The sequence below is a fragment of the Dama dama genome, chromosome 1 (genome assembly GCF_033118175.1).
Source record: "Dama dama isolate Ldn47 chromosome 1, ASM3311817v1, whole genome shotgun sequence".
NCBI classification, from domain to species: domain Eukaryota; kingdom Metazoa; phylum Chordata; class Mammalia; order Artiodactyla; family Cervidae; genus Dama; species Dama dama.
The window spans coordinates 12,551,405-12,623,493 of NC_083681.1; the positions used below are offsets into that span (position 1 = coordinate 12,551,405).

At 35.5% G+C, this 72,089-nt stretch overlaps 1 pseudogene; it reads right to left on the reverse strand.

Moving 5' to 3' along the window:
* Positions 1-2,311: 2,311 nt before the first annotated feature.
* Positions 2,312-40,512, reverse strand: LOC133064645 (NADH dehydrogenase [ubiquinone] flavoprotein 2, mitochondrial-like; annotated as a pseudogene).
* Positions 40,513-72,089: the final 31,577 nt, after the last annotated feature.

Genomic DNA, 72,089 nt, shown 5'->3' on the forward strand with positions numbered 1-72,089 from the left:
TTACAACATCATCACCATCCACCCTTGTAAATCTGAAATCCACACATACTTTCTGTAACTATATATAAATTCCAAAGAAGGAAAATAGAAAACCATGTTTTCATCTTACTGGAAGCAAGCATCACCTTGTACAGGTAAAAGCACACTAGACTTTCCCCAAAGTGAGAAAGAAGGACCTAAATATCATTTTATCCATCTTTGAGTGATATATTTCCTCTCTTCAATCAATCACATCTTTCTTTGATATCTTGAAACTTATAAACTGAGATTTTGTTTCTCATTATTAATACAATCTACGTCATATAGGAATGGGAATGGAAAACATATATAAACCTTTGTGTTAAATGGGGCAAAACCTCAAATGATTTGGAAGATATCCAAAATATTGGATGTTATTGGAGAATTATATTGAATTACATTGGAGAGAATTATATTGGAATTATATTGGAAATACTGTCATCTTGGACACTGAGTACAAAGTGAAGAGCTTATTTCAGCCCTAAAAACTGTTGGCAGGAAGCAAACTGAGAAAACTCGTCAAATGTCAACATGTGATTGTTATCTGCCATGAAAAGTAAAGGATGATACAGACAGCAGAAATAAAAGAACAAAGGATGAAATGTTTCCACAAAAGAAACTTCTGATCTACTCTTTTGTACTTATTCAGTTCAGTTCAGTTCAGTCACTCAGTCGTGGCTGACTCTTTGCAGCCCCATGAATCGCAGCACGCCAGGCCTCCCTGTCCATCACCAACTCCCGGAGTTTGCTCAAACTCATGTCCATCGAGTTGGTGATGCCATCCAGCCATCTCATCCTCTGTCGTCCCCTTCTCCTCCTGCCCCCAATCCCTCCCAGCATCAGGGTCTTTTCCAATGAGTCAACACTTCCCATGAGGTGGCCGAAGTACTGGAGTTTCAGCTTCAGCATCAGTCCTTCCAATGAACACCCAGGACTGATCTCCTTTAGAATGGACTGGTTGGATCTGCTTGCAGTCCAAGGGATTCTCAAGATTTTTCTCCAACACCACAGTTCAAAAGCATCAATTCTTTGGTGCTCAGCTTTCTTCACTGTCCAACTCTCACATCCATACATGACCAGTGGAAAAACCATAGCCTTGACTAGACGGACCTTTGTTGGCAAAGTAATGTCTCTGCTTTTTAATATGCTGTCTAGATTGGTCATAAATTTCCTTCCAAGGAGTAAGCATCTTTTAATTTCATGGCTGCAGTCACCATCTGCAGTGATTTTGGAGCCCAAAAAAATAAAGTCTGACACTGTTTCCACTGTCTCCCCATCTATTTCCCATGAAGTGATGGGACCAGATGCCATGATCTTAGTTTTCTGAATGTTGAGCTTTAAGTCAACTTTTTCACTCTCCTCTTTCACTTTCATCAAGAGGCTTTTTAGTTCCTCTTCACTTTCTGCCATAAGGGTGTCATCTGTATATCTGAGGTTATTGATATTTCTCCCAGCAATCTTGATTCCAGCTTGTGCTTCTTCCAGTCCAGCATTTTTACTTATTAGTAATGCTCATATAGGAGCCACATGATAAATGCTTCACTCTTTCCCCTTATTTTCCAGTATAGTGAGTTTATACACAATATGAAAGAATTTCTGAATGTTCTTCCTTAGGATCACTATACACTTCTGATGCAACAAGCAATCTAGAGATTTCTTGTAGGATATTTCAAATATTTTTTTCAACAAGGTCATTATGTGAAGGGTAAATATCTGTGTTCAAAGTGTTACTGAACCTCAATCTACTGTTTAAACATTTTAAATCAAGGCACAAGTCAGAATCTTCAAATCTGATTCTGGTTGTATTTTCTCTCTTGTACTTCATTTCTGGCCTTACTTCCTGGTGTCTCCCACTTTGCTGCAAAGAAAAGGCTCTCCCTGTTTCCAGTTTTGCTAAATTATATGACTTTGCTAATAATTGTAAAGTTATAAGTTTAAGAATCTTAGGTCCGATTCTTCATATTAAAATGTGGATTTGGGAAATTTGGAAATTCTTTTGAATAAAGCTTAGATTTTGAGAAAATGACTTATGACTTAAAAAAATCCAATTTAAAATACATAGAAAATAATTTTCTATGCAAATTCAGTGGTTGGGGTGATATAGATCAAATGACAGATTGAATATGAAAATATTTTTAAATATTATGTTCTTTATGCCCACTGAACTAAGAACCTCACTACATGTACCTCAATTTTCTGCAAATTATATATTCTGCCAAGTGTTTTTTACCTTTTTTTTAGGAGATTCATACTTTATTTCTCCAGTTGAAATAATTATACAGTCAAATATAAATTAAAGGCCTGGTTGTATAAGAAACCCAGGTCCTTTAGATGGTTCAGTTAAACAGGTAAGACCTCTCGCTGATTCACATGAGATGCATTCACTCCTTGGCCCAGATTTTGGGATTCTGCCAGCCTTGAGTTCATTAATAGTTTCTTTAAAATCCTTAAGTGTCAGATTCTCCTAGTAGTTGTCATTTATTTGAACCATTGGTGGATTTACACAGGTCCCTAAACATTCTACTTCTATAAGAGTGAAAAGTTTGTCAGGTATAGTCTCTCCAATCTTTATTTCAAGTTTTTTTTTTTTTTTTTTTTTTTCTTAATGGCCTCCAGTATGCTGTCAGACTTTCAGTGCATGCAAGGCATAGCAGTGCATACTTGAATATACTTTCCAACTGGCTTTGCAATCTATATTGTATAAAATGTTGGTACATCATATACACTCATCGGAGGTACTTGTAAAACATTTTCAGCCTTGTTCATAAGCAGAGTTGGGCAGCCATCCATTCTTTCTTTGGGCTAAATCCAGGATCAGATGCACAGCTTCTGCTTTATGCCCCTTTAGGTGTTGTTGTTGTCCAGTCCTTCATTTGTTTCTGAATCTTTGTGATCCCATGAACTGCAGCACACCAGGATTCTCTGATCTTCAATATCTGCCTGCGTTTGCTCAAACTCATGTCCTTTGAATCTATGACACCATCCAACTATCTCATCCTCTTTTACCCCCTTCTCCTCAATCTTTCTCAGCATCAGGGTCTTTTTCAATGAGTTGGTTCTTCGCATCAGAAGACCAAAATATTGAAACTTCAGCTTCAGCACCAGTCCTTCCAATCAATATTCAGAGTTGATTTCGTTTAGGTTTGACTGGTTTGATCTTGCTGTCCAAGGGAGTCTCAAGAGTCTTCTCCAACACTACAATTCAACACTACAGTTGTTCAGCATTCAGCCTTATTTATGGTCCAGCTCTTACATCTGTATGTGACTACTGGAAAAACCATAGCTTTGATTTTACAGACCTTTGATTACAGAGTGATGTCTCTGATTTGTAATATGTGTCTAGGTTTGTCATAACTTTTTTTCCAAGGAGCAAGCATCTTTTTATTTCATGACTGCAGTCACTGTCCACAGTGATTTTGGAGCCCCCCAAAAGAAAGCCTATCACTGTTTCCATTGTTTCCCCATCTATTTGCCATGAAGTGATGGGACCAGAGACCATGATCTTTGTTTTTTGAACACTGGGTGTTTTCACTCTCCTCTTTCACTTTCATCATGAGGCTCTTCGTTTCTGTTCACATTCAGCCATAAGGGTGATGTCATCTGCATATGTGAAGTTATTGATATTTCTCCCGTTGATCTTCATTCTAACTTGTGCTTCATCGAGCCCAGCATTTCATGTGATGTACTCTGTATAAGTTAAATAAGCAGAGTGATGATATACAGCCCTGACATATTTCTTTTCCATTTTGGAACCAGTCTGTTGTTCCACGTCCAGTTCTAACTGTTGCTTCTTGACCTGCATAAAGATTTCTCAGGAGGCAGGTAAGGTGGACCTTATATTCGCATCTCTTTAAGAATTTTCCACAGTTTGTTGTGTTCCACACAGTCAAAGGCTTTGGCATAGTCAATAAAGCAGAAGTCATTTTTTTTTTTTAACAATTGTCTCTGTCCTCTTAAGAGTTTTCCACTGTGAAATCAAATGGAATATCTAGATTATTGTCACATAATTTACTTTTACTTATTTATCAGCACACCTAAAATACTCCTGATCAAACAAGAACTACAAATAATTTGTATGTGTCTGTGATTGAAATGTTTTTGACATCTTCCTTCCACAACTTTAAAACAATTATAGAATATTTTTTAAACATACCTTGTTATGTATTCCTTCTAAGTATCCTATTTTTTTTTTTTTCTGAGTGCTTTTTTTTTTTTTTTCATTTATTTTTATTAGTTGGAGGCTAATTACTTCACAACATTGCAGTGGGTTTTGTCATACATTGACATGAATCAGCCATGGAGTTACATAAATATCCTATTTTGTTAAACTTTCCTCATATTATGCGGATTTAGTTATTATATATGAGCTTTTTTTAACCTAATTATCTTTAAATGTCCTATTTTATTTATTTAAAAAAAATTTTTTTAATGTCCAATTTTATTGCAAATTAAATACACGGATGGTATTTGGAAGTTTTTTTTCTTAAATGTTTTCCTTATGTGTATGGATATTAGGGAAAACTTGGTATTTTGGTATTAATTTTAATAATTCTGATATTGAAGTCCATAAAATTCTGGAAGCTCATCTTCCTTTGGCAATGTTTTCAGTTACAGATTTTTTTTTTTTTTTTTGTGGGATCTAGAGCATCTGTTGGAGAAGGAAATGGCCACCCAGTCCAGTATTCTTGCCTGGAGAATTCCATGGCTGGAGGAGCCTGGTGGGCTGCTGTCCATGGGGTCGCACAGAGTCGGACACAACTGAAGTGACTTAGCTTTCACGCATGCATTGGAGAAGAAAATGGCAACCCACTCCAGTATTCTTGCCAGGAGAATCCCAGGGACAGAGGAGCCTGGTGGGCTGCCATCTATGGGGTCACACAGAGTTGGACACAACTGAAGCGACTTAGCAGCAGCAGGGCATCTGTGATTATCTTACTAGTAGAGAAACTCAGAGACAAACAGAACGGACATTATAGGAAGAAAGAAAGGATTGTGAAGGAATTCTTGGGAATCCATGAATCCTTAATGTCTCATGACAGACATGCCAACATTCAGAGTGTGATGAAAGGAAACTGTCAGCACACCACTGTGATAGTGGAGAAGAGTGGACATTGTTTAGCTCAATTAGCTGGTCTTCACCTAAAAGCCTTCCAGATGAGGCCAAAATGAACTGCTGTGAGGTGATGAATCATGCGTTTTAACCTTAAAATATTCCTTTAATTATAAATACATCATTTTTTAAGCCTATACATTTCAGGTCTGGAAATAGAGCATTCTACATCTGCAATTAAAATAAACAAATGTATGTCCTTTCCAGGATATGCAGAGAACACTAGTTACTCACAAAGAGGAACATACCATGCAATTTGACTCAGAATAACACAGATGAGAAGTTAATCTGCTTTCTACACTCACCAACTCTCATTTAGAAGAGAAAACTCCTGAGGCATCATTTGATGAATAGCTAAAAAATTCATTCATAACATATATAACAGATATATTTAATATTCATAAGATGCATTCCCAATATAAGACCAATATTTTCAATATAAACATTAAATAGATATATCAGATGACAATTAGTTTTTCTGAGGATTATGAGCATAGATTCTTGTGATATAAAAAGTTATTGCCTATTATTTTGTGCATTTAACATATTTAATTAAATGTGCATCCTTTTTTTTTTTTTTTTTTTGAGATAAATGAAATGGTCTTTTGTAGTTTCTTTTTTTTTTATTATTATTATTATTATTATTTTTTTCCAGTGGGTTTTGTCATACATTGATATGAATCAGCCATGGATTTACATGTATTCCCAATCCCGATCCCCCCTCCCACCTCCCTCTCCACCCGATTCCTCTGGGTCTTCCCAGTGCACCAGGCCGGAGCACTTGTCTCGTGCATCCCTCCTGGGCTGGTGATCTGTTTCACCATAGATAGTATACATGCTGTTCTTTTGAAATATCCCACCCTCACATTCTCCCACAGAGTTCAAAAGTCTGTTCTGTATTTCTCTGTCTCTTTTTCTGTTCTGCATATAGGGTTATCGTTATCACCTTTCTAAATTCCATATACATGTGTCAGTATGCTGTAATGTTCTTTATCTTTCTGGCTTACTTCACTCTGTATAATGGGCTCCAGCTTCATCCATCTCATTAGGACTGGTTCAAATGAATTCTTTTTAATGGCTGAGTAATATTCCATGGTGTATATGTACCACAGCTTCCTTATCCATTCATCTGCTGATGGGCATCTAGGTTGCTTCCATGTCCTGGCTATTATAAACAGTGCTGCGATGAACATTGGGGTGCACGTGTCTCTTTCAGATCTGGTTTCCTCAGTGTGTATGCCCAGAAGTGGGATTGCTGGGTCATATGGCAGTTCTATGTCCAGTTTTTTAAGAAATCTCCACACTGTTTTCCATAGCGGCTGTACTAGTTTGCATTCCCACCAACAGTGTAAGAGGGTTCCCTTTTCTCCACACCCTCTCCAGCATTTATTGCTTGTAGACTTTTGGATAGCAGCCATCCTGACTGGCGTGTAATGGTACCTCATTGTGGTTTTGATTTGCATTTCTCTAATAATGAGTGATGTTGAGCATCTTTTCATGTGTTTGTTAGCCATCTGTATGTCTTCTTTGGAGAAGTGTCTGTTTAGTTCTTTGGCCCATTTTTTGATTGGGTCATTTATTTTTCTGGAATTGAGCTGCAGGAGTTGCTTGTATATTTTTGAGATTAATCCTTTGTCTGTTTCTTCATTTGCTATTATTTTCTCCCAATCTGAGGGCTGTCTTTTCACCTTACTTATAGTTTCCTTTGTAGTGCAAAAGCTTTTAAGTTTCATTAGGTCCCATTTGTTTAGTTTTGCTTTTATTTCCAATATTCTGGGAGGTGGGTCATAGAGGATCTTGCTTTGATTTATGTCGGAGAGTGTTTTGCCTATGTTCTCCTCTAGGAGTTCCTTTTAAGTGTTAATATACATAATATTTTCCTTCAGCTGCAGGTGATAAACAATGATTTTGTTTTCTACTCTATACAAATAATAAGCAGGATAGTGTCATTTGGGAAAAAATGTGAAGCTATATCTTTGGAAGAAAAGCTATGACCAACCTAGAAAAACATGCTAAAAAGCAAAGACATCACATTGCCAAGAAAGGCCCATCCAAAGCTATCGTTTTTCCAGTAGTCATGTATGGATGTGAGAGTTGGACTGTAAAGAAAGCTGAGGACCAAAGAACTGATGCTTTTGAACTGTGGTGTTGGAGAAGACTCTTGGGAGTCCCTTGGGCTGCAAGGAGATCAAACCAGTCCATCCTAAAGGAAATCAGTACTGAATATTCATTGGAAGGACTGATGCTGATTGGCCATCTGATGTGAAGAACTGACTTATTGGGAAAGACCCCGATGCTGGGAAATATCGAAGGCAGGAGGAGAAAGGGATGATAGAGGATGAGATGGTTGGATGGCATCACAGACTCAATGGAAATGACTTTGAGTAAACTCCGGGAGTTGGTGATGGACAGGAAAGCCTGGCGTGCTGCAGTCCATGGGTTTGCAAGGAATTAGACACAAGTGAGTGACTGAACTGAACTAAACTGATATCTGTGAGTGCAGGGAGCCGGCCTGAACGTACAGGCCCCTTACGGCCCTAAGAGAGAACAAAAGATCTCTCTTTGTCCTGCCACCCCTTCTTGTTAAAGTATAGACTGGCATTTGTCTCCTTCAGGGAAAAAACACCCCTGTGACCTTTCGCCTGTTTTCCTGGTGCTGATAAACTCGTCATGCTTGAAGCCTGTTTTCTATCTAGTTAATGTTCTATTGATCTTAATCATGTTGGGCACTAGGGTAATGCTTTCCTGATCTTAAGTGTAGGAATTTAAAACATCTGTAGCTCTGCACGTATGCAAACCCTCGATCTATTCTTAGTAACTCCTGTCAGCGTATATATAGGCGTGGTATTCCTCAGTAAAGTTGTCGGAGTCAGACGCAAGCTGACTCCGTCCCTCTCAACCCCATCTTTCTGAGTCTTATTTCCTAGGTACTCTGGTAATTGCGTTCTCCACCAGTTCGTTTGCTGGCAGGCTCCGGCATGTGAGGAAGCTTCAAATTATAGTATCAGATTATGTATGACTTTCACAGATTAAGTTATTGCCCATGTGAAGCAACACATTATCAGAGAGAAATTATTTAGTATGTACATTATTAGGCCACAACAACCTCAAGTAATCTTGCCTTTGAAAGAGCCTCTTTTGTCATTGTTTTTTGAACAAGAGACTATTTTGCTAACTCTAGCTCTAAATTGTACATTAGCCCTAATACTTCCTTGCATGTGACAGTTCAATTTAGATGAGGATGGTCATAAAACATCAAGTTCTTCTCCTTGCAGTTCTCCTTTCCAGTGTCATCTGTGTTGGATAGAGGAGCTTCCTGATGACCTGTTGAGTTGGTGGGAAAAATGAATGAATGAATGAACAAATGAATAACCAAATAAAGCCTAAAGCTGAAAATATTCCATGAGTGGCAGGGAGGGAGGGAGAAAAAGGAATATTTTTAACTTTTCATTCACTGAAGTTTGATGAGGTGATGTTTAGGTTCCTCGGGATTCACTTGTGAATTAAGATGGAAGAGTCAAATGTAATTTTTTCTAAGAGTCTCTGAGCCATAGAAATAGGATATTTGGGCCTTAGATATGATCACTTCTCAAATCTACTGTAAGCAGTATTTAAGTAGGACACAAGAACAGGAAGGAAGAATAATGTAATATAGAGAACCTCACATATGCATAAGGGATCTTTCATGTATTTACTCAACTTCCTTTTGAAGTTAGTGGTAAGCCTTAAGAAATATTTTTTTGTGATGCCTTTTTTTTTTTTTTTTTAGTAATGAATTGGATTATTGGAAAACTTCTAGGTTTTATTGTTTAACAAAGAAATTCAGTTGCCATAGGTGATTATTATTGTAAGAGGTAAATATTCCCTATAGAATTTCTCATTAACGTTGGACAAACTATAATGAAAAACAGGAATGACATTTCTTAGAATAGGTCCATTCTCAAGGGATTCATTAAGAAAAGATAATGACATACATTGCATACCACCTAAAATGTGGACATGTGCCTTCATTCTGTAGTTATCTTTGAAGTGAAGTCGCTCAGTCGTGTCCAATTCTTTGCAACCCCATTGACTGTAGCCTATCAGGCTTCTCAGTCCATGGAATTTTCCAGGCAAGAGTACTGGAGTGGATTGCCATTTCCTTCTCCAGGGGATCTTCCCGACCCAGGGATCCATCCTGGGTCTCCCGCATTGCAGGCAGACGCTTTACCAAGTAGGGTTAAATTAATTAAGATTAAAAAATAACTATTAGAGAGAGATTTGGAAATCCATGCATGAACTGCTAGCTTGAATATGACATTTTTTGAATGTCCTGTGTGCTTTTGAAAACCATTATTAGCATAGAATATCTGTGCCTAATATATTGTAATAGCTCTTACTTAACCCTTCTATACAAGATTAGTGCAAACAATCAATCATTAGTAGCAGATTTTAGAAAGAAAATTCTGATGTGTTGATATGAATATATTCCCATTAGCTCATTTTTCACTTGCAAAGACCAAGAATGTTTAGTTAAAAACCAACCTTGTCTAGGAATAGCTGCATTTCTGTCAGTGAGAAAGCTGATAGAAAGATTTGGCAGCTATAGAAATAAGATATACTCTAGGAGTTGTGTTTATTTTTTCCACATAAATTCCTTCAAGAAATATGTATGCCTCATTTTTTATTAGTGTAAAGGAGAAAAAAAAATCCCTTTCTCTTAGAAAATCCACTGTCACATATATTGGTATTTTTAGTACCTTAATAAAACCCAGGGATTTGTTCTAAAGAACATCACATTATGGATGTTTCCTTGAGAAAATGCAACAGTGAGCTTTAGTTAAATAAAGAATTATGCCTCTTTGTTTCAAGTGAGTTTAGTTTAAATATAGTCATTTGAAATATAAGTTTAAGCAGAATTTTAATTAGCTTATAAGCCCTGAGATATACTTCTCAGTAATGCTGAGTGTTTTGAGTCTCTACTTTCAGACTCACTCCATATTAATTTTAGCGTGATAAGCAACCTTGTCTTTCATGCATTTTAAAGTCAAACAAATAAGATTGTTATTGACTCTAGTCACTTTACATTAACTCTCTGGTACCTGGTTATTATCATCTGACCCAGAAGCTCAAAAGGATCCAGCATTGCCTCTGAAAAAGTTCCAAGTTAGAAGGGAACTGAGACATTGATTTGCTAAGAGATAGTTGGTTTCTTGGACAACACATCCTTGTGTTCAGAGATAGAGGTAAAATATTAAGCATAGCCTCTGTTTAAACTCCTTACATTACAAAGACAGTGTTAGTAAATGATAATAATCTTAGCTGCTCTATTAATTGCATAATGTACTAATAAATACTAATAGTTATTGAATATTCATTACAAATTTTGCTGTGCTAAGTCTTTACATTTAATTTCTTCTTCATCACTCACAACAATCTATGGTTTGTAAATTTTCCAGTGAGGTAAGGAAAATGACAATTATTAAATATTTTACTTCAACATCACTCATCTTGGACATGACACAGAAGAGAGTCTGACTGAGGTCTATTTATGTCTAGAGTTCAAATATTTAACCTCTTTGCTATATTGTGAAAAGGCATTTGTTCTGTTAATTTGACGTACTACTTCTACTACTACTAACAAGCATTTATTAAACATTTGCTGATATCCTTCTAAATGATTCCCAATAATTAATTCTTACATAGATTCTACTATCCCACCAACTACAATCAATAGTACTCAAGATAGTTGTCTTATCAAATATACAATCCTGGTAATATGCCTAATAGCATTATTGTGAAAGTCACTCAATCGTGTCCAACTTTTTGTGACCCCATGCACTATACAGTCCATGGAATTATCCAGGCCAGAATACTGGAGTGGGAAGCCTTTCCCTTCTCCAGGGGATCTTCCTGACCCAGGGATTGAACCTGAGTATTCTCCACATGGCAGGTGGATTCTTTACCAGCTGAGGCTCAAGGGAAGCCCCAAAGCATTATAAATATGTGTATACACACACACACATGTGTGTGTGTAAATATATATATGTATTACACACACATAAATATGAACTATAGTGTTTATAGTACCCCTATTTACAGATGCCACCAAACTGGAAATTGTCCAAATATCCACTAGTGTTTGAATGGATAAACAAATTATAATATATTTAAAGAATAGAACACTATAGAGCAACATTATGTTGAAATTCATAATTAAATGTTGAATGAAGGAAGTGTGCATTTTTTAAAGAAGTATGTACTAACCCAATTTTTATCCAATATAAAAATAAGCAAAACTAATCTATGTTGTTATAAGTCAAAGTAATGATAACTCTCTGAAATGAGTAAAGTGACTAGAAGAGATATAAAAAGAAGACTCTGAGAAGCTAATATAATTTTTTTGAGTGGTGATTATTTATCTATCTATATCTATCTTTAACTATATATATATACCTGACAAAATGTGGTCCACTGGAGAAGGGAATGGCAAACCACTTCAGTATTCTTGCCTTGAGAACTCCATGAACAGTATGAAAAGGCAAAAAGATAGGTTAGTGAAAGATGAACTCTCCAGGTCAGTAGGTGCCCAATATACTACTGGAGATCAGTGGAGAATAACTCCAGAAACAATGAAGAGATGGAACCAAACAACAACAACACCCAGTTATAGGTGTGGCTGGTGATGGAAACAAGGTCCTATGCTGTAAAGAGTAATATTAAATAGGAACCTGAAATGTTAGGTCCATGATTCAAGGCAAAATGAAAGTGGTAAAATGAGATGGCAAGGGTGAACATCGACATTTTAGGAATCAGTGAACTAAAATGGAATGGAGTGGGTGAATTTAACTCAGATGATCATTATATCTACTACTGTGGTCAGGAATGCCTTAGTAGACATGTAGTAGCCATCATAGTCAACAAAAGAGTCTAAAATGCAGTACTTGGATAAAATCTCAAAAACGACAGAATGATCTCTGTTCATTTCCAAGGCAAACCATTCAATATCATGGTAATCCAAGTCTATGCCCCAAACAGTAATGCTGAAGAAGCTGAAGTTGAACAATTCTATGAAGACCTATAAGACCTTCTAGAACTAACACCCAAATAAGATGCTCTTTTCATCATAAGGAGTTGAAATACAAAAGTAGGAAGTCAAGAAACACCTGGAGGAACAGGCAAATTTAGCCTTAGAATACAGAATTAATCAGGGCAAAGGCTAATAGAGTTGTTCCAAGAGAATGCACTGGTCATAGCAAACACCCTCTTCCAACAACACAAGAGAAGACTCTACACATGGACCTCACCAGATGGTCCATACTGAAATCAGATTGATCATATTATTTGCAGCCAAAGAAGGAGAAGCTCTATACAGTCAGCAAAAACAAGATTGGTAGCTGACAGTGGCTCAGATCATAAACTCACTATTACCAAATTCAGACTTACGGAAAACCACTAGACCATTCAGGTATGACCTAAATTGAATCCCTTATGATCGTACAGTGTAAGTTAGAAATAAATTTAAGGGACTATACCTGATAGACCGAGAGCCTGATGAACTATGGGCAGAGGTTTGTGGCATTGCACAGGAGACAGGGAGTAAGACCAACGCCAAGAAAAAGAAATGCAAAAAAGGAAAATGGCCATCTGAGGAGGCCTTACAGATAGCTGTGAAATGAAGAGTAGCAAAAAGCAAAGGAGAAAAAGAAAGATATATCTATGTGAATGTAGAGTTCCAAAGAAGAGCAAGGAGAAATAAGAAAGCCTTCCTCAATGATCAGTGCAAAGAAATAGAGGAAACCAATAGAATGGGAAAGAAAAGAGTTCTCTTCATAAGAATTTAAAAACACCAAGGAAACATTTTATGCAAAGAAGGGCTCAATAAAGGACAGAAATGGTATGGACCTAATAGAATCAGAAGATATTAAGAAGAGGTGGCAAGAATACACAGAAAAAACTAGACAAAATAGATTTTCACGACCCAGATAATCATGATGGTGTGATCACTCACCTAGAGCCAGACATCCTAGAATGTGAAGTCAAGTGGGCTGTAGGAAGCATCGCTACAAACAAAGCTAGTGGAGGTGATGGAATTCCAGTTGGGCTATTTCAAATCCTAAAAGATTATGCTGTGAAAGTGCTGCACTCAATATGCCAGCAAATTTGGAAAACTCAGCAGTGGCCACAGGACTGGAAAAGTTCAGTTTTCATTCCAATCCCAAAGAAAGGCAATGTCAAAGAATGCTCAAACTACCACACAATGACACCCATCTTACACACTAGTAAAGTAATACTCAAAATTTTCCAAGCCAGGCTTCAACAGTATTTGAACCGTGAACTTCCAAATGTTCCAGCTGGTTTTAGAAAGGCCAAAGGGACCAGATATCAAATAGCCAACATCCATTGGATCATCAAAAAAGCAAGAGAGTTCCAGGAAGACATCTACTTCTGCTTTATTGACTATGCCAAAGCCTTTGATTGTGTGTATCCCAACAAATTGTGGAAAATTCTGAAAGAGACAGGAATGCCAGACCACCTGACCTACCTCTTGAAAAATCTGTATGTGGGTCAGGAAGCAACAGTTAGAACTGGGCATAGAATAACAGACTGCTTCCAAATAGGAAAAGGAGTATGTCAAAAGTGTATATTGTCACTCCGAAACTTTAACTTATATGTGGAGTACATCATGAGAAATGCTGGGCTGGATGAAGCACAAGCTGGAATCAAGAATGCAGGGAGAAATATCAATAATCTCAGATATGCACATAACACCACCCTTATGGCAGAAAGTGAAGAGAAACTAAAGAGACTCTTGATGAAAGTGAAAGAGGAGAGTGAAAAAGTTGGCTTAAAGCTCAACATTCAGAAAACTAAGATCATGGTATCTGGTCGCATCACTTCATGGCAAATAGATGCGGAAACAGTGGAAACAGTGGCAGACTTTATTTATTTGGGCTCTAAAAGCACTGCAGATGGTGATTGCAACCATAAATTCAAAGATGCTTACTCCTTGGGAGAAAAGTTATGACCAACCTAGACAACATATAAAAATGCAGAGACATTACTTTGTCAACAAATGTCCATCTAGTCAAGGCTATGGTTTTTCCAGTAGTCATGTATGGATGTGAGAGTTGGACTATAAAGAAAGCGGAGCACAAACGAATTGATGCCTTTGAAATGTGGTGTTGGAGAAGATCTTGAGAGTCCCTTGTACTGCAAGGAGATCCAACCAGTCCATCCTATAGGAAATCAATCCTGAATATTCATATTCATTGGAAAGGCTAATGTTGAAGCTAAAACTCCAATACTTTGGCCACATGATGCGGATAACTGTCTCATTTGAAAAGACTGATTCTTGGAAGGATTCAGGGTAGGAGGAGAAGGGGGCAACAGAGGATGAAATGGTTGGATGGCATCACTGACTCAATGGACATGAGTTTGAGTAAACTCCGGGAGTTTGTGATAGACACGGAAGCCTGGTGTGCTGCCGTCCATGGAGTCACAAAGAGTTGGACATGACTGAGCAACTTAACTGAACTATACGCACACACACACGAACACATTTGATATACATATGTGTGAAATTAGGGACATTAATGTAATGTTAAAATTAATTTATTCTGTGACTTCCTCTGTAAGTTTTGCATTAACTAAACTTCTTCTTCATAGGTTTCCATTTCCTATCATTACCATAACCTTTATAGCCCATTTATTAGTTCATTATTTCTTTAAAGTTATACATAAACTTCAGCTTGTCTTCTGTACCTTGAAAATAGTATGCTTCCTCTTCATGAAAATATCTGTAGACTTTAAAGAAACCTTTATAAATATAAAACATTGAAAAATTTCCCAATGTATTTAAATTTAGATAATGTTTATGTTTATATCTGAGTATTTTATGTTTGATAATTGATGCTTAATGTTTTAAACAGAACTTCACAAACATTTTTACTCTCAGTCAGTCACTTTCATTAGTTTGCACTTCAAAAGTAATGTTTATATCTTGTCATTCACTTTTTGACTCAATTATTTCATCTCAAATGTACCATCAAAATAAGACTTTAATTAACTTGTAGAAATTTGTAATACAATATCCTGGTTCCTCAAAGGATCTTGCAAAACAAATATGCATTTGCATTAGTTAACAACAGAAGCACTATAATTATGTTTTTAATGTTATTATCTTGATGAAATGCTGACATTACCGTTTAGCTTACTGAATGTTATAACTTAAGTATTTGTACCAGGATATCTGACTTTCCACCAGTTTAAAAAAAAAATAATATTTTGAAATATTTACTTCATGGTGAAATGCTTTTGTATTGTTTTTCAAATGGATCACTGGAGAGTCAGTGTTGAAAACAGACCCTAAATGTGTGTGTGTGTTGGTAGTGGTGGTGATGGGAGAAATATTGTAGAGATGAGCATGGATATAAATTAAAAACAACTACCATAATCCAATAGAGAAGAGGTGGTGGTGACTGAGGGGCTGTGTTTTAACTGTAATACAAGAAAGAGCAGATACTGAATGTGTTTTAAAAGCACACCTTGCCAAATTTATCCTTGTGTACCCAGTATCTTGCGTGCATTGTCTGCGAAGTTGGCTTTGTCTTGTCCAAGTCTTTGAGAACCTGTAGGCTATAGCCTGCCAGACATCTCTGTCCATGGGAATTCTCCATCAAGAATACTGAAGTGGGTTGCCATGCCCTCCTCCAGGGAATCTTCCTGACCCAGGGATCGACCCAAATCTCTTGTCTCCCGCATTGGTAGGCAGGTTCTTTTCCACTAGCGCCACCTGGGAAGCCCACCCCATATCTTACATAATATAAACGTCTCAAAATATTTACTGAATGAAAGAATAACACATCATCACATAATCCTTTTCTCTTTAGTTGTCTGTAACAGTTTCTCAGTGTGAATTGAAGAAATGTTTTGCCATTACTCTGAGTTAATCTCTCCTCATGCATGCCCTGAACATTCTATGTGTATTTCACAGTTCTTACCAATATTCTTTGTGGACTTAGAACACGCTTAGAGGACCTAGAGAGTACTGTCCAACAGAAATTCAATGAGCCACATATGTAATTTTAAATATTCTGGAACTAACAATGAAAACAAAATTTAAAAAAGCTGAAATTAACTTTATGATATATTTTATTTATCCTGATTTATCAAGAACATTACTATTTCAAAATATAATCAATATAAAAAATAAATGCGGTTTTCTTCATGTCTTTTTTTTTTTTCCTTTTGGTACAAAGTCTTCCAAAGTTAGTGTGTATTTTACATTTATAGCACCACTCAATTCATATGCTTAATTTCATAATAAAAACTTAATTTGCATTTATAAGTAATAAAGTTTATAGTTGAAAGAGTAGATTTACACACTCATGTTGTTCCAAATGTACTTCAAAGTTTTCAAGTAACTGAATTGACAATCAGTTTTAATGAACAAATTTAAAATAAAACTTAAGTGAATTTTGAAATTCAGTTCCTCAGTCCATTGAGTCACATATCAAATGATCAACATGTAGCTTGTTTCTGTTGTTCAGTCAGTTGTGTCCGACTCTTTGCACCACTATGGGCTGCAGCATGCCAGGCTTCTCTGTCCTTCATAAACTTCTGGAGCTTGCTTAAACTCATGTCCACTGAGTCGGTGATGCCATCAAACCATCTCATCCCCTGTCATCCCCTTCTCCTTCTGCCTTCAATCTTTCCCAGTATCAGGGTCTTTTCTAATGAGTCAGCTCTTTGCATCAAGTGGCCAAAGTACAGGAGTTTCACCTTCAGCATCAGTCTTTTCAGTGTATATTCAAGGTTGATTTCCTTTAGGAATGACTGGTTTGATCTCCTTGCAGTCCAAGAGTCTTCTCCAACACCACAGTTCAAAAGCATCAATTCTTCAGTCCTCAGCCTTTTTTATGGTCCAGCTCTCACACCCATACATGACCACTGGAAAAACCACGGCTTTGACTAGACGGAACTTTGTCGGCAAAGTAATGTCTCTGCTTATTAATGTGCTATCTAGGTTGGTCATAGCTTTCATCCAAGGAGCAAGCATCTTTTAATTTCATGGCTGCAGTTACTATCTAAAGTGATTTTAGAGCCCAAGAAAAGAAAGTCTGTTGCTGTTTCCACTGGTTCCCCATCTGTTTGCCATGAAGAGATGGGACTGGATGCCATGATCTTAGTTTTCTGAATGTTGAGCTTTAAGCCACCCTTTTCACTCCCCTCTTTCACCTTTATCAAGGCTCTTTAGTCCTCATTGCTTTCTGCCATGAGTGGTGTCATCTGCATATATGAGGTTATTGATGTTTCTTCCAGCTTGTGCTTCATCCAGCCCACATTTGCATCATATACTCTGCATGTAAATTGAATATACAGAGTGACAATATACAGCCTTGATGTACTCCTTTCCCAGTTGGAACCAGTCCATTGTTCCATGTCTGAGTCTAACTGATGCTTCTTGATCTGTGTGCATGTTTCTCAGGAGGCAGATAAAGTGATCTGACATTCGCAAAAAAACACTACAATATTGTAAAGTAATTAGCCTCCAGCTAATAAAAATAAATAGAAAAAAAAAAAAGAATTTTCCACGGTTTGATGTGATCCACACAGTGAAAGACTTTAGCATAGTCAATGAATCAGAAGTTGATGTTTTTCTTTAATTTTCTTGCTTTTTCTATGATCCAACAGATTTTTCTACCATGTTCATTAGTGCAGGACTAGAAAACTAACTTTTTTGTCTTAAAGTGTAAAGAGAATATAACATAATTTTACACATTATATATGAAGCATGAAAATAAAAAAGATCATTTAGCATAATTTGTGAGATATTTTTGTCTCAGTCACATTCAGCGACAGAAATAAAGGCATGGAATAGGCAGAAAGACAGTTGAAATTGGGACTGGAGTTCTTCCATGGGAAGAAGGTAAAACAACTAGAGTACATAAGTAAGACTGCAATGATAAAGACGGATTATAGTATTTAGTCTTGTTAAAATTGTAATAATCCTGCCCAAAATGAATATTCTGAATGTTCTGAAGAAACATGAGACAAACCAGATTTGGATGACATTTAAAAAATGACTGGTCTCTATTCCTGAAACTTTAAAGGTCATAGAAGACAAGGATAGGCTGAGAAAATAAACCAGGATGAAGGGTAAAGAGACAGAATATCTAAATACGTTGTGTGATACTAGGTTAAATTGTGGACATGGAAAATACAGTTTTTATGAACATTATTGCAAAAGTTAATTTTGACTGTCTAAGGTGGATTAGGTAAGTATTTTATTGTAAATCTCTATTTCTGATCATTGTGCTACAGTTATGAAAAAGAACCTTTTGTTCTTTAAAAAAAAGTTGATGTATTTGGAACTTAAGAGCACAGTATTATCTTCAATTTATGGTTAAATGATTCAGAAAGAAAGTGAAGAGCAAGTAAGAGAAGAAATTTAATCACCAAGGGGGCAACTAAAGATAAAATAAATGGAACATCTTATCTTTGATCAACTAATTATTAATCTACTTAAGGAGTGTATATGACTTATTTGCACCCTTCTTGTAACTTATCTGTACATTTGTAACTATATTAAAGTCACAAAAATATTTACAATGAGCATTCTTTCATTTATGCATTCAAGATACTATTTTGTGTGCCAGCTTTGTGCCTGGTCCTGCTATAGAGATGCTAGGGTTCATCTGATAGACATATTCCATTTTCTTACAGAGTTTATGGATTAGTTTTCAATCGATCTTTTGTAATATTATTTATGAATTTGAATTTTAATGTGAAAATCATGGTAGGCAAAGTATGAAGAAGTTATAATTGCAAGGTAATCCCTTATAGTATTTTAATGAGGAGAGTGAAATCAATACATAGTTATAAAGATCCATTTATTTTAGCATATGTGTTTTTATGCCTTGGGTATAACATAGAAATTATTTTTTACCTCATTCTTCTGTATTTATATAGTATCTCTGTTTCTATTATACACACTTAGCAGACATCAATATATTGGATAAATCACCTTGGGTCTTCTACACTACATATTGTGTGTGTATACATACAAAGGAATATTATTCACACATAAAAAGTGAGAAATGCTAATACATACATTCTACAACATGAAAGAATCTGGTAACTTTATGGTAAATGGCATAAGCCAGACACACAAGGAAAAATAGTGTATGATTATAATTATATTAATTATATAGACTATACAAATTCATAGAGAAACAAAATAAAGGTACCAGAGTCTGAAGGGAAAGAGGAATGGGACCTTACTGTTTCACAAACACAGGGGTTCTGTTAGGAATAATGAAAAATTTCTGAAAATTGTGGTGACATTTTTGCAGCATTGTAAATGTACTAATGCCATTAAAATGTATAAGCGTACTTCAGAGGAATCATGGGTTTGGTTTCCTACTATCAGATTAAAGTGAATAATATAATAAAAAGAATAACACCTTTTTTTTTGGTTTGTTTATTTCCCAGGATGTATAAAAGATATTTGGAAAATATAGCCATAAAAAATATGTATGATGCAGTAAGAGGGAAGTTCATAGTGATATAGACCTTCCTCAAAACAAAACAAAACAAAACAAAAAAATAAGAAATGAAAAGAAAAAAGAATGAACATAAAGGAACAAAAAATCTCAAATAAACAACCAAACTTACCATCTAGAAGAATTAGGAAAATGAACAAACAAGGCCTAAGCAGAAGGAAGGAAATAATAAAGATTAGAGAGGAAGTAAATGAAATGGAAATTTAAAAACTAGAAAAAAATAAAACCAAGGGTTGATTTTTTAAAAGGATAAATACAGTTGCCAGACTTCTAGCCAAACTTACAAAGAAGAAAAGAGAGAGAACCCAAACAAAATAAAAAATGAAAAAAAAAAAAAAAGAAATTAATGTACAGAATATATATATACAGAAATCTGTCATATTCCTTTACACAAATGATGAATATCAGAACACAAGCAAATGGAAAGATATACTGTTCTCAAGGTATTGGAAGAATTAACATTGTTGAAATGATCATACTCCCTAAGGCAATCTATAGGTTCAATTGCAAATCCTATTAAAATACCAATGGCATTTTTCACATAACTAGAACAAATAATTGTAAAATTTGGTATGGAAATACAAAAGAACCCAAATAACCAAAACACTCTTGAGGAAGAAGAATCAACCAGGAGGTGTCATGTTTCCTAACTTCAAGCTATGTTCTAAAGCTGTAGTAATCAAAACAGCATGGTAGCTGCACAAAAACAGACATATTGATCAACATAATACAGTAGAGAGCCCAGAAATAAATTCACACTTATATGGCTAATTAATCTATGACAAAAAGACAAGATATACAGTGGGGAAAAGAAAGTCACTTCAATAAATAGGGTTGTGAATAATGAAGAGCTACATGCAAAATTATCAGACTGAACTACTTTCTCACACCAAAGACTTAAATGTAACCTTTGACATCATAAAACTTCAAGAAGAAAACATAGGGAGTGCACTGTTTGACATTGCTCTTATCAAAATTTAAAATATTTCTCCTCCAGCAAAGGAAATAAAAACAAAGCAAAACAAAACAAATGAAACTACATCAAGCTAAAAAGCTTTTGTACAGTGAATGGAACTATCAACAAACTAGTGAGGCAGTTTCTGGGAGAGGATACTTGCAGATGGTATAGTCAATAAGGGGTTGATATCCAAAATATACCAAGAATTAATACAACTCAACGTTAAAAAAAAAAAAAAAATTGACAGAGGTCCTGAATAGAGACTTTTCCAAAAAAGAATCATGCAGATAAGAAAACGTGTTCAACATTACCAATCATCAGGGAAATGCAAATCAAAAACACAAAGAGATATTACTTCATACTTGTCCTAATGGCTATTATCAAAAAACAGCAAATAACAAGTGTTAGTGAGGATGTAGTAAAATGAGAAACTTGTGTACTGTTGGTAGAAATGTAAATTAGTGCAGTCATTATGGAATATTGAATGGAGGACTCTTAAAAAATTAAAAATAGAATAACCATGTAACCTACCAATTCTACTTCTGGGTTTTTACTTAAAGAAAGCAAAATGGTTAATTCAGTGATGCAAAATGGTTAATTCAGTGATTCAAAATGATATATGTACCCTTATGTTCACTGAAGCATTATTTACAGTGGTCAAGATATAGAAGCAACCTGAATGTTCATTGATAAATAAACTAAATATATATATGTATATATATTTATATATTGATCTATATATATAAGTGCATATATATATATATATATATATATATATATATATATATAATGGGATGTTGTTGTTGTTATTCAGTCACTGAGTCATTTACAACTCTTTCAACCCCATAGACTGCAGCACGGCACATCAGCCTCTTCTGTCCTCCACTATCTCCCAGAGTATACTCAGTAAAGAAAAGAGTGAAATCTTGCCATTTGTGACAGTATGAGTGAAGCAATAGGTTAAGTTAATTAAGTAAAATAAGTCAGACAGAGAAAGATAAATACCATATGATTTCACATGTGGAATATAAAGCCAAATCAGAACAAACAAATACATGAAAACAGAATCAGACTCATACACAGAAAACAATCTGCTAGTTGGCAGAGAGGATTAAATTGGGGGGATGAGTTAAATAGGTGAGGAAAATAAGAAGTACCAGCTTTCAGTTACAAAATTAATGTCATGAGAATGTAATGTGCATCATAGAGACTATAGTCAATATCAGTGTAATAATTTTGTATGGTGACAGATGGAAATAGGTTTATTGTGATCATTTTGTAATATATAAGAAATAAAAAAATAAGTGAGTTCACTTAAAATCAGGACTAAAATTTCATAGGAAATCATGAAAAAATAGGTTTCATAAGAAATAATAAAATTAAAAGCTGCAGATTTTGTTGAGTTTCCAACAGAATTATACTTCAGTCTACATCACATTTCAGTTGATACTTGATTTTAATACCATGGGTATAAAGGAGATCATTTAGCAAAAAAAAAAAAAAAAACTTAAAATGGTAAAGTTTATGTTAAATTGATTATAACACAATAAAAAACACAATTGTGTGTATGTGTGTGTGTGTATTTTGGACAAATTTCACAGTGTTTTCAGGTTCAGCATCCTGGCCAATAAAATAGAAATGGTAATATTATTGCTGAGTCAAAATTTTACTGCTTCCCACATGATACCAAAAATTAGGAGATGAATTGTTGGGGCAAGTGATAGTGGCAAGCAACAAGTGGTTGGGGCAACCAATTTCTGCATAGTTTTATTCAGAAAACCAAGAGTTTGAGGAGATGGTGATTTAGTGTCCCAAAGAATCATCTTACCAGAGCTAGATTTCAGGTTTCTTTTATACTAAAATGGGAGGGAACGTGGTTGGTTGTTTCAAACTTCTTGGTGCCCGAATCCTTTGTTCTCCCATCTGTCCACTTAGGTCTGATTTTAGTGTTCCTATAAACCAACAACACGAATGTTATTCTCTGTTTGGCAACTTTTTATCTCTACATGAAGAGGAAAGGAAAAGGTTGGAGCCTTGAAAATGGACTGTCCTGTATGTTTCAGCCTATAGGTACCATTCTTTTAGTTATTAACTTGTAGCAAAAGCAATAGAATATAAAGGTTAAAGTAAAAGAAATAAATCTAAGATGGGATCAGATTTTCTCTGTCCTATTACAAACTTGGGCTATCCAGCCCAAGTGGTAAAGAATCTGCCTGCCAAGCAGAAGATGCAGGTTCAATCTCTGGATCAGGAAGATCCCCTGGAGTAGGGAAATGTCAATCCACTCCAGTATCCTTGTCAAAATTGACAAGAAGGGATGGCAAAAGTGTTGGACATGACTTAGTGACTAAACAAAAGCAAACAACAATTACAACACTTACTGTGTAGGTCTATATCAGGATCCAGTAGATTACGTATATAATCCATATAGCCTATCATATAATAGTTACTTATTCTGTGCAGTCCTTGTATTACATTGTGTGTGGAGAAGAGTAAGGATCCAAGAAATGTGTATCAGGGCTAATGATTTCCTAGTGTCACTTTTCAGTGTTTTCCGTGAAACCCCAAGAGAAAATGTTAAGCAACACAGATCAGTGAATAAATTTTAAAATTCTATAGATCAAAAAAGAAACCAAAGAACTGAATGAAATATCACTAAATACATACATATACACATTACTGAACTCCTTTGAAACAGAAATATAAGCAAGATGGTGAGTTTTTTTAGGGACTATGATATTTATAAAATTCTTTGTTTATTAAAAGTTATTTATTTTAACAAGTTATCATGGAAACTATCATTCTTGCAAAGTCAGACTAAGGCATGCTTTTGTTATATAAAGATATCTCATGATTATGCAGTTATGGATTTGCCCAGACTATCAGAAACAGGTGAGACATACTGTTCCATGCAAGTCTAATAATCTAAGTCTAATATGTCTAAACTGAATGTTAAGTTTTTAGATTAATCTAAAGATGCTAATAATAGAGGTTCCCTTAGGAGTAGTCCCTGAGGCAAGGATTCAACTGCAAGCAGGTAATTAGAAAAGTGAAGGACACAGGATAAGGAAGTAAGTTAGACAAACAGAGGGAAAGGAATAAGCTGTTACTGACCTGCTTATTACTGTGAGCCACAAAATTGATTGCATTGGAAACATGTTTCAGATCTATCCTGCTTGAGAACTGAAAGCTGGAATTTGTATACCAACTTTCATCAGCTAGGTGAAGTCTGCTAACAGGTAGCACTGACTCCTCAACACTCTGATATGGAGCACGAGAAAGGAAAGTGTATTTCAATGATTTGACTTCAGAAAAATACAAAGAAATACATGCCCTAGTGGAAGAATTTTAGGCAGTGTGCATTAAAGTGATAGAAAACACAGAGATTTACTGGACACCACCATCACCTGCTAGAGTTACTAACATCTTATCAACTATTGCATCACCAAATTATTACTATTAATGCTTTTTACTATTATTATTATAGTTTAAATTTTATATCACAGAGAACAGGCTGGAAAGAATAATCATGTCTTTTGTTAGCAGAAAACCAATAGCATGCATCAGCACAAATAACATATTTTCAACTTTTTCTAAAACTTTGAAGGAGTTTAACAATTTTACTTGGGGGTATTCCTTAATTTTCCTTTAAAGAAAGAATTGAAGATTTCTTCACCTGTCTAAGTCAACATGCAACTAAGACATGAATCAGACAGTAGAGAAACACTTATTTAACTGTCACAAAAACCCAACTGACCGGAATTTTTATTTAGATATTGAATGAGTATATTATTCATGTACAGCCTTTTGATTTAAAGAAGTTATTTAATTACCAATGTTTTGGTTCGCATCAAGTTTGTACCATGTTTCCCATGAAATGTTATGTGTTATGACGGAGAGTATGGGACACAAAAGATTCCTATGGAATTTTCACTTCAATATTTCAATATTTCAAGTGCTGAATATTTTATTTCCCTTTTTTTAAATTGAATATAGCTGATACAAAGTAGTGTTAGTTTCAGGTGTATAGCAAAGTGATTCAGTTATACATACATATATATATATACATATATATTTTCAGATTCTTTTTCTTTATGAAAGTAAAATTGTTGTCACTCAGTCATGTCTGACTCTTTGCAACCCCATAGACTGTAGCCCACCAGCCTTCCCTGTCCATGGAATTCTCTAGGCAAGAACACTGGAATGGATTGTTATTCCCTTCTCCAGGGTATCTTCCCAACCTAGAGATCGAACCTGGGACTCCCTTATTGCAGGCAGATTCTTTACCATCTGAGCCACAAGGGAAGCCCCTTATAGGCCATTACAAAGTATTGAGTATAGTTCCCTGTACTATATAGTAGGTCTGGTTGGTAATCTATTTTATATACAGTAGTGTGTAAATGTTAATCCAAAACTCCTAATTCATCACTTCCTCTCTTTTGGTAAACTTATGTTTGTTTTCTCTGTCTGTGGGTCTATTTCTGTTTTCTATATAAATTCATCTGTACCTTTTTTTTCTTTTATTTTAGATTATACATATAAGTGATATCATATGGTTTTTGTCTTTGTCTGGCTTACTTACTTAATATGACAATCTCCTGGTCCATCCATGTTGCTGCAAATGGCATTGCTTCATGTTTTTATGGTTGAATTATATTCCTTCATATAAATATACCACATCTTCTTTATCCATCTGTTGATTAACATTTAGGTTGTTTTCATATCTTGGCTATTGTAGTGCTGCATTGAACACTGAAGAGCATGAAAGTAACTGAAAGTGAAAAATCCAGTGCTAGATAAGGAAGAACCAACCTTTTAAAAATATATTTTAGTTGTGAGATCTAGAGTAAATTACCCTACTGTGTCTCAGTTCCTTCATATAAAAGTAGGAATAGAAGAATATACTTAATGTATAAATTTATAGTATGAACTAAATGAGTAGGTACATAGAAAATGCTTAATACCATACTAGAACATATTTGTAAGTTGTTATCAGTGTTGCTGCATACATGTGCATATGCGTGTATTCATTTCCATTAACAAATATGTACCAGTTTCTTCCAAAACTGAGTTTATATGATTGGGCTCAGGTAACTGGAAGAAAAAAAGTAGAGTCTTAAATTCTTTTGAGGCTTTATTTTAAAATAAATTTGATAGTTTTCTGTTTTGTCAGAGGAGAAATTAGATAACATTCATAATGTTGAGTTGATAAATATATTTTGTGTTTCAAAAGGTATTTAACCTTCTCCTGACTATTTGATTTATCTCACTTTTAATGTTTACTAACATGAGTAGTTACAACAATTGGCTTTAATTGCCAGCTAATAAATTATTCATAACCCATTCTGTGCTACTATGCTGAGATTTAGGAAAAAAATGAATGAGAACTTCAAGGAGATTATAATTTATCTAAAGATAATTTTCCACTTGTATATTTATTTACATTATTTGTTCTTTGAGTGCTATCATGACTCAGATAAGTATTTTCTTTGTTAGAAAATCTTTTAATGTAGCATGACACTCTGCTTGGATCTTGTAAAGCTTTATAAGTTGAATAACTATAAATATTCAAAATCATTTAAAATCATTTAAATATATTTAAATTCACCTTTTTCCTGAAGAATATTTCTCAGTCAGTATATAATATTTTTTCTAGAGTACTTAAGTGAATATGCTCTCTTCTTTGGCTAATAGTAAATTCAAAGAACAAATTGAAAGCTATAACTCAGTGCTTGAAAGCTTAATTACAGGAAATTATTTGGCATATTGAAAACAAACCAGTTGCAAAAATAGAACTAGTTAGAATTTATGGATTAAAGAAACACTCAAAAATGTTTGATTACTTTAGGGAACACACACTATGTAAACTAAGGGTCAATTGTAAGTTTATAAATTGATTTTATTGTAGAATATGTAATATCTTGAAAATTCCTTGTTAGAATGAACTTGTGCTTTAAAAGTATTTTTTTTTCTTTTTTAATTTTTATTATTATTATTTTTTTTTCCAAGTGGGTTTTGTCATACATTGATATGAATCAGCCATGGATTTACATGTATTCCCAATCCCGATCCCCCCTCCCACCTCCCTCTCCACCCGATTCCTCTGGGTCTTCCCAGTGCACCAGGCCCGAGCACTTGTCTCGTGCATCCCACTTGGGCTGGTGATCTGTTTCACCATAGATAGTATACATGCTGTTCTTTTCAAATATCCCACCCTCACATTCTCCCACAAAGTTCAAAAGTCTGTTCTGTGTTTCAGTGTCTCTTTTTCTGTTCTGCATATAGGGTTATCGTTATCACCTTTCTAAATTCCATATACATGTGTCAGTATGCTGTAATGTTCTTTATCTTTCTGGCTTACTTCACTCTGTATAATGGGCTCCAGCTTCATCCATCTCATTAGGACTGGTTCAAATGAATTCTTTTTAATGGCTGAGTAATATTCCATGGTGTATATGTACCACAGCTTCCTTATCCATTCATCTGCTGATGGGCATCTAGGTTGCTTCCATGTCCTGGCTATTATAAACAGTGCTGCGATGAACATTGGGGTGCACGTGTCTCTTTCAGATCTGGTTTCCTCAGTGTGTATGCCCAGAAGTGGGATTGCTGGGTCATATGGCAGTTCTATTTCCAGTTTTTTAAGAAATCTCCACACTGTTTTCCATAGCGGCTGTACTAGTTTGCATTCCCACCAACAGTGTAAGAGGGTTCCCTTTTCTCCACATCCTCTCCAGCATTTATTGCTTGTAGACTTTTGGATAGCAGCCATCCTGACTGGCGTGTAATGGTACCTCATTGTGGTTTTGATTTGCATTTCTCTAATAATGAGTGATGTTGAGCATCTTTTCATGTGTTTGTTAGCCATCTGTATGTCTTCTTTGGAGAAATGTCTGTTTAGTTCTTTGGCCCATTTTTTGATTGGGTCATTTATTTTTCTGGAATTGAGCTGCAGGAGTTGCTTGTATATTTTTGAGATTAATCCTTTGTCTGTTTCTTCATTTGCTATTATTTTCTCCCAATCTGAGGGCTGTCTTTTCACCTTACTTATAGTTTCCTTTGTAGTGCAAAAGCTTTTAAGTTTCATTAGGTCCCATTTGTTTAGTTTTGCTTTTATTTCCAATATTCTGGGAGGTGGGTCATAGAGGATCTTGCTTTGATTTATGTCGGAGAGTGTTTTGCCTATGTTCTCCTCTAGGAGTTTTATAGTTTCTGGTCTTACATTTAGATCTTTAATCCATTGTGAGTTTATTTTTGTGTATGGTGTTAGAAAGTGTTCTAGTTTCATTCTTTTACAAGTGGTTGACCAGTTTTCCCAGCACCACTTGTTAAAGAGGTTGTCTTTATTCCATTGTATATCCTTGCCTCCTTTGTCAAAAATAAGGTGTCCATAGGTTCGTGGATTTATCTCTGGGCTTTCTATTCTGTTCCATTGATCTATATTTCTGTCTTTGTGCCAGTACCATACTGTCTTGATGACTGTGGCTTTGTAGTAGAGTCTGAAGTCAGGCAGGTTGATTCCTCCAGTTCCATTCTTCTTTCTCAAGATTACTTTGGCTATTCGAGGTTTTTTGTATTTCCATAAAATTGTGAAATTCTTTGGTCTAGTTCTGTGAAGAATACCGTTGGTAGCTTGATAGGGATTGCATTGAATCTATAGACTGCTTTGGGTAGAATAGCCATTTTGACAATATTAATTCTTCCAATCCATGAACACGGTATGTTTCTCCATCTGTTTGTGTCCTCTTTGATTTCTTTCATCAGTGTTTTATAGTTTTCTATGTATAGGTCCTTTGTTTCTTTAGGTAGAGAGAAGAGCTAACACCTATCTTACTCAAACTCTTCCAGAAAATTGCAGAAGAAGGTAAGCTTCCAAACTCATTCTATGAGGCCACCATCACCCTAATTCCAAAACCAGACAAAGATACCACAAAAAAAGAAAACTACAGGCCAATATCACTGATGAACATAGATGCAAAAATCCTTAACAAAATTCTAGCAAACAGAATCCAACAACATATTAAAAAAATCATACACCATGACCAAGTGGGCTTTATCCCAGGAATGCAAGGATTCTTTAATATCCGCAAATCAATCAATGTAATACACCACATTAACAAATTGAAAGATAAAAACCATATGATTATCTCAATAGATGCAGAGAACGCCTTTGACAAAATTCAACACTCATTTATGATTAAAACTCTCCAAAAAGCAGGAATAGAAGGAACATACCTCAACATAATAAAAGCTATATATGACAAACCCACAGCAAGCATCACCCTCAATGGTGAAAAATTGAAGGCATTTCCCCTGAAATCAGGAACAAGACAAGGGTACCCACTCTCACCACTACTATTCAACATAGTGTTGGAAGTGCTGGCCACAGCAATCAGAGCAGAAAAAGAAGTAAAAGGAATCCAGATAGGAAAAGAAGAAGTAAAACTCTCACTGTTTGCAGATGACATGATCCTCTACATAGAAAACCCTAAAGATTCTACCAGAAAATTACTAGAGCTAATCAATGAATATAGTAAAGTTGCAGGATATAAAATTAACACACAGAAATCCCTTGCATTCCTATATACTAACAATGAAAAAACTGACAGAGAAATTAAGGAAACAATACCATTCACCATTGCAACAAAAAGAATAAAAGTATTTTTAAATTAAAGCAAATGTTTAAAGGTAAGCAATCATTAAATAATAAATAGTACTTCATTTATAAACTTATTTCATTATCATAGAAGTATTCAGTAAGAGAACCAACCAATCTCAATTTGACAAAAAGTGGATACATGGACACAAATTGGTGGATTAGAATGCAGCTGGTAACTCATACATTGCAGTCCATAGAACTATAATATCAATTATTTTATTTCAACCACCTCATTTTCCACTTGAACCAAATTTCTTTGAGAATGGAAAGGTATATACAATATGACCTCTGTCCTCTTGAAAGATTGGCGTAATAAAATCAACCTAGCCACTTATATTGAATTAACTAACTTTTTTTTCCTAAATTAAAGTCAAGGGGAAATGAGAGAGAAAAAAAAAAAATTAAGCTTTAGTGGCACAGAGAAGTCTGTCAGGTAGTTTCAGAAAGTACCCACAGTACAAATGATGGTAAAACCATATGACTTTGATGTCATTCATCCAGTTATTATCCAGTATTGAGCTTTCCTGGTAGCTCAGATGGTAAAGAATCTGCCTGCAATGGGTGAGACCAGGGTTCAATCCATGGATCAAGAAGATCCCTTGGAGAAGTGAACGGCTACCCACACCAGAATCCTTGACTGGAAAACCCCCGGGACAGAGGAGCCTGGTCCATTGGGTTGCAAAGAGTTGGACATGACTGAGCCTCATTTTAACACCTCATTTTCACATACATTAAGCACGCCAATTTGATGCTATGCAGTGAGCTTCATAATGGGGTTAAAAATACACAGCTCCATAGGACATGCCAGTCTAACAACTTTGTTTGTTCGGTTGCCAAGCCTTGTCCAACTCTTCATGACCCCATGGACTGCAGCATGCCAGGCCTCCCTGTCTTCCACCATCCTCTCAGAGTTTACCCAGGTTCATGTCCATTGCATAGATGATGCCATGCTATATAGGAATGAAAAAATGGCTGCAGGGTAGTTTTGAAAATGAACTCGTTTATTTCATTCTTTGTCTAGGTCTAGATGAGCCTCAGTGTTACAGTTTGCAATGGTATATTCCTTTCAATTTCTAAGCTAACTACATTTGAACCCATTGGAATTTGTACATTCTCAATATTTTGGATATTTTAAATTTATGTCCTCATTTTTAGCACTTATTTCTACTTAAACTTTTCAATATACTTTTAATATTATTAATGTACTCATATTTTTCTTGTTCTTATAGAATCATTTAGCTATCAAAATTTTCTACTAAATGCTTCAAACATTTATCTACATTTAATATTATTCAATGTTTTTCTTTTGTGAATAAAAGTCCTCTTATTCATTTCAAAACTCTAAAAACTTCATCATAATATACCTCTTTATTATAGTAATAAATAAGAAAAGTGAATTAGATACTCTCAATTACATAAATTTGACTTGTGAGATGATATCTCTCCTATGTAATCAATATAATTATCAATATTATTAATTGTGTTGATTTACTATCTTAGTGTAGCAAACTCACCAATGGGGCAAATCAAAGCCATAGTCATCATCATGGAGCATGACAGGTAAATTCTTTTCTTTGAGGAAAGATCCTGAGGATTTTGATCTTAACACAAATTCAGGTACACAAAATCTGGTTTCCTTACTTTTTCATTTCTTCTGATTTTTTGGAAAGAACATATTACCTAAGTTCTAAATGTTAAGTATAAGAATTAAGACTTTGAGCAGCAGAACAAATCTAGGAATATGGAATATGTATGCTACAGTACCTTTGTAAACTTATTAAATACAGTAGCCTATTCCTCAGAATATTTCAGAAATATCCAGAAACATGATTTGACAAATCATTTATGTCCTGATTAAGAATTTATCTTATTTCCAAGGTACTTTCAATTAATGATTGATATTTCTAGAACCAAGTCATTGAGTTATAAATCAGGTTCTAATCCAATTTTCCAAATAAAGTGGTGTGAAGTAGTGTAGATAGAGTTTTCTGATGAGTTAGGTGGATGTTAATCAATAAAATCAACATTTTTTATTTTGAGAAGTATGTTCAAGAAAAGAGTAGATTAAAATTTTAAAGTAATTTCAGATTTCACAATTGTATAAGTAAACATAATTTATCATTTTCCTAACAGGTAAATATTTGAAAATCATATTTCCTATTTTTAATGTATTAATTTATTAGAATGTTTGGGGAGAAGTTAGAAAATTTTCTACTAATTCTCCATCTCAGTTTAGGAAGGACTTAAAATATATATTCTGGGTTCTGGTTTGCAACTCAAAGAAGTAGAGAACTGAAAACAGTCTCACAACTAAAAGTCTTGTACTAATTACAAATTAACTTTTCTTGAATTCATCAGAGAACTAAAGGTTCAAGACAAACAACAAAAGTCTGAAAGAAGGATAACTTTGGAGAGTAAAAATACCTGAACATTTGATTACCTGAGGCAGATATTATTTGAAGCCAAACAATCCAGTAGGATGATTAAATTAAAACTTTTTAATGAATTTCTAATGATCAAGTGTGAGCTGGTGTGGGCTTGATAGGACAGACACATGGGGTTCTCAACCCCTTACATTGTCTTCAGGAAACTCACTGGAATCTTACACAGTGGATCAAAAAAATCTAGAGAAAGATCTCCCACCACCCCAACGCTCCACCCTTGCTTACTGGGGGAGGGGAACAGCAGCCATTACTGAAATCTGTCCTGACTCACTTCCTTCCTTTCCAATGCAAAAACATAGACTCCAGAGAGAAAGTCACCAAAACCTGTGGGTACTAGCAGAAAACTATCCCAACTGGGATGGGGAATGGAATCCAACACCTAAACCTTTCTCTGTTAATTAACTGACACCTTGATCTTCTGGGGATGGACTCCAACACTGTTACCAAAATCTATAAAAACACCACTCTTTTTTTTTTCTTAAATTCTGAACTGTACATATGCAAAGTCACCCAGTAGAACCCAACAGCTGGGGGCAGAAAATACTAAAGAGAGACTTCAGAAACTGCAGATTTCTGAAAAGCAAGGCTATACTTTAATTCCATATCAATGTGGACCAGCTGTTACAGTGTGGGTTTTTAGCTGTTACAGTGTGGGTTTAAATCCCTAAGGCCAAAAACTCTGAGGAGGGGACATACCCTAAAAGTAATTTCCTAAACTAGGAATAAGCACTGTACCTTAGGAGTAAGGGAAAATCTGAAATAGAATCACCTGAAAAAATATCAGGCAGGATCAAGGTGATCAATTTCTATTTAATTTCAGAAGAAAGTAAAAATAAATCTTATCTTTCTTTAGAAAATAGATGCAATTATCTTACTTACACTGGAGCTTTTTTAAAAATTACTGAATAAACATCATGCTAATTATGTAATTGCTTAACTCCTTTTAAAAGAGTATACTATTTCCTAGGGCAAAAATGATTTCATCTGCTCTAGTTGTAAAATTCCTTCTTATCACTGAAGTAGCTTAAGAATCCTCCCATATGGCCTTTACAAATTTTTTTTTTCTTTATGCTTGAATGAGTCAATTATTCCATTCATCCTTTGCTTTAATACTATTTTATGTTAATATAACAATTCATTATAAGTATTTTTCCCTTGAGTAAACTGTGTTCTTTGAAGACCTCTTTCTACTTCTTAATCTATTTCTCTTGGACATGAAATAGTGCCTTGTCCATAATTCATGTTCTCTGGAGAATGAATAAAAAAAGGAAAAAAAAAACAAAGAAAGGAAATAAACATGACTTTAATAATATTTAAGAGATCTGTAAACTTCCATGTTAAATTTTAGTTGCTTCAGCTTCTTTGAAAAGCACTAATTTTTTTGACTAAATCACACTCTTTTTCCTTATAAAAGATGTATACCTTTAGACTGAACTTGACAATATTCCATCCTGAAATTATATGCCAGATAGTCCATTTTGCATATTTCCATAACTATGGAATGCTTCTGTTTCTCTTAATTCCCATGAAATCCTTGAAATGAATTTTGAATGAAAAATCCAAACTGGTTTACACAGGATTGCACTTGCCCTCTTTTTAAGAATTACTCAACAGCAAATTTGTTTTTTCTGCATTTTTTTTTTTTTGAAACTCTTCAATGATCCAAACACTGTTTTCTTGACAAATCTAAAACTCTCAGGTCAGTTTTACTTCTAAAGCTAATTCTGTGGGTTTCTTCCCCTAATTTCAGGCTCTGAGTTATAATGTGTGTTCTAATCAGAGCTGAAGACCCTCTTTTATCTATCAATTAACACTATGGGTCAATATGTGAATCCCAAATTAAGGCTATGGATCTTCAGTGTCCTAATAACCATAAATTTATCTTCATGCTAATACACCCAGAATCATATCCTAGCTCAATGTTTAGCAAACTCTCCAGCACTCACAGTGGAAATTTGTATAATCAAAATGAACTTGGCTTGGCTATTCTCTCCTCCTCTCTACCTCTCCTTGTTTCCTCTTTTTCCTCTTTTTGCCAAATAAGTTCAGAAAATGCAAAAATTAATAAAACATGGACAACGTCTAATCAAAAAGTCTACTTCAAAATACTCGGATGCTAAAGTTAAGTCATGGGGTTCCCTGGTGACTCAGATGCTAAAGAATCTGCCTGCAGTGCAGGAGACCTGGGTTCGATCCCTGGGTTGGGATGATCCCCTGGAGAAGGGAATGATTATCCACTCCAATATTCTTGCCTGAAGAATTCCAGGCAAGAGGAGCCTGGAGGGGTTAATCCATGGGGTCACAAACAGTTGGACATGAGACTGACTAACACACATGCTTGTAATTAACCTGTTGGGGCTTAACCGGTAGCTCAACTGGTAAAGAACTTGCCTGCTAATGCAGGAGATGCAAGAGACATGGGTTCGATCCCTGGGTTGGGGAATCTCCTGGAGAAGGACATGGCAACATGCTCCAGTATTCTAGCCTGGAAAATTACATGGACAGAGAGGCCCCACAAGCTCCTGTCCATGGGGGTCTCAAAAGGTCAGACACAACTGAGCATATATACACACACAAAGTTAAGTCAGTATCTAATTTAAGACACTATCTTAAGCACAGAACAATTCAGTATCTTGCTTAATTCACTGACCAGAGTAGGGATTCGAAGATAGGATTGCTGAAGTTAGATGCTAAACTCTTAGTCATTGCGCTTGCCTGCTTCTCATTGAGTGCAGGGAAAAGAAGCGCTATTAAAGCTGAGTCTGAAGCACTTTTAAGGAAGAATAGACTGTTGATTGAGAAGAGCTTCTCAATAGTTTCTCTTATGTAGGACTGCCTTGTTATTCTCCTCTCTATATCTTTAGAGTTTGAGCTTCCTTACTAGAGAGATCAGCAGAAGAATTTTATATTTAACCTCAACTGCTACTTGTGGATTATACCTTTCATAAACATTAATTTATCCTTAAAATCATAGCCAAGTGTTAAAAACATACTTTATGGTAGAAAAACATTTTTAGAAACATTTCCAGAAATATATAAGCTTTTTTGTGTGTCAAAGTTGAGAATGATCAAGTAGTATTCATTAAAGTATTATTATACATTAGTCTGAGGTGACAAAATGGAGAGATTAAAAAAACTTCATTTTTAAGTTATGGTATCTCTATATCTGTTCATAAAACTATCTATTTGTGTAATATAGATAATGGAGAAAATTCATTGCAATCTTAAGGAATAAAGTAATAAAACTATTGTGAGGTTCATGGCATACCAAAAAAGTAACAAAATGTTCAAATGCAGGGACTTACTGAAAGTCCAGTAGTTAAGACTACACCTTCCAAAGCAGAGGATGAGGGTTTGACTCCTGGTGGCTCAGAGGTTAAAGCATCTGCCTGCAATGCGGGAGATCTGGGTTTGACCCCTGGGTCAGAAAGATCCCCTGGAGAAGGAAATGGCAAGCCACTCCAGTATTCTTGCCTGGAGAATCCCATGGACTGAGAAGCCTGGTGGGCTACAGTCCACGGGGTCGCAAAGAGTCGGACAAAACTGAGCGACTTCATTTTCACTTTCACTTTCAGGCAGCAAAGAACCCACATGCTTCCACACGAAAAACAAAACACAAGACCAAAGCAACATTGTAACAAATTAAACAAAGACTTTAAAAGTGGTCCACATCAAAAATCTTTTTAAAAAATATTCAAATGTATAAACGTAAAGTGAAAGTTGCTCAGTAGTGTCTGACTCTTTGCAACCCAAAGAATTCTCCAGGCCAGAATGCTGGAGTGGGTAGCCTTTCCTTTCTCCAGGGGATCTTCCCAACCCAGGGATCCAACCCAGGTCTCCCACATTGCAGGCAGATTCGTTGCTAGCTGAACCACAAGGAAAATCCAACAATACTGGAGTGGGTAGCCTATCCATTCTCTAGCGGATCTTCCAGACTCAGGAACTGAACCAGGGACTTATGCACTGCAGGTGCATTCTTTTCTAACTGAACTATCAGGGAAGCCCCTGATAAATATGAGTATAAAAGTAAACTAAATTAAATTTGGTGTTTAGCTCAAGTCTGTCCTGAAATAATTTATATGCTTTAGAGTATTTTGAACCTAAGTTTTAAAATTATTATTCCTAGCTGTAATAAATATATAAGCTTCACATAACTTAATCAGTCTCATTAGATACTTTTATATAAATCTTACTTCTACTTTTAGTCTTATATTAAAGTACTGAAAACTCAAAGTATTTATTTAAAAATTTATCTTCTTTGACATAAACTCTTCTCTGATATTTTTGTCTTTTGAAAATTTATTGTAATTTATTATTGTTGTACCATCAATAGATAACAATTGAGATCTGCATTAACAAAGCAATATGCTACGAGTTGACTCTGACCCATTTGAAAACCATTAATAGGCATTTTTAAAGCTGACTGACCTATCATGAGAATTGGACTTCAAGTCATAGTGCATGACCTTTAATGTGACATATGTTCAATCTATATGACAATGGCAACAGATTGATGTCTTGTTTTGAGTCAGTGATAATTAATTTATTTTGGTTTCCAATCACTGTGTCTTTAGAGTTTTAGACTTAGACTTTTCTAAGATTACTTTGGACTCTAAAGATAAAGCAATGATTAATTAACTCCCTTGAACTTATTTTAAATGTTTGTAAACTTTTCTATGCACTTGTACTCTTATTACATACATTTTTTTCCTAAGTTGATGTAGAAAACTATAAACATCACAAAAAAGAAAATAAAAAACTTGTCTAAATTTAATTGATTAGAATGTCTTGATAAAATGTGTTTGATAATTTCTTTTCTGTAATCACAAGCCTTTTCCGCTATGATGAGATATTTTGATGGCTTTATAAATATATTTGTGTATAACCTTACAGAGTATATCATAGATTCATATACAATATATTGTTGAGCTGCAAAGCAAACCTGTAAAACAGGAACTGGTATTGCTAAATGCACATAGTCAGCAGTTGCCTAGAAACCCCCAGTTTTTATCACTAGAATTTACTCATTCAGTTTTATTGAAGTGAAAATCATTTAAATTCACATATCACTTGTGGGAAAACCCACATGCTGTTTACCTCAGTATCTCTTAGAATACTGAAAGCTTGTAGGTTTCCTAGTTACTTCTCTCTCAAATTACTAACACCTACTGAATGCTTGATTTTACTAGGCTCTCATCTTATGGTTGGTTACTGCTCTGCCATAACTAAAGACTAAAAACAAGCTCATGTTTTACTGACTTACTGGAACTTTTAAGACAGTAGTTATAAAACAATATCTTACAGGAGAAACTTAAATCCTTGTTTGTAAAAATCCTTTGGCCATTTCTGCTCCCCTTACTGAATGTCATTTTTTCCCATGTTACTTTGTGGCCCTGTGATTATTTAGCCTTTTCACATTTTTCTATCTCATTCATCACCCCTTTCTTAAGATAATATCTTGGGAATTCAATTTCATGTTCTTATAAAAAAAAAAGTAACCAATTTCTTGACTCCTGATCACTCTCCACATATCTAATGATTAATTAACAGACTCGAGCAAACCAACACCCAACCACTCTGGATCTAACTGTTCAGCATACATAAGATCTGGCAAAGGCTTTGAATAATCTTCTTCTTCACTCCCTGAAGTAAGTGTAATGAAGCAACATAGAACTGAGTTTCTCACTGATATACATTATCCCATTTTTTTAGCAAGTATTTTTATTAACAGATGCAGTATTTTTTATTAACAGCAGTATTTCACTTCCAACTCTAATTCATTTTGAAGAAATGACCTCTAAATTGATGGAACTATTTTAATGGAAAGATACTAAAGGTGTGTATCTAGACATAAATCTTAGTTCCTTCCCTGGGTTCTTTCCTCTTTTTTAAGTCTTTTAATTGATTTCTAGTGATATTGATGTATTTAAGATAGACACACTTATTTAGGCACTTTAGAAATATAATATGCAGGAATATAACATGAGAAAGCTCAAAGTTATGCATAATTGCTCAAAAGTTAAATGAGATGTATTTGAAATTGTTCAAAAACAGGTTTTGGCCATTTAAAAAGTGATTGCTGTCAGCTTCAATCAGGAAGACAGAGCAAGTGCCTACTTACTGAAATAGAAGGAAGTAAACAGTTTTCATTATGTCTGAAATTGACCTATAGAGCTGAAATAGAAGGGTCTCAAGTAAGGTTAAAGAAATCTCCTCTTCATCCCCTAAAGCATTATAAATAAGGGAATCTGGGAGATATACCAGAGAGGATAAGAAGATGTAGTTCCCCTTCGGTTCCATGTCTTTTTCTCAAGAAATGTTAAACAAAAAGCTATCATGAGAGGAGTGGGCGGTAAAGCAGCTTATTGGAAGATTATCTTCTTTTTCACTGAATTTTAGAAAGTAGAACACAGTAGAGAAGCATTCATCTTAACCTAATCCATCTATTCTCAGCTAAGAGGCACATCTAGGGCTCAGGTAGTGAATTATGGGATTTGTAATGAGGTGGGGCCCAGAAAGCAACAGGCAAGATCAGCACTGAATTTAGAACTAGTTCCCAAGGCTGGCTGCGGCTGTCTACATTGTGGCATTTGGGGGCAAGAGATAATGAAATGTTTCTCAAAGAGTATCCCAAGGCCATTGGCAGCAAAAGACATAGTAGATTTTCAAAGTGCACTTTTATGGCTCATATCAGGCTTCTTAAGCCAGAATCTCTGTAGATAAAAAATGTGTGATTTTACTGTGATTCATAGACACTAAAATGTGAGAATAGCTGCTGTGCATGAATGCATCAGTGCCTATAATAGAGCATGGCTGGAGAAACAAGAGAGCTAGTCCTAAATTCACAGAGAAGCATAAGGGCATTTGAGAATAACGGAGACCCTTGCTGCTGCTGCTGCTGCTAAGTCGCCTCAGTCGTGTCCGACTCTGTGCAACCCCAGAGACGGCAGCCCACCAGGCTCCCCTGTCCCTGGGATTCTCCAGGCAAGAACACTGGAGTGGGTTGCCATTTCCTTCTCCAAATGGAGACCCTTAGATTCTAATATAATCTAGTAACCAGGAAGCAGGTCTAGTAGATTAAAACTCAGAATTTCAAGGCACGAGAAAACAGATTTCCCAGGCAAAAATCAGTTCAGTTCAGTTGCTTAGTCATGTCGGACTCTGAAACCCCATGGACTGTAGCACACTAGGCTTCCCTGACCGTCACCAACTCTCAGAGCTTGCTCAAACTCATGTCCTTCTCGTCAGTGATGCCATCCAACCATCTCATCCTCTGTCCTCCCCTTCTCCTCCTGCCTTCAATCTGCCCCAGCATCAGGATCTTTTCTAGGGAGTCAGTTCTTCCCATCAGGTGGCCATAGTATTGTAGTTTCAGCTTCAGCATTAGTCCTTTCAATGAATATTCAGGACTGATCTCCTTTAGGATGCACTGGTTTGATCTCCTTGCAGTCCAAGGGACTCTCAAGAGTCTTCTCCAACACCACAGTTCAAAAGCATCAATTCTTCAGCACAGGAATACTGGATTGTGTTACCATTTCCTTCTCCAGGGAACTAGAAAGCTATGTGCCTGCAAACATGATTAAATAAAATAAAAACTTATAGTGGGAGTAAAAACTTGAAGTTAGATAAGGAGAAGCAAGTCAAAACTCCGAGAAGCTGTAGATCTTCTAACATTCTTGCTTAAATTGGTTTTTCATTTTCTATAAAATTTATATAGATACAATATACATTTCTGTAGTCTTTCAGTGAAGAACTTGGTTTAAATCTAAAAAAAAAATACAATAGTTACATGAAGAACAAGTCTCTCTGATCTCAATTTTCATTTCTAAATAGATTAAATTTCCAAATCTCTATTACCAGAAAGCATGGCTTAGTGGCATTATTGTGTGTGTACTCAGTCACTTCAGTCGTGTCCAACTCTTTACGACCCTATGGACTGTAGCCCACCAGACTCCTCTGTCCACGGGTTTCTCCAGGCAAAAACACTGGAATGGGTTTCCATGCCCTCCTCCAGGGGATTTTCCAAGCCCAGGGTTTGAATCTGTGTCTCCTGCATTGTGGACAGATTCTTTATCATCTGAGCCACTGGGGAAGGCCAGTGACAATATTACCCAATATAAATTCTAATTAGTGCAATGTCATTACTGAAGTTGAGAGGAGCTCGTTCTAGTAATAACAAATAGAAAACTATGGGCATCGCAAACTAAAATCCATATCAAAAACAACTAGTATTAAATATATCTTACATCTCTTTAATTTGTCTCTTAAAATTGAAATAGAGTTGATGTATTTGTTAGTTTCAGGGGTGCAGCAGATTGATTGGACATCTAAATACATTAAAAAAGTTACTGCCACAGTAATCTAGGTACTATCTGTCCTCATACATAGTTATTATACTATTGATCATATTCCTTATGCTATATAATGCATCTCCATGATTATTTATTTTATAACTAGAAGTCTATACAGCTTAATTCTCTTCACTGTATATTAATTTTGTATCCTGTCAATTTACTGGATTCAGTAAATTTAAAAGTTTTTTTTTTTTTGGTAGAGTCATAAGAATTTTCTACATATGGTATCATTTCATCAGCAAATAGTGACTTCCTCCTTTAAAAATTGGATCCATTTTTTTTTTTTTTTGTTTCAGTTGATTGTTTTGGTTAAAATAAAGTTGAATAAAAGTATGAGTGAGAATCCTTGTCTTTTTCCTGATCTTAGAGTAAATGCTTTCAACTTTTCGTCATTGAGAATGACGTTACCTGTGGGCTTATCATGTACGGCCTCTATTCTTTTGAAGTTTGATAGAATGTGTGGTAGAATTCACCTGTGAATCCATTTGGTCCTGAAATTTGTAGGGAGTCTTAAAACTTTTGATTCAATTTTGGTAATAATCAGCCTGTTTATATTTTATATTTCTTCCTAATTCAGTTTCAGGAGGTTGTATACTTCTAAGATTTTATCCATTTCTTCTAAGTTTTCCAGTTTGTCGCTATATAAATGTTCATAGTAATGTCTTCATATTTTTTACATTTCTGAAGTGTTGGTTGTAACGTCTCTTGTTTAACTTCTGATTTATCTTTTAGGTTCTGTCTCGTTTTCTTTCAAGGAGTCTAACTGTTGTTGTTCTGTAGCTCAGCGGACTGCAGCAAGCCAGGCTTCTCTGTCCTTCACCATCTCCAGGAGTTTGCTCAAACTGGCAGCTTTTTCTCTCTCTTCTTCCTCCTTCATCAAGAGGCCCTTTAGCTCTTCTTCACTTTCTGCCATAAGGGTGATGTCATTTGCATATCTGAGTCTAACTAAGTTTATCAATTTGCTTATCTTTTCAAAAAACCAGCTTTGAAACCAGCGGTTTCATTGATCTTTTTATTTATTTATTTTTTTAGTCTTTGTTTCATTTATACATACTCCAATATCTGTTATTTCCTTTCTTCTAATAACTTGAATTTTTAAAAAATTAATTCCTTTAGGTATAGGTTAGATTGTTCATTTGAGATTTTCATTGTTTCTAAAGTAGGTCTGAATTTCTGTAAACTTCCCTTGTTGAACTGGATTTGATGTTTCCCACTGATTTAAAAATGTTGTCTTTTAATTTTCATTTGTTTCTGAGTGTTTGCTAATTTCCTCCTTGATTTTTTAACAACCCGTCAGTTGTTTAGTGCCATAGTAGCATATCATTTAAACTCCACAAGTTTAAGTTTTTTCCCCAACAGTTAATTTTTAGTCTTACAACATTATCATTGGACAAGATGCTTAATATCCTTCATTCTTATTTAACTTATTAACACTTGCTTTATGACCTAGCTTGTGATCCATCTGCCAGAAAATTCCATGTATATTTAAAAAGAATATGTATATTACTGTTTTTTAATGGAATGTTGTCTATATAATTCTTAAATCAACTGATGTAATATGTCAGTTAAAGCCAATCTTTCTTTATTGATTTTACTCTCTGTAAGATCTTTCCATTAATGTAAGTGGGGTGTTAAAGTTCCTTAATATTATTTTATTACTGTCAATGTCTCCCTTTATATTTGTTAATATTTGGTTTGTGTATTTAGTTGCTTTTATTTTGGATGCACATATATTTACAAATATTATATCTTCTTCTTGGATTGATCCCATTGTCATTTTGTAACATCTTTTTGTGTCTTGCTACCTGAGTGAAAGTTGCTCAATTGTGTCTGACTCTTTGCGACCCCATGGACTATAGAGTCCATGGAATTCTCCAGGCCAGAATACTGGAATAGGTACCTTTCCCTTTTGCAGGGGATCTTCCCAACCCAGGGATCGAACCCAGATGTCCCAAATTGCAAACGGATTCTTTAACAGCTAAGCCACCTGGGAAGCCCTCTCGTTACAGTCCTTGTTTTAAAGTCTATTTTATCTAATATAAGTATTGCTATCTTAGCCTTTTAATTTGTTTCATTTCATTTGCATAGAATGCCTTTTTCATTTTCCTCACTTTCAGCTTGTATGTGTCTTCAGATTTGATGTGAGTCTCTTGTTGGCAGCACACACATGAATCTTGGTCTTTCATCCATTCAGCAGTTCTGTGTGTTAAATAGAGCATTTAATTCATTTGCATTTAACATAATTATTGATAGATGTACTTAGTGATCACATGTTGATTGCTTTCTGGTTGTTTTGTCATTCTTCTTTATTTCTGTATTCTTCCCTTGCTCATCTGCCTTGTGATCTGAAGACAATTTTTAAGTCTGTATTTGGATTAATTTCTCTCTATTTTTGTGTATCTATTATATGCTTTTGGTTTGTGGTTGCCAAATGTTTATTATTAAATCCTTTAAATTTTTGGTACATGTTTTAATTTGATGAGCTCTTAAACTCAAGATTAAGTTTAAGATTAAGATTGAAATCAGTTTTAAATTGCCCTACACTTTTACTTTTCCCCAAACATTTTATGGTTTTGATGTGATATTTCATGATTTTTATGTTTTAGTGTCTCTTAAATATTGACTGTGTCTATAGATGGTTTTACTCCTTTCATCTTTCAACCTTCCTACTACATTTATAAGTAGTTGATCTACTACTTTTACTCCATGTTTGCCTTTACCAATGCAATTTTTCCCTTTCATATTTTTCATATGTCTTGTTATCTTTTCTTTTCTGCTTATAAAATAACTTACAACATTTCTTGTAAAGCTGGTTTAGTGGTGCTAATTTTTTTTATGTTTTTATGTCTGTAGTATCTTTTATTATTCCTTCAAATATAAATGGAATCCTTGGTGGATACAGCGTTCTTGGTTGTATTTCCCTTTCTTTACTTTAAAATATATCATACCACTCCTTTCTGACCTGCAGAGTTTATGATAAAAATCAGATGATGTAGCCTTATAGGATTTCCATTGTACATGACTAGATGTTTTCCCTTGGTGCTTTTAGTATTTTGTTTATCTTTAATTTTTTCCATTTAACTGCAATTGACCTTGGTGTGATTCTTTTGGGGATGATCCTGTTTGGTACTCTCTGTGATTAATAGATCTGGATGTCTTATCTTTTTTCTTTCCCAGGTTTAGGAACATTTTCAGTTATTATTTCTTCAAATGAGTTATCTGCTTGTTTTTGTTTTTTTTTTCTTCTTCTTCTGGGATCCCTATAATACAAACATTAGTACATGTGATATTGTCTCAAATGTCCTTAAACTATCCTCATTTAAATTTTTTTCCCTCTTTTGCTTGGTTAATTTCTACTACTTTGTCTTTCAGATAGATGATCTGTTCTTCTGTAATATCTAAACTAGTATTGATTTCCTCTAGTATAATTTAAACTTCAGTTATTGTATTCTTCACCTTTTATTGATTCTTTTTCATGTATTATAGCTCTATGTTGAAGTTCTCACTGTGTTTTATTTCTTTCTGAAATCATTAGGCGTCTTTATAATCATTATCTTAAACTTTTTATCTGGTAGATTGCTTTTTCTCTAGCCATGTTTAGGTCTTTTTCTGAGAATTTCATCTTCTTCCTTCATTTGGAGCATCTTTCTCTGTTTCATTTTGTCTAATTCTCTGTATTTACTTGTAAGTACTAGGTAGGTTTGTTACATCTCTTGATACAGGAGAAATGGCCTTATGTAAAGATTTCCAATGCACCTATTAGCATGATTCCCTCTGGCTACCACAGCTAAATAATATAGGTGTGTCTCCTATGTGGGTTGCAGGACCCATCTGTTGTGTTGGGGCCAAATACAATAGAAACACTGGTAGTGAAGGTTGGCTCCAGGTCTAGTTGACTAAGATGTCCTGTCTCATGTGGCTTCCTTGGACTCTGGTGGGTGGGGGCAGTCTCCCCACACTCCTGGCTGTGCATGCTCAGGCCTGGCTGCTGCAGGCCTCAATAGGCTAGAGAAATGACTAATAGGCTCGCCAGTGTTGGTGTCAGCATGGTAAAACAAAATACCAAATGACTGATACCATCCTCTCAGTCCCCAGCAGCATCTCTGCCTATACGGGAGGCTCACCAAAATCAGTAAGTGGATCTGACCCAAGTACCTTTCAAACTCATGCTTTTTACTGGGACTCAGAGCGTGAATTTCTGAGCATGATCTTTAGAAGCGTTCTCTCTTTCCAGTAATGCTCTGGCTCTACTGAATGAAGTTCCATTGTTTTTCAAACCTCAGCTTTCTGGGGACTGGTCTTTCTGTTGCTGAATTTCTTGGCTGAGACATTCAGTCCAGATGTGTGGCTAGGACCCCTCACTTAATGAAGAGAAACTCTGTGGTTGTGATATTCCTTCTGTTTGTGCTCAGGTGTATGGGTCTTGTCTAGGCTGCCTCTTTGTCCCTCCGACCCACTGACTGTGTCTCCTTCTTTATGTCTTCAATTGTGGAAAACCTTTTCTGTCAGCCTTTAAATTATTTCCATTGATTATTTTCATTCCTCTGTGAGTAGTTGTAATTTTCGTGTGCTTTTAGGAGGAGTTGAGTTTGGAGTCTTCCTACTTCACCATCTTGATCTATCTGAGTCATAAATTAAATTATTTGATTTTTTTCCTGACTAAATACAAGAATAAGCAAGAGTAGAATTTACTGTTCTCCCTTAATATATAAAGAGAAAATGATAAAAATATAATTATTCATATAACACCATGAATACCTTTACTTTTAATAGTCAAGCTGTTGTTGTTCAGTTGCGCAGTCATATCCGGCTCTTTGTGACCCGATGGACTGCAGCACACCAGGCTTCCCTGTCCTTCAACATCTCCCAGAGCTTGCTCAAGGTCAAGTCCATTGAGTTGGTAATGCCATCCAACCGTCTCATCCTCTGACTTCCCTTTTAATGGGCATAGATATTTGTAACTAATACAGTGAACTTAAATAATAAACTTTGAAAATATAAAAGCATCAATAGACTATTAGTACCTCATTACAGGTTTGGGGGTCAGCTAGGTTTAGGTAATAAACATATTACCAACTGGGTTTCCCAGGTGGCACGAGTTGTAAAGAATCTGCCTGCCAGTGCATAAGACCTAGGAGATGTGGGATCAGTCACTGAGTTGGGAAGATTCCCCTGAAGGAGGGCATGGACACCCACTCCAGCATTCTTGCCTGGAGAATCCCGTGGACCGAGAAGCCTGGTGGGCTATAGTCCACAGGGTTGCGCAGAGTAAGACACGACTGAACTGACATAGTGTACATGTACACACACACACGTTACCAACTAACAATAAGTGCTTGGTTCAGTACCAGTTATTTAAAGTTCCTAAATTGAGCAGTCTTTATCTTCCAAACAAGACTAACAGTAGTATTACTACAGGGTTATTGTGAGGATAAGAATAGTGCGTGTTATCTGGACAATAAACTTAATCATCAACATCATTCTTTTTTGTTGTCTTTGAAGGTACAAGTTAACTTGTGTTTTTGTTGTTATTTTATCTGCTGGGTGTATTTCTAATATTTTATTTGGGGAGGAGAATGATCTTATATCTAAAGTGTGGGATGGGTAGGGAGGTGGGAGGGGGGTTCAGGATGGGGAACACATGTACAACCATGGTGGATTCACATCAATGTGTGGCAAAACCAATACAATGTTGTAAAGTAAAATAAATTAATTAATTAATTAAAAAATGGAATAAAATGAATAATAAAAAAATAAAGTGTGAACACTATCTTGTATAGAGGAAATATTCTAAGAAATTCCTTAACCAGAGAATATAAAACCTTGTTTCCTAGATGACCTCAGTTTGACCCATTCAGTCATTACATTATGTAGATGTACATAGAGCAGATATAGAAAAAATTAGATATTTGCTTTGTTTTAGCTAGTCTTAAACTTGGGAAGTAGACAAAACTAATATATACAAAAGGAGTACTGGCAAAATAGGCAAGAGATTGTTTTATTATTAGCAGATAATCTCTAATAAGCTATTTGGGGGCCTGAGGAATTTAACTTTTTTTATTCTAAGTAGTTGTTCTTAACTTCAGACAAAAGTATATCATAAAGTTGATTTGCCCCATATTCCTCACCATTGACCATATAACTTTGATACTAAGTGCAAATCATCCAATTCAACTAGTAGCCTGGATAGGCCATCATTTTCAAAATTTAAACATTCAAAACCTAGTGAGAAATATATTTATATATGGACCCACAGTGCTTGTGCATGCACACACATGCAGTTACTAACATACATATTCGCACACACCTTAGGTCAGTTCAGTTCAGTCGCTCAATTGTGTCTGACTCTTTGTGACCACATGGACCGCAGCATGCCAGGCCTCTGTTCATCACCATCTCCCTGAGTATACCCAAACTCAAGTCCATTGAGCTGGTGATGCCACCCAATGATCCCACCGTCTGTCGTCCCCTTCTCATACAGCCTTCAATCTTTCCCAGCATCAGGGTCTTTTCAAATGAGTCAGATCTGGCCAAATGAGTCAGTTTGGCCACCGCATCAGGTGGCCAAACTATTGGAGTTTCAGCTACAACATAAGTCCTTCCAGTGAATATTCAGGACTGATTTACTTGAGTATAGACTGGTTGGATCTCCTTTCAGTCAAAGGGACTCTTAAGAGTTTTATCCAAAAGAGTTCAAAAGCATCAATTCTTCGGTGCTCAACTTTCTTTTTTTTTTTTTTTAACCTGTGTCTTTTTTTTTTTTTTCTTTTTATTAGTTGGAGGCTAATTACTTCACAACATTTCAGTGGGTTTTGTCATACATTGATATGAATCAGCCATAGACTTACACGTATTCCACATCCCGATCCTCCCTCCCACCTCCCTCTCCACCCGATTCCTCTGGGTCTTCCCAGTGCACCAGGCCCGAGCACTTGTCTCATGCATCCCACCTGGGCTGGCGATCTGTTTCACCATAGATAGTATACATGCTGTTCTTTTGAAATATCCCACCCTCACATTCTCCCACAGAGTTCAAAATTCTGTTCTGTATTTCTGTGTCTCTTTTTCTGTTTTGCATATAGGGTTATCGTTACCATCTTTCTAAATTCCATATATATGTGTTAGTATGCTGTAATGTTCTTTATCTTTCTGGCTTACTTCACTCTGTATAAGGGGCTCCAGTTTCATCCATCTCATTAGGACTGGTTCAAATGAATTCTTTTTAACGGCTGAGTATTCCATGGTGTATATGTACCACAGCTTCCTTATCCATTCATCTGCTGATGGGCATATAGGTTGCTTCCATGTCCTGGCTATTATAAACAGTGCTGCGATGAACATTGGGGTGCACGTGTCTCTTTCAGATCTGGTTTCCTCAGTGTGTATGCCCAGAAGTGGGATTGCTGGGTCATATGGCAGTTCTATTTCCAGTTTTTTAAGAAATCTCCACACTGTTTTCCATAGTGGCTGTACTAGTTTGCATTCCCACCAAGAGTGTAAGAGGGTTTCCTTTTCTCCACACCCTCTCCAACATTTATTGCTTGTAGACTTTTGGATAGCAGCCATCCTGACTGGCGTGTAATGGTACCTCATTGTGGTTTTGATTTGCATTTCTCTAATAATGAGTGATGTTGAGCATTTTTTCATATGTTTGTTAGCCATCTGTATGTCTTCTTTGGAGGAACTGGACAAATTCTTAGAAAAGTATAACTTTCCAAAACTGAACCAGGAAGAAATAGAAGATCTTAACAGACCCATCACAAGCAAGGAAATCGAAACTGTAATCAAAAATCTTCCAGCAAACAAAAGCCCAGGACCAGATGGCTTCACAGCTGAATTCTACCAAAAATTTAGAGAAGAGCTAACACCTATCTTACTCAAACTCTTCCAGAAAATTGCAGAAGAAGGTAAGCTTCCAAACTCATTCTATGAGGCCACCATCACCCTAATTCCAAAACCAGACAAAGATGCCACAAAAAAAGAAAACTACAGGCCAATATCACTGATGAACATAGATGCAAAATCCTTAACAAAATTCTAGCAAACAGAATCCAACAATATATTAAAAAAATCATACACCATGACCAAGTGGGCTTTATCCCAGGAATGCAAGGATTCTTTAATATCCACAAATCAATCAATGTAATACACCACATTAACAAATTGAAAGATAAAAACCATATGATTATCTTAATAGATGCAGAGAAAGCCTTTGACAAAATTCAACACTCATTTATGATTAAAACTCTCCAAAAAGCAGGAATAGAAGGAACATACCTCAACATAATAAAAGCTATATATGACAAACCCACAGCAAGCATCACCCTCAATGGTGAAAAATTGAAAGCATTTCCCCTGAAATCAGGAACAAGAGAAGGGTGCCCACTCTAACCACTACTATTCAACATAGTGTTGGAAGTTTTGGCCACAGCAATCAGAGCAGAAAAAGAAGTAAAAGGAATCCAGATAGGAAAAGAAGAAGTGAAACTCTCACTGTTTGCAGATGACATGATCCTCTACATAGAAAACCCTAAAGACTCTACCAGAAAATTACTAGAGCTAATCAATGAATATAGTAAAGTTGCAGGATATAAAATTAACACACAGAAATCCCTTGCATTCCTATATACTAACAATGAAAAAACAGAAAGAGAAATTAAGGAAACAATACCATTCACCATTGCAACAAAAAGAATAAAATACTTAGGAGTATATCTACCTAAAGAAACAAAAGACCTATACATAGAAAACTATAAAACACTGATGAAAGAAATCAAAGAGGACACAAACAGATGGAGAAACATACCGTGTTCATGGATTGGAAGAATCAATATTGTCAAAATTGCTATTCTACCCAAAGCAGTCTATAGATTCAATGCAATCCCTATCAAGCTACCAACGGTATTCTTCACAGAACTAGACCAAAGAATTTCACAATTTGTATGGAAATACAAAAAACCTCAAATAGCCAAAGTAATCTTGAGAAAGAAGAATGGAACTGGAGGAATCAACCTGCCTGACTTCAGACTCTACTACAAAGCCACAGTCATCAAGACAGTATGGTACTGGCACAAAGACAGAAATATAGATCAATGGAACAGAATAGAAAGCCCAGAGATAAATCCACGAACCTATGGACACCTTGTCTTTGACAAAGGAGGCAAGGATATACAATGGAAAAAAGACAACCTCTTTAACAAGTGGTGCTGGGAAAACTGGTCAACCACTTGTAAAAGAATAAAACTAGAACACTTTCTAACACCATACACAAAAATAAACTCAAAATGGATTAAAGATCTAAATGTAAGACCAGAAACTATAAAACTCCTAGAGGAGAACATAGGCAAAACACTCTCCGACATAAATCACAGCAAGATCCTCTATGACCCACCTGCCAGAATATTGGAAATAAAAGCAAAACTAAACAAATGGGACCTAATGAAACTTAAAAGCTTTTGCACTACAAAGGAAACTATAAGTAAGGTGAAAAGACAGCCCTCAGATTGGGAGAAAATAATAGCAAATGAAGAAACAGACAAAGGATTAATCTCAAAAATATACAAGCAACTCCTGCAGCTCAATTCCAGAAAAATAAATGACCCAATCAAAAAATGGGCCAAAGAACTAAACAGACATTCTCAACTTTCTTTATAGTCCAACTCTAACATCCATACATCACTACTGGAAAAACCATAGCCTGACTAGATGGACCTTTGTTGGCAAAGTAATGTCTCTGCTTTTTAATATGCTGTCTAGGATAGTAAAAAAAATTTGCTTCCAAAGAGTAAGTGTCTTTTAATTTCATGGCTGTAGTCTTCATCTGCAGTGATTTTGGAGCCCCACAATATAGATCAGCCCTGTTTCCACTGTTTCCCCGTCTATTTGCCATGAAGTGATGGGACCAGATGCCATGATCTTTGTTTTCTGAATGTTGAGTTTTGAGTCAATTTTTTCACTCTTCTCTTTCACTTTCATCAAGAGGCTCTTTAGTTCTTCACTTTCTGCCATAAGGGTGGTGTCATCTGCATATCTGAGGTTATTGATATTTCTCCCGACAATCTTAATTCCAGCATGTGCTTCCTCAAGCCCAGAGTTTCTCATGATGTACTCTGCATAGAAGTTAAATAAGCTGGGTGACAATATACAGCCTTGACGTACTCCTTTTCCTACTTGGAACCAGTCTGTTGTTCCATTTCCAGCTCTAACTGTTGCTTCCTGACCTTCATACAGATATCCCCTGATGCAGGTCAGGTGGTCTGGTATTCCCATCTCTTTCAGAATTTTCCACAGTTTGTTGTTATCCACATAGTTAAAAGATTTGGCATAGTCAATAAAGCAGAAATAGATGTTTTTCAGGAACTCTCTTGCTTTTTCGATGATCCAGCAGGTGTTGGCAATTTGATCTCTGGTTCCTCTGCCCTTTCCAAAACCAGCTTGAACACTTGAAGATCACAGATCACGTACTGCTGAAGCCTGGCTTCGAGAATTTTGAGCATTACTTTACTGGTGTGTGAGATGAGTGCCATTGTGCAGTAGTTTGAGCATTTTTTGGCATTGCCTTTCTTTGGGATTGGATGAAAACTGATCTTTTCCATTTTTAAAAATTTATTTATTTATGTTACTTTACAACATTGTATTGGTTTTGCTACACATTGACTTGAATCCACCATGGGTGTACATGTGTTCCCTATCCTTAACCCCCCTCCCACCTCCCTCCCCATCCCATTCCTCTGGGTCATCCCAGTGTACCAGCCCCAACCATCCTGTATCATTCATTGAACCTGGACTGGCGATTTGTTTTACATATGATAATTTACATGTTTCAATGCCATTCTTCCATATCATCCCACCCTTGCCCTCTCCCACAGAGTCCAAAAGACAGTTCAACACATCGTGTCTCTCTTGCTATCTCACATACAGGGTTATTGTTACCATCTTTCTAAATTCCATATATACGTGTTAGTATACTGTATTGGTGTTTTTCTTTCCGGCTTACTTCACTCTGTATAATAGGTACCAGTTTCATCCACCTCATTAGAACTGATTCAAATGTATTCATTTTAATGGCTGAGTAATATCCCATGGTGTATATGTACCACAGCTTCCTTATCCATTCGTCTGCTGATGGACATCTAGGTTGCTTCCATGTCCTGGCTATTATAAACAGTGCTGCGATGAACATTGGAGTGCACGTGTCTCTCTCAGATCTGGTTTCCTCAGTGTGTATGCCCAGCAGCAGGATTGCTGGGTCATATGGCAGATCTATTTCAAGTTTTTTAAGAAATCTCCACACTGTTCTCCACAGTGGCTGTACTAGTTTGCATTCCCACCAAGAGTGTAAGAGGGTTTCCTTTTCTCCACACCCTCTCCAGCATTTATTGCTTGTAGACTTTTGGATAGCAGCCCTTCTGACTGGCGTGTAATGGTACCTCATTGTGGTTTTGATTTGCATTTCTCTAAAAATGAGTGATGCTGAGCATCTTTTCATGTGTTTGTTAGCCATCTGTATGTCTTCTTTGGAGAAATGTCTGTTTAGTCCTTTGGCCCACTTTTTGATTGGGTCTTTTATTTTTCTGGAATTGAGCTGCAGGAGTTGCTTATATATTTTTGAGATTAATTCTTTGTCCGTTGCTTCATTGACTATTATTTTCCCCCATTCTGAAGGCTGTCTTTTCACCTTGCTTACAGATTCCTTTGTTGTGCAGAAACTTTTAATTTTAATTAGGTCTCATTTGTTTATTTCTGTTTTTATTTCCAATATTCTGGGAGGTGGGTCATAGAGGATCCTGCTGTGGTTTATGCTGGAGAGTGTTTTGGCTATGTTTTCCTCTAGGAGTTTTATAGTGAAAACTGACCTTTTCCAGTCCTGTGGCCACTGTTGAGTTTTCCAAATTTGCTGGCATATTGAGTGCAGCACTTTCACAGCATCATCTTTCAGGAGTTGAAATAGCTCAACTGGAATTCCATCACCTCCACTAGCTTTGTTCATAGTGATGCTTTCTAAGGCCCACTTGACTTCACATTCCAGGATGTCTGGCTCTAGGTGAGTGATCACACCATCATGATTATTTGGGTCGTGAAGATACTTTTTGTACAGTTCTTCTGTGTATTCTTGCCACCTCTTCTTAATATCTTCTGCTTCTGTTAGGTTCATACCATTTCTGTCCTTTATTGAGCCCATATTTGCATGAAATGTACCCTTGGTATCTCTGATTTTGTCGAATAGATCTCTAGTCTTTCCCTTTCTATTGTTTTCCTCTATTTCTTTGTACTGATCACTGATGAAGGCTTTCTTAACTCTCCTTGCTCTTCTTTGGAACTCTGCATTCAAATGGGTATCTTTCTTTTTCTCCTTTGCTTTTCACTTCTCTTTTTTTCACAGCTATTTGTAAGTTCTCCTCAAACAGCCATTTTGCCTTTTTGCATTTCTTTTTCTTGGAGATGGTCTTGATCCCTGTCTCCTGTACAATGTCATGAACCTCCATCCATAGTTCATCAGGAGCTCTGTCTATCAGATCTAGTCCCTTAAATCTATTTCTCACTTCCACTGTATAGTCATAAGGGATTTGATTTAGGTCATACCTGAATGGTCTAGTGGTTTTCCCTACTTTCTTCAATTTAAGTCTGAATTTGGCAATAAGGAGTTCATGATCTGAGCCACAGTCAGCTCCCTGTCTTGCTTTTGCTGATTGTATAGAGCTTCTCCATCTTTGGCTGCAAAGAATATAATCAATCTGATTTTGGTGTTGACCATCTGGTGATGTCCATGTGTAGAGTCTTCTCTTGTGTTGTTGGAAGCGGGTGTTTGCTATGACCAGTGTGTCCTCTTGGCAAAATTCTATTAGCCTTTGCCTTGCTTCATTCTGTACTCCAAGGCCAAATTTGCTTGTTACTCCAGGTTTTTCTTGACTTCCTACTTTTATATTCCTGTTCCCTATAATGAAAAGACATCTTTTTTGGGTGTTATTTCTAAAAGGTCTTGTAGGTCTTCATAGAACCGTTCAATACTGGTCGGGGCATAGACTTGGATTACCATGATATTGAATGATTTGCCTTAGAAACAAACAGAGATAATTATGTTGTTTTTAAGATTACATCAAAGTACTGCATTTCGGACTCTTTTGTTGACCATGATGGCTACTCCATTTCTTCTCAGGGATTCTTGCCCACAGTAGTAGATATAATGGTCATTTGAGTTAAATTTACCCATCCCAGACACACTTAGTTGAATAAAAAGTTTCACAAATGGTACATAAGCTTAATACATGTGAAAGAACTTGATATTTTCAGCACATAATTATTTTTTTTTATTTCCTATTTACAGTGCTGTGCCCATCCCAGATTGGAATCTAAGTCATGAATCAAAGATTCAAGCAAGGATATTATTTTTTTCTGTCTTGTTGTCCATAATAAGATGGACAACCTAGTTATGAGACCAAGCACAACACAAATAAAAGCTGCAGAAACTGCTGTATTAGTTACAGATGGTACTGATGTGAATAACTTTTATTATATTCTAGATCCCTTATAAATAAACCCCCCATTATTGTTGGCATTTTCAGCTAAAGCTTTGATTAACATGGTAGGATGAGGACTTATGCAATATATAATGCGCGAAGGATTTTACTATGTAGGAAAACAAGTGCAGTCTTGTTAGGAGAAACTAACTCTAAATCACGCACACCTTAATGATATCTGCAAATGACATCTATCCTTTGCAAAGTCAAAATTGGAGCAGTTGCTCATTATATTACTTAATGTTCCTTATAAAAAAAAAATCTGTGTAGTCAAAATATGCTGCAATTGGTGTCTGAGAAAAGAATATCCTTTCAGAAATAACTAGTTTGTTTTGTTGTTTAAACAATGATAACAATATATAATTCTGTTTCCTTTTCTGTTTTATTCAACAGGAGTAAAGTGTTAACCAAAGTATTGATAGTTTATATTTATTTGCTTTCATTGCAAATAATTGAATATCTTATGTTTACTTATATTTAATATTTATTTCAACATTATAAATCATCAAAATTTATGTAGTTACATGTAAATTATTTTATTTTAAATAAGTAATAATTGAATCTTTTTTTAAGTACATACAGTTGAGCTGTCATTTATATTTTGATTAATTCTAATTTATGTATGGCCTTTGAAGGAAATATTCTGTTCTTATTGGAGCATTGTGCTTCATTATGAAGATTAGTTAATCTGAGTGTTGGCTCAGAGATGTTTCAATCAAATTAAAAAAAGAGTAATGATCACCAGTGATAACTCAGAGCAAATTTCATTTGGTTAGGACAATAAAATTTAGTGTGGTAGTAGGAGTCAGGCTCCCTATTAATATCTGCATTTGAGTCTAGCTCCAATAATTATATGTGTGTGTGTGTTTTACTTAATATCTTTAAGCTTCAGTTTCCCCAGCAGTAATGTAATAGCATCTGCCACTAAAGGCTGCTGTGAAGGTAAATATAAATGTATGCACGACTGAGTCTAGCATGTTTTCTCAGAAGGGCTTACAAATTTACCAGAGAGAATACCTAAGTGAAGTCTCAGTGTAACCTCAAATTTTATTTACAAATATTATGCAATGAAATTTATTCTTTAAATTGAACATTTTGTGTGCAGTGTTAATAGCTTTTTCTGCTATAAAAATGTACATTTTAATACATAAAATAAAAAATATATAGAAAAAAATGGTAATTAAAAATAATTATTTTCACCACTCAGAGATAATCAGTTAATATTGGCAAGTTTGCTTTCAAACTTCTTTCTTATATAAATTAAAATATGAAATCATATAATTGAAAGCATACAAATAAATGACATAATGTATGCAAGCCACTTTTGGAGTAGGAAATGGCAACACACTCCAGTAATCTTGCCTAGAAAACTCCATGGACAGAGAAGCCTGGTGGGCTACTGTCCATGGGGTTTCAAAGAGTTGGATTTCACTGAGCACAAACATGCACACATGTGCCAGCCATTGGATATTGATAAAGTGATGAAAATGATAGATAGGGTCCTTGATTTCATACTGCTTGAAAATTCTGTGACCAATTGAATTAAATACTTATAAATCATATATCTGAGAAGGGGTTATTATTTGAAATTTGAATAGGACTCCTACAAATCAATGACAACAACAAAAACACCTGATTAAAAAATGGGAGAAGAACTTGAAACCAGTAATTTATTTTATTACATGCTCATTTATGTCTATGTGACAATTAATATTCCTACTTAAATATAAATTTAACAACTTTCCTCATTACTTGATCATAAGAAAGCAGAATGCCCCATTGTCTACTGAGTGGGAAGAAGACCTAATTAGACGTTTCCCCAAAGAAGACATACAGATGGCTAATAAACAAATAAAAAGATGCTCAACATTGCTCATTGTTTGAGAAATGCAAATTAAAACCACAATGAGGTGTCAACTCACACCACTCAGAATGGCCATTATAAAAAAAAAAAAAATCTGCAAATAGTAAATGCTGAGAAAAGGGAACCTTCTTACACAACAGGTGCAAATGTAAATTGACATGGCCACTATGGAGAACAGTATGAAGATTCCTTAAAACACTAGGTATATCATTACCATCTTTCTAAATTCCATATATATGTGTTAGTATGCTGTAATGTTCTTTATCTTTCTGGCTTACTTCACTCTGTATAATGGGCTCCAGTTTCATCCATCTCATTAGAACTGATTCAAATGAATTCTTTTTAATGGCTGAGTAATATTCCATGGTGTATATGTACCACAGCTTCCTTATCCATTCATCTGCTGATGGGCATCTAGGTTGCTTCCATGTCCTGGCTATTATAAACAGTGCTGCGATGAACATTGGGGTGCACGTGTCTCTTTCAGATCTGGTTTCCTCAGTGTGTATGCCCAGAAGTGGGATTGCTGGGTCATATGGCAGTTCTATTTCCAGTTTTTTAAGAAATCTCCACACTGTTTTCCATAGTGGCTGTACTAGTTTGCATTCCCACCAAGAGTGTAAGAGGGTTTCCTTTTCTCCACACCCTCTCCAGCATTTATTGCTTGTAGACTTTTGGATAGCAGCCATCCTGACTGGCGTGTAATGGTACCTCATTGTGGTTTTGATTTGCATTTCTCTAAAGATGAGTGATGTTGAGCATCTTTTCATGTGTTTGTTAGCCATCTGTATGTCTTCCTTGGAGAAATGTCTGTTTAGTTCTTTGGCCCATTTTTTGATTGGGTCTTTTATTTTTCTGGAATTGAGCTTCAGGAGTTGCTTGTATATTTTTGTGATTAATCCTTTGTCTGTTTCTTCATTTGCTATTATTTTCTCCCAATCTGAGGGCTGTCTTTTCACATTGCTTATAGTTTCCTTTGTTTTGAACTCTGTGGGAGAAGGTGAGGGTGGGATGTTTTGAAAGAATAGCATGTATATTATCTATGGTGAAACAGATCACCAGCCCAGGTGGGATGCATGAGACAAGTGCTCGGGCCTGGTGCACTGGGAAGACCCAGAGGAATCGGGTGGAGAGGGAGGTGGGAGGGGGGATCGGGATGGGGCATACGTGTAAATCTACGGCTGACTCATATCAATGTATGACAAAACCCACTGAAATGTTGTGAAGTAATTAGCCTCCAACTAATAAAAAAAAAAAAAAAGAAAACAAAAAAAAACACTAGGTATAAAACTACTATATAACCCAAAATCCCACTACTGGGCAAATACCCTGAGGAAATCATAATTGGAAAAGGCACATGTACTCCAGTGTTTATTGCAGCACTGTTTACAATAGCTAGGATTGGAAGCAATCTAGATGTCCATTGACCGATGAAGGATGAAGAAGTTGTGGTACCTATATACAGTGGTATGTTATTCAGCCATAAAAAGAAGCACATATGAGTTAGTTCTAATGAGGTGAATGAACCTAGGGCCTATTATACAGAGTGAAGCAAGCCAGAAAAACAAATATAGTATATTAACACATATATATGGAATTTAGAAAGATGGTACTGATGAACCTATTTGAAGGGTAGCAATGGAGATGCAGACATAGAGAACAGAATCGTGGACACAGTGGGGAAAGGAGATAGTGTGACAAACTGAGAGAATAGCATTGAAGCATATGCATTTCCATTTGTAAAATGGATAGCCAGTAGGAATTTGCTCTGTGATATAGGGAGCTCAGGGCTTCCCAGGTGGTGCTAGTGGTAAAAGAACTCACCTGTCAATGCAGGGGCTGTAAGAGAAATGGGTCTGAGCCCTGGGTCAGGAAGATACCTTGAAGGAAGGCATGGCAACCCATCCCAGTATTCTTGCCTGAAGAGTCCTGTAGATGGAGGAGCCTGGCTGGCTACAGTCCATGGACACGACTGAAGTGACTTAGCATGCATACATGCAGAGAGCTCAAGCTCAGTGCTCTGTGACAATCAAGAGAATTGAGATGCATGGGAGGGGTCAGATAGGGTGGGAGGTAGGAAGTAGGAGGTAGAGTGAAGAGGGAGGGGACATATATATATACCTACAACTGATTCAGGTTGATGTATGGCAGAAATCAACACAATATTGTAAAGTAATTATCCTCCAATTAAAAATAAATATATTTATTTTTATAAATAAATCATATTTATATTTATAAATAAATAAAATTATAAATTAAAATTTTATTTATTTATAAGTAAATAAAATATATTTGAAGCTATGATCAAAAATCTCCCCAAAAACAAAAGCCCAGGACCAGATGGCTTCACAGGAGAATTCTATTGAGCACTTAGAGAACTCATGCCTATCCTTCTAAAACTTTTTCAAAAAATTGCAGAGGAAGGAACACTTCCAAACTCATTCTACAAGGCCACCATCATCCTGATACCAAAACCAAAGAAAACACACAAAAAAGAAAACTACAGGCCAGTATCACTGATGGACATAGATGCAAAAATCCTCAACAAAATTTTAGCAAACAGAATTCAGCAACACGTCAAAAAGCTCATACACCATGATCAAGTTGGGTTTATTCTAGGGATGCAAGGATTCTTCAAAATACACAAATCAATCAGTGTGATACATTATATTAACAAATTGAAAGATAAAATTCATATGATAATCTCAATAGATGCAGAAAAAGCCTTTGATACAATTTAGCACCCATTTATTATTAAAACTCTTCAAAAAATGGGCATAGAAGGAACCTACCTCAACATGGTAAAGGCCATATGTGATAAGCCTATAGAAAATATTGTTCTCAATAGTGAAAAACTGAAAGCATTCCCCCTAAGATCAGGAACAAGACAATTGTGTCCACTTCCACCACTATTATTCAACATAGTTCTGGAAATCCTAGCTATAGCAATCAGAGAAGAAAAAGAAATAAAAGGAATCCAGACCAGAAAAGAAGATGTAAAGTTCAGAAAACCCTAAAGATAGTATCAGAAAATTACTAGAGCTAATCAGTGAATTTAGCAAAGTTGCAGGACACAAAATCAACACACAGAAATAACTTGCACTTCTATATACTAGCAATGAAAAATCAGAAGAAATTAAGGAATCAATCCCATTCACCATTGCAACAAAAAGAATTAAATATCTAGGAATAAACTTACCTAAGGAGACAAAAGAACTGTACACAGGAAATTATAAGACACCAATGAAAGAAACCAAAGATGCCATAAACAGATGGAGAGCCAGTCCATGTTCCTGGGTAGGAGAATTAATATTGTGAAAATGACTATACTACCAAATGCAATCTACAGATTCAATGTGATTCCTATCAAATTACCAATGACATTTTTTCACAGAATTAGAACAAAAAAATTCACAATTCATATGGAAACACAAAAGATCCTGAATAGCTTAAGCAGTCTTGATAAAGAAGAATGGAGCTGGAGGAATCAACCTTCCTGACTTTGGATTATACTCCAAAGCTAACGTCATCAAGACAGTGTGGTACTGGCACAAGAACAGAAATATAGACCAATGGATAAAGATAGACAGTCCAGAAATAAACCCATGCACCTATAGGTCCCTTATTTTTGACAAAGGATGCAAGAATATACAATAGGGCAAACATAGCCTCTTCAATAAGTGTGCTGGGAAAACTGCACAGCTACATATAAAAGAATGAAATTAGAACACTTCCTAACACCATACACAAAGATAAACTCAAAATAGATTAAAGGCCTAAATGTAAGACCAGAAACTATAAAACTCTTAGAGAAAAACATAGGCAGAACTCTCAAAGACATAAACCACTGCAAGATCCTCTATGACCCACCTCCTAGAGTAATGGAAATAAAAACCAAAGTAAGCAACTGGGACCTGATTAAACTTAAAAATTTTTTTGCAGCAAAGGAAACTATAAACTATAAGGTGGAAAAGCAACCCTCAGAATGGGAGAAAATAATAGCAAGTGAAACAACTGACAAAGGATTAATTTCAAAAAGATACAAGCAGCTCATACAACTCAACACCAGAAAAATAAACATCCCAATCAAAAAGTGGGGAAAAGCTCTAAACAGACATTTCTCCAAAGAAGACATACAGATGGCTAACAAACACAAGAAAAGGTGCTCAGCATCACTCATTATTAGAGAAATGTAAATCAAAACTTCAGTGAGTATCACCTCACACCAGTCAGAATGGCCATCATCAAAAATTCTACAAACAATACGTGCTGGAGAGGGTGTGGAGAAAAGGGAATGCTCTTGCACTGTTTGTGGGAATGTAAATTGATACAGCCACTATGGAAGACAGTACGAAGATTCCTTAAAAAATTTGGAATAAAACCACCATATGACCCAGTAATCCCACTCCTAGGCAAATACCCTGAGGAAACCAAAATTGAAAAAGACACATGTATCCCATCGTTCGTTGCAGCATTATTTACAATAGCTAGAACATGGAAACAACCTACACATCCTTTGACAGATGAATGGATAAGGAAGTTGTGGTACATATACACAATGGAATATTACTCAGCCATAAAAAGTGACTCATTTGAGTCAGTTGTAATGAAGCAGATGAAACTAGAACCTATTATACAGAGTGAAGTAAGAAAGAGAAAGATAAATATCATATTCTAATACATACAAGCAGAATCTAGAAAAATGACACAGAAGTTTACTTACAGGGCAGCAATGGAGAAACAGACATAGAGAATAGACTTGTGGACATGGGGAGAGGGGAGGAGAGGGTGAGAGGTATGGAGAGAGTAACATGGAGACTTTCATTATCATATGTAAAATAGATAGCCCACGGGAGTTTGCTGTCTGGCTCAGGAAACTCAAACAGGGGCTCTGTATCAACCTAGAGGGGTGGGATTGGGAGGGAGACGGTGCGGGGGGGTGGGGGGGCAGAGTTTCACAAAGGAGGAGATATATGCATGCCTATGGCTGATTCATGTTGAGATTTGACAGAAAACAACAATTCTATAAAGCAATTATCCTTCAATTAAAAAATAAATAAATATAAAAAGTTATATAAAACATTCCTTGATCCAGGTTTATCCAAAGTATTTGTTTGCTCCTTTTAGACACTCTATTTTGTTGAACTGCTTTGAAAGATGTGTGGTTACACTCAAACATCTCTTCTGGGTATTAATCTGCTCAGGAGTATTATAATCCTTCATTGTTCCATGGGATCTTAAGAAGTCTATTGAGCTAATAATGACAGTACAAAAATTATTCTCTTCCATAGGATTGATAGGACTGTTTACACAGTGATATAATTGTGACATTTGTGGATTAAAAATGTAATATTAAGAAAGTTTAGAAGACTTTAAGTATAAAGAGAATTTTGGAAGTATTTCAGTTAGCAGAATTCTGTTAACATATAAGCTTATGGTCCTCCTCATAGTTTTAAGAGAGGACAGCTTAAGCTTCTTGCACCTTATATCTTATCTAGTAAAATGTCAAAATTACCACAGGCCTGATGACAGTAATTCTACATGGAAAATCCAATAGATAGCTAGTATATCTGTATCTCACCCTTTTAATTCTATTACTAAAGCTCAAATTCATTGCTTTAATTGATAAACATGAAGTACTATATAGAAGTCAGGTTTAAATGCCAATAGCTTTTATTTTTACAGTCAATATTGTTATTTGCAAAGCTAAAAATTTATTTTCCAAACTAGAATTGGAAACTTCAATTTATAATTTCCTTAATTAAACCTGTATTTTAGTGTATTTCTCCCTGTCAGTGAATGCTTCCAGCCTTTAACTTTGAACAGTGCTTGCATTTGTTTTAGACAAATGTTTGCCTTATTATAAAACCATTCATTTATATCAGTCAACTTCACATAACAATTGACAACTGAACCAATATCCTTTCCTTTAAAACTTTGGAATATAATTCAAGTCCTGCATGATTTTACCACCTGACTTTAATTTCCTCCACACGAAGGGGTTATAGGCACTTTAAACCTGAAATCTACCACCTTCTGTACGATATAAGTCATGACAAGTTATTGCTTTGAATATCAGAGGTCAACGGCATAATTTATTTTAAAAAATAATGCATTCTCACTACGCCCAAAATAGTTCATTCTGATACCTAGAATTGTTTACATCAAGGTACATATAATGAAACATAAATCTTGGGACACTCTTCTTTCTCCTTCAAAAGCACAGCAGTGCATGCTGATTCAGCATGTTCACTATTTCCTAAAATATGTCTACAACCCTTATTATTACCCTCCTTCTCATAGCTATGTTTACTGTCATTCACTGTAGTATACCATCACGCCATGCCACCTGGACTATTGGAACAGGCTCCAATCTAGTATATGTGCTGCAAATTCTTGCCTCATCCATTTGGTTCTATACAGTAATAATCCTGGTGGTTCAGTGAGTAAAGAATCTGCCTGCAAAATAGGAGACCCAGGTTCAATCCCTGGATCAGAAAGATCCCCTAGAGAAGGGAATGGCAACCCATTCTAGTCTTCTTGCCTGGAGAATTCCATGAACAGAGGAGTCTGGTGGGCTACAGTCCATGGGGTTGCAAATAGTTGGACCTGACTTAGTGACAAACACAAACACAGTAATATAAAAAAGGATTTTCTAAGAACAAAATAGAGGTTAGGTCTCCCAAAGACCCAGGATCTTCATCTGACATAAAATATGCTCTTTGTTTTGAAATATGTCATTCACTTGACTTTTAACACACCTTGCTGAACTTTTCAGTTTAACTATATAAAATAATAAGAGTAATAAATTTAATACTACTACTACTAATAAAATATAATGAAAATAATATCATATAAATGAAACTAATATACTTTTGTTGTTCAGTCACTAAGTCATGTCTCTCTGAGATCCCAAGGACTGCAACACACAAGGTTTCCGTGTCCTTCACCATCTCCCGGAGCTTGCACAAACTCTTGTCCATTGAGTCTTGATGCCATCCAATAATCTCATCCTCTGTCATGCCTTTCTCCTCCTGCCTTTAGTCACTCCAAGCATCAGGGTCTTTTCCAATGAGTTAGCTCTTCACATCAGGTGGCCAAAGTATTGGAACTTCAGCTTCAGCATCGGTCCTCCCAATGAATATTCAGGAGTGATGTTTGCATTTTCTTTCTTTTCTTGAGGATGGTTTTGATCACCACCTCCCGTACAATGTTACAAAACCCCTGCCGTAGTTCTTCAGGCATTCTGTCGATCAGATCTAGTCCCTTGAATCTATTTGTCACTTCCACTGTATAAAGATAATAGTAGTGAAAAAAAATAATAAAAAGAGCTATTAACAATATTTATTTAGTACTTAATATATAGTAGATATGCTCAACTTTTTAATAGAATTTTGTTATGTTATCACTATTCTCTAAGAAATCTGTATTTTAAATTCCATTTCATAGACCAAGAAAGATATGTTTAATGTATCTTATTACTTGGTCAAAGTTACAGAGCAGAGGCAGTATTTAACCTGATTCCTGGCACAAAGGCAAACTCTTAATGACTATACTACACAATTTAAATTTTTTACCTTTGCTTCATCCTCCATTGTTTTTCGTAATTCAGGATTCAGTTTGTGAGTAGCCTATTTAATGGAACTTTCCTAAAATATACCTATACTGACTTTATCAAATAAGCTAACCGCACTTTTGTAAAATATAATCTCACTGTATTTTAACCTTTTATTGATTTCTGAAACTTCAGTTTATGAGCTGTGCTTTCTGATGCATTACATTTAAAAATCCTGTTGTAAAAGAGAATGAATAAAATCAATGATGGAGTATACATTACATTGCTAAATTGGAAATAATTTATCACAGCAAGGATCCTTTGCTAAAGGAAATATTGGTCCTCCCTTTGAGATATCAATATTTTGTTTCCCATATGAAATGAGAGTACACTTTTAAATATCCTTGAAAAATAAAAGCAGTATGAGCCCTCTATTTAAGATGTTAATAAATTATGAAATCTCATAATCTGAAAAGTCATGGTCTACACTGAAGTCTTATGGGACCCTATATTTATTTATGTACAGATTTTCTTCTACACTGTAAAAACTCTTTAAGGATTAGTCATTTTCTATTTAACTTCACATTATTGGGACCATTATACTTTCTGCTTGCAGTGCAGGCTTAATATTGCTTTTGTATGTACAGACATACTTGTGAAGGTTTCTTTCTACATCCAAATTTTCTGTAACATGCTGTCAGTCCAAAATTTATACCTTATTTCTTGCTGTCAACACTACTGCTATTATTGCTACAATTACAAACCTGCTCTCTTACATTACCATTTAAATATTTCATGTGCATTATCCCCCACCCTTTTTCCTCATAAACACATGTTGCAGCAGATGGGGCACATTCAGTTATTTTAATTTAGCAGGAGAAGAAATTAAAGCTCAGAGAGATAAAATATTTGGTAACAATTCTTCAATTATTAAGTTATAGAGTTGGAATCAGAGCCTGATTCTTTTGTCAGCCTAGTGAACACAGCACCATGTCATATTCAGGTTCCTCCATCTCAAACTAGTTTATAAGCCCCACACTGTTAAGGACTATTTTGAATATTTTCTCACAGAGGTAGTACTAGTGCCCTACATATGAAGATTTAAAAAGTAATAATAATCTTTTATCCACTGTATCAATCAACAGGGTATACTGATACTGTGTATAAAATAGAACTAATGAGAACCTACTGTATAGTTCAGGGGACTCTACTCAATGCTCTGTGGTGACCTAAATGGGAAAGAAATCCAAAAAAGAGGGGATATACGTACACGTGTAGCTGATTCACTTTACTATACAGTAGAAACTGACATAGCAGTGTGAAGCAACTATACTCTAATAAAATTTGATATAACACAATCAAAGAGAGTCAGTTAAAGAAGTCTGTAGTTAATATTTGGAGAGTCCTAAATCAGAATGGGGCTTCCCTGGTGGCTCAGTGGTAAAGAACATGTTTGCCATTGCAGGAGACCTTGGTTCGATCCCTGGGTTGGGAATATACCCTGGAAAAGGAAATGGCAACCCACTCCAGTATTCCTGCCTGGGAAATCCCGTAGACATAGCAGCCTGGCAGGCTATAGTCCATGGCTGCAGAAGAGCCAGACACGACTGAACAACAGCAGTCAAATCAGGATACTGCTTTAGACTTGCCAAATAACTTACTTTGGTCAATATTATATCAAATAACTAGAATAATTTGATTTAGGTATACAATTTTCAAGCTATCTTTCATCATTACCCATGTTTAATGCATGAACATGCTGAGTGGTTTCAGGTCTCTTAATCACCTTTCTTTTTAGAGCTAATTTAAGATCAACTAAGAAGAAAAGAAAAACAATTGACCATACTTTCTTCTGCTACAAGAAATCATGGATCTCACTTAAAATCCAAAGGCATTCTCTGAAAGCTGATGCAAAGTACAGTGTCAAGAAAATCACACAAGAATATGTTTTTGTGTAAATTGGAGACTGAACATACCAACAATGGTCTATATGTATTTTGCCATCTTAAGATAATTTTTAAAATAAAGACTATTTTTTAGAGCTGTTTAAGGTTCACAGCAAAATTGAGAGAAACATGCTGTTCCCACTCATATATAGCTTCAACTCACCTTTGAAAGTGATAGTCACTCAGTCATGTCTGACTTTTCATGACCCATGGACTGTAGGCTCCTCTGTCCATGGAATTCTCCACTCAAGAATACTGGTGTCGGTAGCCATTTCCTTCTGGGGTTCTTCCAAGCCTGGAATTGAACACTAGTCTACTGAAGGTTGTTTTCAAATTTTGGCAACTGTAAGTAAAGCTTCCATGAACATAAATTTTTGAGTGGACATAAATTTTTGAGCGGACATAAATTTTCAACTCTGTGTGAATAAAGCCTGTTTTGTTTTGTAAAAAGCTGTCAAACTGTCTTCTGAAGTGGCTGCACCATTTTGTATCTCCACCAGCACTGAATGAGGGTTCTTGTTGCTCTAAATCCTTGTCAGCACTTGATGATGTCAGTATTCCAGATTTTCTAGTAGGTGTGTAGTGGTATCTCACTGTTGCTTTAATTTGCAGTTCTGTGATGACATATCGTATTGAGCATCTTTTCATATGTGTATTTGTCATTTGTATATTGTCTTAGATGAGGTACATATTAAAATCTTTCGCTCATTTTAAAGATTGGGTTCTTATTAAGTTTTAAGAGTTCCTTTTATATTTTGATAATAGTCATTTATCAGATAGGTCTTTTGTATATATTTTCTCCCAAGCTGTAGCTTATCTTATTATTTTCCACAGGACATATTCAAAAATATTTTCAAAATCTGAAAATACCTCATATCCAGATGAATCTGAGCCAATGAAATATTTAAAATTCTAACAGTTCTTAGAGATCATTCTACTTTGAAATCTTAGAAATGGAACTATTTTTGGTGGAGCTGACACTAAGCACAAAATTGAGAAGATTTTGGATGAGATTCCAAGAATTCTGGCATCTCTTTGACAATCATATACCCCAAATGCTTCTCAAGTTCCATTGTTATATTTTCTGATGTCACCAGCACTTGACTTTTAAACAATAGGGATTTCAGTTTATCTTGCATATATAAATTGCTGTCACAAAATATTAGCTTATTGGGGAGAGAATAATGACTTAAATAAGCAGATGAGCTTTTTTTCCCTTTTAATTGCAAGTTTAAAGCCAAGAATTTTAGAGTAACATCAATTAGAAACTCTAAAAGGAGAATATAAATGTAGATTGATATATGCTTATTTGGAGACATATATGACTTTTGTGAATTCTTGCCTTTGCTAGTTCCTTCCTCTATAGAAAAAAATATTTTAAATATGCTGTGAGTACATTTATATTTAAATATGCTATGAGTACATTTCCCAATTTGGATTGGTTCCAAACTTGGAGAGGGATACATCAAGGCTGTATATTGCTACCCTGCTTGTTTAACTTATAAGCAGAGTACATCTTACAAAATGCTGTGCTGGATGAAGCATTAGCTGTAATCAAGATTGTCAAGAGAAATATCAGTTACCTCAGATATGCAGATGACACCACCTTTATGGCAGAAAGCAAAGAGGAAATAAAGAGCCTCTTGATAAAAGTGAAAGAGGAGACTGAAAAAGTTGGCTTAAAATTCAACATTCAGCAAACTAAGATCTTGGCATCTGGTCACATCACTTCATAGCCAATAAGTGCTGAAACAACAGAAACAGTGACAGACTTTCTTTACTTGGGTTCCAAAATCACTGCAGCCATGAAATTAAAAGATGCGTGCTCCTTGGAATTAAGGATATGACCAACCTAGACAGCATATTGAAAGCAGAGACATTACTTTGCCATCAAAATTTAACTAGTCAAAGCTATGGTTTTTCCAGTAGTCACATATGGATGTGAGAGTTGGACCATAAAGAAAGCTGAGCACCAAAGAATTGATGCTTTTAAACTGTGGTGTTGGAGAAGACTCTTGAGAGTCCCTTGGACTGCAAAGAGATCAAACCAGTTCATCCTAAAGGAAATCAGTCCTGAATATTCATTGGAAAGATTGATGCTGAAGCTGAAGCTCCAATACTTTGGTCACCTGATGCAATGAACTGACTCATTGGTAAAGACCTTGATTCTGGGAAAGATTGAAGGCAGGAGGAGAAGGGGATGACATAGTATGAAGTTGTTAAATGGCATCACTGACTCGATGGACATGAGTTTGAGCAAACTCTGGGTGTTAGGGATGGACAGGGAGCCTGGTGTGCTGCAGTCCATGAGTTCACAAAAATGTCGGACATGACTGAGTGACTGAACTGAACTGATGAGTATCTTAGTCTAAGAAGGAATATAATCAGACTGTATGTACTATCAGACATTCACTATTATTAGATATATTGTCCTTACTTAAAAAAAAAAGTGAAAGTTAAAACATTTTGTATATCCCTGAAAGTATCAAGGGGCCTGCTGCACTGTGACTGATGGATAAGTCACTCTACCTCATAGTAATACTTGTATTAATTAGTTTAGTGTTTTTATTTATTTCAAATTTCATTCTTAAGATTTACTGCTTCCCATTCTGTTAGGAAGCTGAAATTGAACAGGTTATTAATAATAGCTAGCATTTTTTCCACTTGTACTTATTCTGTGCAATACTCACTCAAACATTGTTCCAAATACTTTTACACATATAAGTTCATTTAATTTTTATAACAAGCATAGGAGGAAGTATTGCTTGTTAAAATTGTAGTTGAGTAGTTGACAAAGTGTTATATTATTTTCAGGTCCACAGCATAGTGACTCAGTAATTTTATAGGTTATACTCCATATAAAGTTATTATAAAATGTTGGTTCTATTTTCTGTGGTACATTGCATTCTCATGTCTTACTTGCTGTTTAGTTATTTGTGCCTCTTAATCCTTTTCACCTATGTTGCTTCTTTTCCCATTCCTCTTCCCACTGTTAACCACTGGTTTGTCCTCTGTATCTGTAAAACAATGAGGATTTCTCAAAAAATTAAAAATTAAACTACCATAGGAATGAGAAATTCCTGCTCGTATATATCTGAGTTATATCTGAAGAAAACAAAAAAAGCTAATTCAAAAAGATATATCCACCCCAATGATCATAGTGACATTATTTGCAGTAGTCAAGATATGGAGGAAGTATAATTTTCATGATTTCTCTTCTGTTTTCTGCTGTTGCATAGAATATTTCTCCAAAACAATGTAAAACAACAATTATTTTATTTTGTTCACATTTTGTGGATTAGGAATTTGCTAAGGGCTTCCCTGGTGGCTCAGTGGTAAAGAATCCACAGCCAATGCAGGAGACACTGGTTCGATCCCTGAGGTCGGAAAGTCCCCTGGAAAAGAACTCACTGGAGTCGACCCACTGCAGTATTCTTGCCTGGGAAATCTCATGGCCAGAGGAGCCTGGCAGGCTACAAGTCATGGGGTCACATAAGAGTCAGACATGACTTAGCAACTAAGCAACAAAAAGAGCTCATCAAGATAGTTCTTCCTTGCAGTCTTTCTTATTAGATACCTGAACTGACTATTTTTAATGTGGCTCTTTTATACAGCTGGAAATGGTTGCTGGTTATTGGCTGGGAGATCAGCTGGAGTTGTTGACTGAAATAAATACACATGGAACACAGGGCAGTTGTATTTTGAACATGCATTCTGACTTTCACCAGAGCAAACAGAGATAATCAAGTAATTCAATAGATTTTTCTGATTCAGCTTTAGCAGACAAAGCATCATATTTGCTGTATTGTCCTGGTTATTTAAATTATGAAGAGTAGTTTAAAGTCAAGAATAAGAAATATAGACTATACTTCTCAGTAGAGGGAGTGTCAAAGAATTTATAGATTTGTTTTAAATGGTCACAATTCCCTACTGATGTTGAGAAAATTATAGAAAGAGGTAAAGTAAATTAAATGGGGAATCTAGTATTAAACCCAGTCCATTCCAGCTCCAGAGACATTATGCATAACCACTCTTCTGTGGAGCCACACTTAAGACAGAATTGACATGGTCTGTGTAAGCACTCTCTGCTGTAATATGTCAAATCACTTTATTTAAACTCATGTCAATTTTTTATGATTCTTTTGGAGAATAGAGCAAAAGATGAAACACAAAAATTCATTTAGCCCAACTCAGGGATAATGTGGCTCATGGGCCAAATCTGGCTAATAATTCATTTCTGTAAAAAGAATTTTATCAGAACAAAACCTCACCTATTTGTTTACCTATTGTCTATGGCTGCTTTTTTGTTTCAATGGCAGAGTCCAGTGCCCCATATGGATCATTTGTTCCCCAAATTCTACAATAGTTATTATCTGGCTTTTAAGAAAATATTTTCCAACCCCTATTTAAAGGATCAGAGATTAAAGTTTAAGGTAAAAGAGAAAACAGGCATTGTGATAAGAAATGTTAAATAGCTAACCTATTATTACTAAATCAATCAGTGTAGAGATTAGTACAGTATACAGTAGTGTCTCTAAAGGGAACATTCATTTTCATTTTATAATATCTGTATTTTATTTTAGTGAGAGCAACATTCAATTATATAATAAAAGTCATAGTATTAAATACATAAAAGTGCCAACAGCATCTTGCTGTAGTGGAAAAAACAGAAACTTGAAATTAGAACAGAAAGAAGTCTTACATTTATACTTATCAATAGTTTATACTCTCAGATCTCTGATTTGTCAAATAGGATTTTTGAGTTTTAATTACTACGTATAAAGTATATTCAATCTCACTTCTCACTGTTGTGACAAAAATACTTTATGTGTTGACTTAGAACAAGGTATACCACTCTGATACATTTAAGTTATGAGGAAGAAACCAGGATAAGCTAAGACAAAACCTAGACTTGTAAAACCGAGAATTGAAAGGTAGTGTTAGTCCCCAGGAAAGAATATTACTCAGAGAAACTTAGGAAATTATTTATTTATGTGTTATGTAGTAATTTATTAGCAGGCACAAAAGAAAGTTGTATTTAGAACCCCTATTATCACAGATGGCAGAAAATGAACAGTAACCAAAATGAAAGAGCTCAGCTCATATTAATCTGAAATTTTTGAGCCCATCTTTGAGATTATTGAATAGGTGCTTTGATGACAGTTAAGGCAAGAAGAACATTAGAATTATCTCATTTAACTCTTTCCATGAATCTTTGACAATGATACAATTTGCCTTGTTTCTCACATGAGGAAATTCAAATGGTATGTCCAAGATCCCAGAATTACCAAGGAGCAGAATCAAAACTTGAATCAAACATTTTGTGATATAAAACATGTGTACCATAGAATTGACCATCACTAAAGGAGAAAAGAGAAATTTGGTTATTTGAAATGCAGTTTCTCATAAATAATATCATGTTTTCATGTGTGTTAGTCTTATATGACAATACAAATAAAGACAATAATAACAACAATGATAAAATCTCCCCAAAATATAGCTGTTAATCTTCCAATGTAATACTATCATTAAGCCTTTTTTCTCCCCTAATAAATCTTGCCAACCACCTCAAAATCAATCAAGAATTCTGATTTTGATCTCCATGACAGGCAAAGAGATAAAACTATTAAGAGAAATGGGATGCTCTACCACTTCCTAGTCTCGTGCTTGTAATAGGTTACTTAAGCTGACCTAAAATATATTTATCTCATATTGTTGTTAGGAGGATTAAGCCAGACAATGTACACAAACTTGTTAGCATAGAATTATCAAATAGAAATTTAGGGAATTCAAACTGTTGTGCTATCCATATTGTTGCCTTCTGGCACCTCAGTAAAGAGATGCAACTTTGGGCAACTTCAAAGATGTTTTAGAAGAAGGCTTTAGCAGTAGATATGAGAAGAAGTTGAGGGTAAGTCTCCAGGGTCCAGAATGAGGGACTCCAGGCTCTTTAAATTAGAAGAGCTTAGGAGATATGGTGAGTAAATGTAATGTGAATCCTGGAATCGAAAAGGGGCATTAGGCGAAACTGAAATGACTCTGAACCCAGTATGGGCTTTAGTTGATAATAATATATCAATATTCATTCATAAACCATAAAACAATATGTAATACAAATGTAAGATATTAATAATAGTGATTGATGCTTTTAATAATAAGACTGATGCTTTTGAACTGTGGTGTTGGAGAAGACCCTTTAGAGTCCCTTGGACTGCAAGGAGATCAAACCAGTCAATCCTAAAGGAAATCAGTCCTGAATATTCATTGGAAGGACTGATGCTAAAGCTGATATTCCAATATTTTGACCACCTGATGGGAAGAACTGGCTCATTGGGAAAGACCCTAATGCTGGGAAAGATTGAAGGTGGGAGGAGAAGGGGACGACAGAGGATGAGACAGTTGGATGGCTTCACTGACTCAACAGACATGAGTTGAATAAGCTCCAGGAGCTGGTGATGGACAGGGAAGCCTGGCGTGCTGTGGTTCATGGGATCACAAAGAGTTGGACGCAACCTAGTGACTGAACTGAACTGAATAATAGGGGCACCAGGGTACAGGATAAATGGAAAATCTATGCTGTACTTTTGTAATTTTCTCTATGTATAAAACTGATCTAAAAATAAAGTTTATACATGTATATTTGTATAGAAATAGTTGATTTAAAATACAGTGATTCAATATTTTTATAAATTATACTGTCAAAAGTTGTTACAAAGTAATGGCTAAATTCACTGTGCTGTACAGTATGTCATTGTTTCTCTTCTTTTTTATACTTAGTGGCTTGTATAACTAAGTCCCATATTTCTACCTTGCTCCCGGCACCTCCACTCTCCCCACTGGTAAACACTAGTTTGTTTTCTACATAGGTGAATCTTTCTGTTTTGCTATACACATTGGTAATGTTTTATTTTTTAGATTTCACGTAAAGTAATGACATAGAGTTTTCTTCCTTTCTGTGTCTGACTTATTCCACTAAACATACTATTCTCTAGGTCCATCCACATTGCTGCAAATGGTGGAATTTTATTTCTTCTTTATGACTAATATTCCGTTGTAGGTATATGACATATCTTCTTCATCCATTCATCTGTTGATGGACATTTCCTTCCATCTTGGCT